The sequence below is a fragment of the Littorina saxatilis genome, linkage group LG2 (assembly GCF_037325665.1).
Source record: "Littorina saxatilis isolate snail1 linkage group LG2, US_GU_Lsax_2.0, whole genome shotgun sequence".
Taxonomy (NCBI): domain Eukaryota; kingdom Metazoa; phylum Mollusca; class Gastropoda; order Littorinimorpha; family Littorinidae; genus Littorina; species Littorina saxatilis.
Window position 1 is genome coordinate 3,309,002 of NC_090246.1, and position 71,673 is coordinate 3,380,674.

The 71,673-nt window shown below is 43.1% G+C and overlaps 5 protein-coding genes across 7 annotated transcripts in view; 2 read left to right on the forward strand and 3 right to left on the reverse strand.

Annotated features, from left to right (window-relative positions):
- LOC138958016 (EF-hand calcium-binding domain-containing protein 6-like) overlaps positions 1 to 1,704 on the reverse strand; it is a 61,162-nt gene extending 59,458 nt beyond the window's left edge. Inside the window, exon 1 of one of the 2 annotated variants that reach the window (XM_070329041.1) lies at positions 714 to 1,704. In XM_070329041.1, coding sequence (XP_070185142.1) covers positions 714 to 1,047 — 334 coding nt within the window. In that variant the 5' untranslated portion in view covers positions 1,048 to 1,704. The remainder of the gene's footprint in view (positions 1 to 713) is intronic. The other variant, XM_070329042.1, reaches the window with a different exon arrangement.
- A 5,388-nt stretch (positions 1,705 to 7,092) lies between these two features.
- On the reverse strand, positions 7,093 to 29,158 carry LOC138958021 (ubiquitin carboxyl-terminal hydrolase 39-like). Of its 2 annotated transcripts, XM_070329050.1 has the most exons (15): positions 29,068 to 29,158; positions 28,203 to 28,266; positions 27,722 to 27,816; positions 25,820 to 25,956; positions 25,247 to 25,343; positions 24,907 to 24,962; positions 23,531 to 23,756; positions 16,761 to 16,906; positions 16,103 to 16,148; positions 14,313 to 14,490; positions 14,114 to 14,159; positions 13,296 to 13,357; positions 10,691 to 10,835; positions 9,524 to 9,610; positions 7,093 to 9,069 (listed from the first exon to the last, which is right to left on the reverse strand). In XM_070329050.1, exons 1-15 carry the CDS (start codon positions 29,147 to 29,149, stop codon positions 8,851 to 8,853), a joined length of 1,686 nt encoding a protein of 561 aa, XP_070185151.1. In that variant the 5' UTR covers positions 29,150 to 29,158; the 3' UTR covers positions 7,093 to 8,850. The 2 variants fall into 2 exon arrangements, with proteins under 2 accessions (XP_070185151.1, XP_070185152.1); XM_070329051.1 differs by lacking the exon at positions 14,114 to 14,159 and having other exon boundaries at positions 14,267 to 14,490.
- A 197-nt stretch (positions 29,159 to 29,355) lies between these two features.
- Positions 29,356 to 41,110, forward strand: LOC138958023 (UPF0561 protein C2orf68 homolog). Its single transcript, XM_070329052.1, has 4 exons — positions 29,356 to 29,460; positions 36,271 to 36,398; positions 37,554 to 37,627; positions 38,753 to 41,110. The coding sequence occupies exons 1-4, from the start codon at positions 29,393 to 29,395 to the stop codon at positions 38,864 to 38,866; spliced, it is 384 nt and encodes a 127-aa protein (XP_070185153.1). The 5' UTR covers positions 29,356 to 29,392; the 3' UTR covers positions 38,867 to 41,110.
- Positions 41,111 to 50,207: 9,097 nt separating this feature from the next.
- The window catches only part of LOC138958017 (piwi-like protein 1), a 30,217-nt gene continuing 8,751 nt past the window's right edge, over positions 50,208 to 71,673 (reverse strand). Inside the window, exons 11-22 of the mRNA XM_070329044.1 lie at positions 71,263 to 71,338; positions 64,479 to 64,580; positions 63,860 to 64,000; positions 61,801 to 62,106; positions 61,317 to 61,412; positions 59,832 to 59,948; positions 59,162 to 59,356; positions 58,369 to 58,557; positions 56,754 to 56,824; positions 55,982 to 56,159; positions 50,659 to 52,974; positions 50,208 to 50,365 (exon numbers count right to left, since the gene is read on the reverse strand). Coding sequence (XP_070185145.1) covers positions 52,888 to 52,974; positions 55,982 to 56,159; positions 56,754 to 56,824; positions 58,369 to 58,557; positions 59,162 to 59,356; positions 59,832 to 59,948; positions 61,317 to 61,412; positions 61,801 to 62,106; positions 63,860 to 64,000; positions 64,479 to 64,580; positions 71,263 to 71,338 — 1,558 coding nt within the window. The 3' untranslated portion in view covers positions 50,208 to 50,365; positions 50,659 to 52,887. The remainder of the gene's footprint in view (positions 50,366 to 50,658; positions 52,975 to 55,981; positions 56,160 to 56,753; positions 56,825 to 58,368; positions 58,558 to 59,161; positions 59,357 to 59,831; positions 59,949 to 61,316; positions 61,413 to 61,800; positions 62,107 to 63,859; positions 64,001 to 64,478; positions 64,581 to 71,262; positions 71,339 to 71,673) is intronic.
- LOC138957040 (putative protein FAM47C) lies at positions 69,453 to 70,484 on the forward strand. Its single transcript, XM_070328215.1, has one exon. The coding sequence runs from the start codon at positions 69,453 to 69,455 to the stop codon at positions 70,482 to 70,484; it is 1,032 nt and encodes a 343-aa protein (XP_070184316.1).

The following is a 71,673-nucleotide window of genomic DNA, read 5'->3' on the forward strand; positions in this document are numbered from 1 at the left end:
AAGAAAGGTTTACCAAAAAGTTTTGTCCTGAATTAAAGGTTCCAATGATTTAAACTTTCTTGGATTCTTTGGTATTCTTGATTTGGAACGTTGGCAGTATATCTGTTGTGGAATTCTTTTACGTGTTTTTTTCAATTGCAAAATAAAGCATTAGTAAAGACATGTTGATTGTCCGTCATACATCTAACAAACCGAAAACTTGTTATTGGACCGCCGTGGATGAGACTGTCAGCAAGCTGTCTACGGTTATGGACTGTGCAACAAACAAACAAAACAAAAAAAACCTCCCATTTCACTCCAGACGTTCGATTTTTTTTCTCAGAACGGAAAGAGGGGAAAACATAATTTGGAGAATACAGTATGCAGCTTTTAATTCGTTCTGGAGTCTCTACGGCTAAGCTGACTCGACGACCAAATACATTAACAATGAATAATGAACCAGACCAAACAAAACAAATCAAATAAGCTGTAGCTGCTATTGTTGCTTTTAAATTAATATATGTATTTCAGTTGCTGTTTTTGTCCTCCTTCCTGTCCCCTTCTACAGACCCCCGTATCGTCCGCCAAATGATTGCTTTTTAAGAGCACGCGTATAAACTTTCCTTTCGGTGCTCCTTTTATTAAAGTGATTGTGTGCGGCATTGTTATCTGTCATTTTCTGAACAAATTGTTAAAACCAAAATGAGCAAATGTTGACAAAACGGCCAACTCACCAAAGACGGGTAGCCTAGTATGGCCAGGGTCGCCATACTTGACCTCCACGCCCTCCGGGATGCTGTCGATGTGGATGGTACCCCCCGCAGCCTCCTTCTTCCCCCTGCTGGCTGCACTCAGACTCTTCTTCCTCCCACCGGCCCCTTGACCCTCGTTGGCCAGAGGACGGCCGGAGCCTATCTGGTCCGCGGGCCGATCCCCCGCCCTGGACATCCCCCGTACGTCCAACTTGTCCGGGTTGGACATGCGAGACATGGGGTGCTGGATCTCGGGTAGACTCACCCCCATCTTGAACTGACTGGCTGGCCGCGACGACACCCCCACCTGGGACATGAGATACCGAGTATCTTCTGGTGCTGGTCTGGGATCACTTGACAGGATCCACACTGACTGACTGACTGCAAGCCTTCACGTCGTCAACGACGAGTCCACCGAACACACTCCTGGTTCATAGAGACGATCGTCTTCATATAATAAACCTTGATTGACTTTAAAGGGAAGGATGAAAGTCCTACTCTCAGCCCTCGTGGGTGACAAAGTTTCCCCCAGCTGTGTGCCAACACCCTGAAGAATCCTGAAAGATGACGACGAAGACAGTGATTATCCCCGAGGCGGAGAAGACGAGAAGAACAACAAGAGGAGAGTGTTGAACAATGGCGGCACAGCGGTCCTGGCAGAACGGCCAGTTGGTAAGTAGCTTCCCTTCCGGTGCTAGGCGTTGCTAGGGACTGGGCCCGCTTGCTTCGCGACCGTCCTATATAGTCAAGGCTGATCGGTAATAAAGATCTCGCCGGCCTTTGTTTTACGACTAACTAAATTCCAAGAGCACGGCTTTTTTTCTACTCCGGAACACTTTCCTGTCTTTTCCACCTCTAAATTTGAGGTTTTCTTTACCAATCTTTCATGGAGAAAAGAAACCAAGTTATAGAGACAACTTGGCGGGCTCTGGCTAATCCGGGGTATACAATAGCGGTGGGGTAGCCACCATTGAGGTTAATCAGCCACAGCCCCGTAACGCACGCGGTCTCGCTCTACACTCTCAAGCCCGTAGCGTGCGCTTTGCGGTGGCATTTCTCTCTCGGGTAGACTGGGGTGCCGGTGGTAGGGGTTTGGGGGTATGGATGGGGTGGGGTGGGGTTGAGGGGGTGGCACAATACTAACAGGGTGGCGTTGCTAGGGGCGACGCTTGGTTCGTTAGCTCGTGCCATTGCACCCTTTGAGCTTAATTGGCCAATGTAGCCAATGCTTTATAGCGGGGTGTGCGACTTTTGCGATTGTTCACCCGTAGCCTATCACCCATACCCCCACCCCAATCCCTTCCTCTCTCTCCCTCTGTCTCTCTCTGTCTACCCCCCCCCCCCCCCCCGTCTTTCTCTCTGCGTCTCTCTCTCTTACTGTGTCTCTCTCTGTCTGTCTGTCTCTCTCTTCCCCCCCACCCCCCCTCTCTCTCTCTCTCTCAGCTTTCAAGTTCTAGGACTGAGAATACCTACGACTGCTGTGGGTTTTGTTGTTCCATTGCCTTAGTTCACCGCATTTTACATTTGTTTGTAGCGTATGACTAGCCGTAGGAGTACAGTACAGTGCAGTGCAATGTGTTGTTCTTCCAGTAGAAACAAGAGCGTAGCATTTTCACCTCAGCCGGTGTTAACTGGTCTCTCGTTCTGCTAGTTGTTGGGGACCTTGTTAGTTTATAACTTGAATCGATGTGTCGTTCTGTTTTTATTGATATACTCTTTTAGAAGCCTTTTTGGGAACATTGTCCGACGACGTTGACCTGACGAATTCCAAGGGACATTCGCTGTGGTGTAATGTAGACACACATGCGATGATTTATTCGAAAATGCTGGCTGCGTATCTATGCCAGTTAATCTAATAGATGTGAACGGGGGAACGGTTTCCTTGTGTCCATTCTTCTGTGTCGGGGTCCCGATTCTGTTCATTATCGTATTTTATTCAGTGCTCAAGGTACGCATTCGTCTTGGCAGACGAAACCTGTTGAGTTCAGGAATTCAAATATATCTACAAAATGCGTGCACGTTTTACTGCTGCCAGGGGCGAAAAAGTAGGACGATGCGTTTATAAACACAGACAGAGTCCAAGGACAATGCACCATCTTCAAACCGAGACTACCCGACACCACCTTTAAGTTTTGAATACTTGTAGGCCTACGTTCAAACAATGATTTCAAGAAATTCTTGGTGTTCGGTGTCCGTCATTCCAACCCCCAAACCGAACTGTGTGCACAGCTCTTGGGGCGACTTGAGACATTTTTTTTTGGTCCTGGAGTACCCCCATGAACTCTGACCTGTCATATCAGTCTGTTGGTTTTAATCGCATCTCAGTCTTTTGTTAAAGTCTCATATTACTTTGCGAAGCTGACTGCACGAAACTTTGGCACTGAATGTTCAGTAAACTCAAGACATCGCGAAGTCTTCGCTGCGCGCGCGCGCGCGTGTGTGTACTGATGTGTGTGTATGTGTGTGTGTGCAGTGTGTGTGTGTGTGTAAATGGGTGTGTGTGTGTGTGTGTGTGTATTTATGTGCGTGTGCGTGTGGTAGGGAGGGGTTGCGTGTGTACGTATTGATGCATGATGAGTTACTACCGCGTTGCCATCTTGAAGCTGGGCTATCTCAAGTTCCTCGTGTTTTACCACACTGGGCCGAATATAATCTTGTGAAAAGACAACACAACCCCATCTTTTCAACACACGTCGCATATCAGTCACTGAAAAACGGATACTGGCAGCCACCTTCGTGCAAACGATTTCATTGTTGAAAGAAAGATTATTTCAGTCAAACCGGATTAAGCTAATATTTTCAATTTGAGCCACCGTCAAACAAGAGTGGATATGCTTTGTCAATACTGAAAGCGGTTTTTACAGATAGTAATCTCGACAAATGACATGCGCTGCGTCACTTTTAAGACCCAGACACTCGGTTTTTTCTGTCTGACCGATACCAAAATAAAAGATAAAGATTTCACTGAGTAAAAGTCATCTCAACAGATATCATTATTAACTCAGTGCTGGCATTTTAAAGGTTCTAACTTTTCTGTTCTTTACTTTCTGTGCTCTTTCTTTTCTTTCTCCTCCCCCCCCCCCCCCCCTCCCCCCTTTTTTAAATGTTTTATTTTACATAATTAGCTCTCCGAAATTACCCAGCGTATTATACGAGCGTGATTACTGTAGTGACAACTGGTGGAGACATGATACAGTTGAGTTGGAGAGACAGAGAAAGAAGACAAAATTGTGTGCTAAACGCAGTGAGAGAGAGAGAGAGAGAGAGAGAGAGAGAGAGAGAGAGAGAGAGAGAGAGAGAGAGAGAAAGAGAGAGAGAGATGTTCTTGAGAAAAAAACATGTTTCTGTCGGATCTACCATCTATCTTTGTGCATTACACATAGTTTTTGAGAGAGATAAAACAAAAAGTTGTTACTTCTTCAGTCTCAATAGTCGCTTTTGGTTATAATCACCTACTGGCCTTGATCATTGTAACCCTGGGGACGTTAAATCGTGTTGGGTACATATGATTGTGTGTGTCGGCAACATCGATTATGCGGTAGTTTTCTGGTAATACTCAACTGCGTGCTCGCGAGTCTGACTTGAGGATTAGTGTGTATCACTCAGCGATCAAATCTTCCTTCACTCCGACCACGGGTGCTTGAAAAAGTTTTTATTTATTTTTGTTTAAAATTATATCGCACATGCACATAACAGCTAAAAGTGCATCTTTCATCGTGTAAACGAACACACTCACCAACACTCAATGGTCTGGCTACTTGCAGTGCAGAATGGGATTTTCAGGGTTTTTTAAAAATAATTTCATAAGCGAAACCAACCTCACTCTGTGAAATGATTTCAGCAAAAATTCACACTACACAAGAAGCAGCTATACTGTTGATTTTGTGTTTGCAAGTACATTGGACAATCCCCCCTCCCCCCACCCCTTTAAACAACCTCAGAAAATCAGGTCTTAAAAAGGAGGGAGTCTTTGAAGGCAGGCTAATTTACAGAGCTAATGAGAGCAAGATTTGAACAAAGACAAGGTCTTAACAAGTCGCGTAAGGCGAAAATACAACATTTAGTCAAGTAGCTGTCGAACTCACAGAATGAAACTGAACGCAATGCAACGCAGCAAGACCGTATACTCGTAGCATCGTCAGTCCACCGCTCACGGCATAGGCAGTGAAATTGACAAGAAGAGCGGGGTAGTAGTTGCGCTGGGAAGGATAGCACGCTTTTCTGTACCTCTCTTCGTTTTAACTTTCTGAGCGTGTTTTTAATCCAAACATATCATATCTATATGTTTTTGGAATCAGGAACCGACAAGGAATAAGATGAAAGTGTTTTTAAATTGATTTGGAAAATTTAATTTTGATAATAATTTTTATATATTTAATTTTCAGAGCTTGTTTTTAATCCGAATATAACATATTTATATGTTTTTGGAATCAGCAAATGATGGAGAATAAGATAAACGTAAATTTGGATCGTTTTATAAATTTTTATTTTTTTTTAAATTTTCAGATTTTTAATGACCAAAGTCATTAATTAATTTTTAAGCCACCAAGCTGAAATGCAATACCGAAGTCCGGGCTTCGTCGAAGATTACTTGACCAAAATTTCAACCAATTTGGTTGAAAAATGAGGGCGTGACAGTGCCGCCTCAACTTTCACGAAAAGCCGGATATGACGTCATCAAAGACATTTATCAAAAAAATGGAAAAAACGTTCGGGGATTTCATACCCAGGAACTCTCATGTCAAATTTCATAAAGATCGGTCCAGTAGTTTAGTCTGAATCGCTCTACACACACACACACACAGACAGACACACGCACATACACCACGACCCTCGTCTCGATTCCCCCCTCTACGTTAAAACATTTAGTCAAAACTTGACTAAATATAAAAAGGAGGGAGTCTTAGAAGGCAGGCTAATTTACAGAGCTAATGAGAGCAAGATTTGAACAAAGACAAGGTCTTAAAAAGGAGGGAGTCTTAGAAGGCAGGCTAATTTACAGAGCTAATGAGAGCAAGATTTGAACAAAGACAAGGTCTTAAAAGGGGGATTCTTAAATGGTGATGGGGGGTGGGGGTTAGTTCCACCGTACCCACAATGGTAAATCATGCTCTTATCCCTTGTCAAGGCCCGGACAGACCAGTGGTGGTGCACATGATGGTTTACCAGAGATGAGAACATCTCTTCACTTGGACACATGCCAACAATCAGCATCCAGACTGCTACCGGTGCACAGAGCCAATTTTCTTGTGAATTAATTTCATAAGCCACTGGCATCTGTTAAGAAAACAATTCATTGAACAAAATGCCACCGTGCACAGACAGCACCCAGCCTGTAAAATGTGGGTATGTGACCAAGTGGAGGGATGATTTTATCCCATGTAAAATGTGGGTATGTGACCAAGTGGAGGGATGATTTTATCCCATGTAAAATGTGGGTATGTGACCAAGTGGAGGGATGATTTTATCCCATGTAAAATGTGGGTATGTGACCAAGTGGAGGGATGATTTTATCCCATGTAAAATGTGGGTATGTGACCAAGTGGAGGGATGATTTTATCCCATGTAAAATGTGGGTATGTGACCAAGTGGAGGGATGATTTTATCCCATGTAAAATGTGGGTATGTGACCAAGTGGAGGGATGATTTTATCCCATGTAAAATGTGGGTATGTGACCAAGTGGAGGGATGATTTTATCCCATGTAAAATGTGGGTATGTGACCAAGTGGAGGGATGATTTTATCCCATGTAAAATGTGGGTATGTGACCAAGTGGAGGGATCATTTTATCCCATGTAAACGCCTGGCCAGACCCGTGACAGAGAGTTGAATTGTTAACATAGGAAGGACGGTGCCTTGAAACAGGAAGGAAGGTACCTATGGAACCAATTGTATAACCCTAGCAAAATAATGGGCCATGTGCTCAAACATTCCTGTAACAGTATGCCACTTCCCTGTAATCATTTGACACAAGAACTTGCTTTTGGTCAAAAAGGCATGAGCCTTCGATTTGCATAAAATGAATTTCTGTACTCGTAAATTACTGGCTCAACTGTCCTGTGTTTGCGTGCTATGTCAAAAGAATCTTAGAAATACCTGCTGTTTAAAACTTCAATGCATAACAATAAGGCACTTTATATGAAGAATCCCTCCATGACAGAACAGCTCATTTGAATGATAGTTTATATCTTTTCATGAATTATTTTGTAGTTCAGAAGAGAGTATTGTGTAGACTTGCTCACCTACTTTTGTTCCTATAGCAACGCCAGTGCATTGCACCTGCCTCGCAGTCTGTCCCCCTTTTGCACACACACACACACGCTGACACACACACACACACACACACACACAAACACATTGACATGGTAAAATAGCCTTTAATAACCAGAATGGTTATAAAAACTCACAAACAGAAACAAAATTCACAAGTTTGCAATAAACATTTTGCCATAGCCATCATTCTTTCCTGGTATATGTACTGTCATACTTTCCTGGTATATGTACTGTCATACTTTCCTGGTATATGTACTGTCATACTTTCCTGGTATATGTACTGTCATACTTTCCTGGTATATGTACTGTCATACTTTTAGAGTGGGCAAAAAGAGGATTTAAAATTTTTTTGTTTATGTTAACACTAGCATGCTTTTGGGGTCATTAGTGACCAGAGTAACAGAAAAAAGAGAGAAAAAGAGGGTATTAAATAAGGAAAGTGGGGTTGGAGAGTTTGTTTGTTTGTTTATTTGTTGCTTAACGTCCAGCCGACTACGCAGAGCCATATCAGGACGAGGAAGGGGGGGGGGGGGGGATGAAGGGGGCCACTTGTCAAGCGATTCCTGTTTACAAATGCACTAACCCATTACTTGTGTCCCAGCAGGCTTTAGTAAAACTAAATTAATACCTACTGGAAGATTACCAGTTTCCAGTATGTTAAAATAGGCTTAACCTATCTACTGCTGGACTTACATCAGAACACTAACAGATTAAACTATACATGAATCGCGAGACAAGCGGCAAGAGAAGAGATTTTTGGAAAAAATACAGGTGAATGAGCAAGAAGGCAGAAAAAGGAAAAGAATTCATTAAGAAAAAGAGCATGACAGGAAAGAGGAACCAAAAATCTACCTAACAGCAAACTAGAAAGCTCCTGCGGTTCCAAAAACAGGAGGGGCTTTTAATTTCATAACCGCAGTGCCCCACTGCGGGAGGGGTTGGAGAGAAGGAGAAGAGAAAGAGGTAGAAAGATTAAGGAAGAGAAAGAGGTAGAAAGATTAAGGCAAAGAGAAAGAGATGGGTCTGAAATATTAGGAATAACCCTAACTCAGATTGGCAGCATTTCTTCACCGCAGATATTTTACCCGAAAAAAGTTCTTGCTTTTATTTGTGATTTATAAAACCCCAAAACATGTTCCACTACTGTAAAGAGTAATTTAAATTTTGAACAAATTTACCACAAGAGTATGAAATCAATACAGGTGTATGGGAAGCATGACCTTAAACGTGATACTCAAACTTCCCCTCAACAATCAGCTTTCATCGCAACAACAAATAGGGTAACAGTAGCAAAAGTAAGTTCATCCCTGACAACCGCATCTTGAACACTTTTTCAAACAGGCAGGAATGATTTGCTCAAGGGAACAAAAACATCTCCTGCATTCTAGCAGAACTATCCTAGCAGACATGGGAACAAGGGCACATGAAAAAAGTCTGAAAGTGACCCATGGTTCCAAAATAATACACTAATTCTGAGTATGGATCACAAAACAGCTCTGAAATTGTGTCTTGGAGCGCACAAAATCTGATTTCAGTCACAAATCTGAAGATTCTCATGTGCGAGTATGCATACTCTGTCACAATGCAACTACTCATCATGGCTTTCATCCACATTCACATTTCACACAGTGACGAAGTGCCTTAGGAACTCAGTCATTCTCACCTGTGGTCATCATTCATTGCAAACAATGGTGGCACAATGTTCAACTCCACACTTGACCCCCAACAGAAAGCAATTCATTCTCACAAAGCGTTGGCAGTGGTTGTAAGTCACCATGAACGAAGTCTGGCGGCAATACGACTTTCTCTTCCGATCCTCAACAACTTCACACATCCATATTTATCATCACGACGGTGTTTCCTTCTGCTGTCCGTTGCTATGAGCATCATCTGTGGTGGTGGTCGTGTCTGCCTTGTTGTCAGAAGTTTTCCATCCAGTGGCCTGTGGGGCAGACGCTGTCTCCATGGGTCTGTCTCCTGCTGCCCTCTCCCCTGGCTGCTGATCTTTCCTGGCATGGGGCGCCACGTAGAATGGGTTGGGGATGTCCTCTCGCAGTTCATAAATCTGCAAGTTAATGATGGTTGAAGGATAAAAAAAAAGTTCTAGGGCCAGGAAGAAAAAATAGGGTCAGGCGGGGAATCAGTAAAACACAGATTGTTTTTTTCTTGGCCTTATGCAGTAGTTGTTTAATGAAAGGGAGCCATCATACTTGTACTTTTAGATGGTCTGTTTCACAGCAACATCAAAGATTCATCTCATGAGATCTATGATTATGCATTTGATAATTATAAAAAACAAAAAACTTTCAGAATAAAACAAACAATATAGGCAAACAAATAATAAAATAAAATAAAATAAAAACTACCAACCCGTTTCTGTCTCAAAAAAAAAGACCCTACATAACCAGCCAGACACCAGCTTACCAGTAAGCAATCTGCCTTTTCTCACACTGCAAAAGTTAACGGAATGGCATACAACTACAAGAAATATCGAGAGACAAGAGTGTAGGGCGACTGACCTGGATGTAACTTTCAGAGAGCGTGATCATCTGCGGCAAGATGTCGGCAACGTGCAGGTCCTGCATCTCGTACCACTTGCCTGTTGCCTGCACAAAAAGACACTTACCTTCAGTCACATGCAAAACAACTGATTCTGATTCCTGTCATCACATATCGCTTTTTCAATCAACCTTCTCAAAACGAAATCTACGCTTCTTCGCAACCTCCTTGCTTTCAGCCAGAGATAATGGACTTTGTTCAAGCCAACGGACTGCTTTCATGCTAATGGACTATTTTTATGCTATGCACCAACAATCCTTCCTTTTCATCTTACTTGGAAAGAGCCGCAGCTTTTCTTAGATTATCAAATGTCTTGTCAAGCCAAGTCAATGATTTCTTTAAATGACATTTATCATTTATCTTCCTTGCAATAATGCAAAGCATATCACACAACACAATACATGTACACACAAAACACATCCAGAACAACTGTGCAAAGGACTTTGTGTGCTTTAAGCAGCTATCCTATAAAGGCTTCAAGCAGCTATCCTATAAAGGCTTCAAGCAGCTATCCTATAAAGGCTTCAAGCAGCTATCCTATAAAGGCTTCAAGCAGCTATCCTATAAAGGCTTCAAGCAGCTATCCTATAAAGGCTTCAAGCAGCTATCCTATAAAGGCTTCAAGCAGCTATCCTATAAAGGTTTCAAGCAGCTATCCTATAAAGGCTTCAAGCAGCTATCCTATAAAGGCTTCAAGCAGCTATCCTATAAAGGCTTCAAGCAGCTATCCTATAAAGGCTTCAAGCAGCTATCCTATAAAGGCTTCAAGCAGCTATCCTATAAAGGTTTCAAGCAGCTATCCTATAAAGGTTTCAAGCAGCTATCCTATAAAGGCTTCAAGCAGCTATCCTATAAAGGCTTCAAGCAGCTATCCTATAAAGGCTTCAAGCAGCTATCCTATAAAGGCTTCAAGCAGCTATCCTATAAAGGCTTCAAGCAGCTATCCTATAAAGGCTTCAAGCAGCTATCCTATAAAGGTTTCAAGCAGCTATCCTATAAAGGTTTCATCCAGGGGTCTGCCATTGTAAAAGCCTTTGACTAACAAGGAACAAATTGCAATACCGCTTTTAAAAGACTTGTGGAGGTCTTCAAAAAGAAGGGTTCCACTGTAAAATCCTGCTCATTACCTTATGCAGAACGTGACACCTGTAGGTGCCTCCATGTTTAACGCGCGTTTCACTGTCGTGTACGATGTTTGCTGCCAGGTCGTAGGTCGTGTGCCTGTGGAGCGCTCGCATCTCTGGCGACAACAGCTCCCCGAAGTCGATGTTCCTGACACAGGCAAAGCATGCAGTGCATTGATATTGATTTTTTCAAATGTTCATCATGTACATTACTCTGTATAATTTGTTTATTTGTGATTTGTTTATCATTATTGTCATAAGGTGCTTAGAACTATGTCAGGATTTGATATATAACAAGAAATTCCTCTGATAGGAAAAACACCCCCGTCAAAGGGAAATAACCTTCTCAGTTGGTGGCAGTGAGAATGGTTATTTCCCTTTGACCAACGGGGGTGTCCGTCTATAAGTCGTTGTATAATTTTAATCCACCAATAACTCCCTAACCGTGTGTTTGACTGGTCCCAATTTTTGTAAGGACCGTCTCAGGAATGTATAGAACCTGTTCACCAAGTTTGGTGACGATCGGTCCGTTCATTCTTGAGATCTACTTGCGAACACAAACACACAAATACCGCCACAAACACACAAACACATCGAGTGAAACCTATACACACCCCTATACCGGGGGTGTAAATACACTTCTTATTATTACATAGTCTTTATGAGAACATAACTTGATACTGTCGAACCTCTCCATAATGACAAATCAAGAGACGGACAGAAAGTGGACGTCATTAGTAGTCGCTAAAGACAGGTGGTCACTATGGAGAGGTAAACTCTATCGAAATAACCCCCTCGGGTAGTTTAGGACAGGTGGTCACTATGGAGAGGTAAACTCTATCGTAATAACCCCCTCGGGTAGTTTTGGGCAGGTGGTCGTTTACGAACGGTTGTCACCAGGGCAGGGGATATAGCTCAGTTGGTAGCGCGCTGGATTTGTATTCAGTTGGCCGCTGTCAGCGCGAGTTCGATCCCAGGTTCGGCGGAAATTTATTTCACAGAGTCAACTTTGTGTGCAGACTCTCTTCGGTGTCCGAACCACCCCCCGTGTATACTACATTGGGTGTGCACGTTAAAGATCCCACGATTGACAAAAGGGTCTTTCCTGGCAAAATTGCTTAGGCACAGTTAATAATTGTCTACCATACCCGTGTGACTTGGAATAAGGCCGTGAAAGGTAAATATGCGCCGACATGGCTGCAATCTACTGGCCGTATAAAATTTCATCTCACACGGCATCACTGCAGAGCGCCTAGAACTGTACCCACGGAATATGCGCGATATAAGCCTCATTGATTGATTGATTGATTGATTGATATACAAATTTATACAGGTGTCTTTTCTTCTTCTTTCCTTGTGTGTTGACAGGTATTTTGCAGGTGAGCTATGCAACAAAAACTTTCTTCCATCTTTATGTATACATTTCAACGGATCATAAAGTTAAGGTTATGCTATAACCATGTGTTGTATGTGCCTCTTTTGAATGATCTTGTAATTCTCATTTTGATGTGTATTTCATAATCGTTGACAGGCAGGTTTGACAGGTTGAAGACAATTTTCTGTTTTAATGTATTCATTTTCATGAACAATAAAGTGTTGTTATTGTTATTATAGTGATTGCTAATGCTTAGTTTAGTCCCCCAAGGTGAAACATTTCTATTCTTGATGATTTCAACAGTCAATGGTAACAATGAACAGGGGGCTAACAAGTAGTAAGATAAGACAAGTCGTGTAAGGCGAAAATAAAACATTTAGTCAAGCTCAGTCGAACTCACAGAATGAAACTGAACGCATTGCATTTTTTCCGCAAGACCGTACACTCGTAGCATTGTCTGTCCACCGCTCGTGACAAAGGCAGTGAAATTAACAATACAGAAAAGCGCGGTAGCGGTTGCGCTGAGGAGGATAGCACGCTTTTCTATATCTCTATTCTTTTTAACTCTCTTAACGTGTTTTTAATCCAAACATATCAATCTATATGTTTTTGGAATCAGGAACGGACAAGGAATAAGATGAAAATGTTTTAAATCGATTTTGGAAATTTAATTTTAATCATAATTTTTATATGTTTAATTTTTAGAGCTTGTGTTTAATCCAAATATAACATATTTATATGTTTTTGGAATCAGAAAATGATGAAGAATACAATAAACGTAATTTTGGATCGTTTTATAAAAAAAATAATTTCAATTACAATTTTCAGATTTTTAATGACCAAAGTCATTAATTAATTTTTAAGCCTCCAAGCTGAAATGCAATACCAAAGTCCGGCCTTCGTCGAAGATTGCTTGGCCAAAATTTCAATCAATTTGATTGAAAAATGAGGGTGTGACAGTGCCGCCTCAACTTTTACAAAATGCCGGATATGACGTCATCAAAGACATTTATCGAAAAAATGAAAAAACGTCTGGGGATATCATACCCAGGAACTCTCATGAAAAATTTCATACAGATCGGTCCAGTAGTTTACTCTGAATCGCTCTACACACACACACACACACACACATACACCACGACCCTCGTCTCGATTCCCCCCTCTACGTTAAAACATTTAGTCAAAACTTGACTAAATGTAAAAAAGGCACAAGCAACTATCAAACAAACTGACTTGATTGGGAAGTTGACGATCGTCGGATTCTTCTCTGACACAAAGTAGTTCTTGGTGAATCTCTGTGAAAAAAGCAAAATACTATATAATTCCAAAAAGAAATGACAAGAATCTATGCAATTTAAAGCAAAACTGCAATGAAAAATTAACTACATGGTTGACTTTTATTTCATGCATGTACAGGAAGAGTGGGTTGCTGTGAGGCGATCAATGGTAGGCCCTCCTCACATCAAGACAGATGTATGCATCCATGAAAACACACACACACACACACACACACACACACACACACACACACACACACACACACACTCTCTCTCTCTTTCCCTCCACCAAAGGCTGGCCACAAGAACCAGCATTGCTTATGCTCCATCTCTTCAATGCTCCATCTCTTCAATGCTCCATCTCTTCAATGCTCCATCTCTTCATCTCTTCAATGCTCCATCTCTTCAATGCTCCATCTCTTCAATGCTCCATCTCTTCAATGCTCCATCTCTTCAATGCTATTGTCTTCTTCTACTTCATTAATGGGCTGAAACTCACACCTTCACTCATGTTTTTGCACCAGTGGGTTTTTACATGTATGACCGTTTTTACCCCGCCATTTAGGCAGCCAGCTCTCGGGGGTTACATCCTTGGTATTTTTGCGTTTCTATATCCCACCGAACTCTGACATGGATTACAGGATCACTTGGTCTTGTGCTTGCGTGTACACACGAAGGGGAATAAGACACTAGCAGATCTGCACTTAGGTTGACCCAGCAGGCAGATTGTTGACAAACACCCACAAGCACTACATCTATTTGTTGCCAGCTCACCTTGAAGTAACAGATGATGAATGGCGGGAGCTTGGTCAGCTGAAACCTCTTGAAGGTGTTGTCCTTGTACGTCTTGTACTCTTTCTCTTGTCTTCTGATTACTTAAATAAATGAAACACCCACAAGCACTATATCTATTTGTTGCCAGCTCACCTTGAAGTAACAGATGATGAACGGCGGGAGCTTTGTCAGCTGAAACCTCTTGAAGGTGTTGTCCTTGTACGTCTTGTACTCTTTCTCCGTGGTGCCGTTGAACTTGGCCAGGAGGGAGGCGAAGGGTACCTGGGGTATGATGTTCTCTCTCGCCTCGTCAGGGTACAGGGGTGGGGGTGGGAGGTCGCACGTCAGGTACAACCACTGGATTTCCTCCATGCGTGCTGTGGTGGGTGGTAAAGGAAAGACAGGCAATGTGACATGTTGGGAACAAAAACCATGCCTGTAATAAACAAACTCCAGAAATAATTGTCAGGTTTGTATGGTTTGTGAAAGAGTGAATTCTCTTGCTTTCATTGAGGCAAGCTTTCTACACATGCTCCTTGTCCACGTGTTTCAGACACCCCCCCTTGCTAGTGACTGTCTATAATGTCACAGTGGAAAGTTTTGACTCCATAAAAGCTAGAGTATTCACACTTTGACAACCCATACAAACTCAACACAGTTATTTCCCCAGTTTTTTTATTGGCCAGTGAGGATATTAAATTTCAACATGACATGATTGTGTTCTGATTTAAAATGCTGAAAAAAATGAAGAATTGATACTGACTTTGTGCTAAATGTGAAGAGAGTGAAACTCCAGCACACGCTCAACACAAAACAAGGGGCAACAAGATATGCTGTTCTGTTTTTCCTTCTTTACCCAAAGGAGCTAACAAAACTCTCCTTTCGTCAGAAAGTATATGCTACTGTTTGAAATGACAACAGCTTTTCAGTTGCCTTCTAGGGAGATAATGACACTAAGATCAAGAGCCAAACCGCAGTACGAACTTATATATCAAAATGTCAGCTTGAGATGTGGTTGACAGCACCATAATAAAAAACGCTGGTGCTGGACCCGAGTACTCTTCAGACTGGCTCGCTCCCCCAGTATGAAAGTTTTTGTCTTGTGCACGTGAATTTAAAAATAAAAAATAATTATTTATTTTACACAATTAAAAAAATTATTAGAGTAAAATAAAACATTAAAACGTTCATAATAAACAAAAGTAAACAAGAATTAAAAAAAAAATTAAAAAAATAAAAAAAATAGACCGCCCATGCCGGGAATCGAACTCGGATCACTTTGGCACAGTATGAAAGTTTTTGTCTTGTGCACGTGAATTAAAAAAAGAAAAATATTTATTTATTTTACACAATTAAAAAAAATATTAGAGTAAAATAAAACATTAAAACGTTCATAATAAACAAAAGTAAACAAGAATTAAAAAAAAAATTAAAAAATAAGAAAATAGACCGCCCATGCCGGGAATCGAACCCGGATCCCTTTGGCCACCAAGCCACCACCTTGAATCACTGACACAGTGTCCCTGTCGCTCTCTCTCGTGCTCTCTGTCTCTCTTTCAGTCTCACCGAGACCAAACCTGCACTGTAGTTTCTTTGCCGAGACCAAATTAATCCCCACCCGCTGGCTGGCTTGCAAATTGTCTCGCATGCGATACGCATTTCTTTTCATGACGCACGCGTTCGGCTGTTCTATCAGCTTAATGGCTGGCTGTCGCTCTGATTGAATTCGTCCAACCGTCAAGAACTTTTGTGTTTTTTGGGGCATTTAGGTCCCAGGTAACATTATGAAGTTTTAATACGATCAATCGGACCTATTATCAAGTTAGTGTATCAACTTTTGAAAGAACTGCGCCCAGCAGTTTCCCAGCAATAAGCTGTTAAGTCGAGACAGACAGACACACACACACAATTAAAGTCTGCTGGACCCTCCTACTGCGTACTCGGGGATAAACCAAGGACACCATACTACCAAACGATGGAGACACTTACACACGTATTCTGGAGTAAGGAGAAGTTTTTCTTTCTCTGATTCTGTCTGTGAACATAACAGAAAGAGAATCAACCAATCAGTCTCAACCATACAGGAGAACGAATCACATCTAAAAAGAAGACATGGAAAATGCACCAGCTCTAAATTATGGATATGTTATTAAATACCTTAGGCATCTGAGAATGACAGTTAATAAACATTTAAAAGAATCATGAGCACATATTTTCTCAAACACACAGGAGGACTAATCACAGCTAGGAGGAAAACAATGCACCAGCTCAAATGTTGCATACGTTATTGAATACTTTAGGCAACTAGTAATAACTGAACAAGTAACTTTTCAGGAAAGATACTAATTAATTAGCTTTTTCTTGTTGAACCCTCACAGCAAAATGTAAAAAATAATCTAACTTACATCAGACCTGTTTACCCTCAAACTTAACAAGAGTAATGTTCAAGTAAAAAAATAGTAATCTGATGACCAAATAGTAACCCAGTGCTTACAAACGCCATTATTAGCAAGACAAACCTAATTTGAAACACATTTGAAAATTGTAACCTGGACTCAGATGGAGTATTTTTCCCCAACTTCCCCCCCAAAAGTAATAAATTACTCTAAAATAGTAAGGGTAAACAGGTGATTTACTTCGAACATACCAGGTCAACAGGTGGAATTTTGCGAGTCCAGACCGTCATCCTGCCTCTGAACGTCTTGCTGATGATGCTGCTGCTGAGTTTCTTCGTTCCGTTCAACGCCGAGTGCATGGCGTTCAGAAACCACGACAGAAAGTCTATGCCATCACCTGTTTGCAGGAAAAATCATACAAACTGAAGGGAGGAAGGTATAAACAATGGAATAACTGTCAATACAAAGTGCTGAGCTTTCTTTTTTCTACAAGTATAGACATGACGAGTCTGTCCATTGAAATGTACACTATGTAACAAAAAGGCAAGTTTTACTTCCCAGATTCATCTTTGTGCACACTTTCTTCAGTGTCCAAACACCCCCGTGTGCACGCATGTACATGTTCACAGCAAAAGCCTCGGTGCTTGTAAACATAAATACACAGGGGCAACATAAATACACAGGGGCAACGAATTTTTGTTCTCTAAAATTGGGTAGTGCCGTACTGTATGGCAGCTCGCTTTCCCCATGAGAAAGCAGCCCGAATTTTCATGAGGGTTACCTGACCGGACAATAAATTATAATACACTGGAACCCCCGTTTTAGACTTCCTCCCTTTTATTACCTGGTTTTCTCTCACATGTTCTGTTGATAACCTGTGTAAATTGACCCCCATTTTCAGACACTCCTTTTCAACACCTCATTTTCTCACATCTTTGAAGGTCTTAAAAGGGGGGTTCCACTGTACCAAATACCAATAGCAACTGACCTTGCTGAGTGATCTGAAATATCGAAAATTTTTAATTAAATTTTGATTTAATATAATATACTTACCCAATTCTTATGAATGCATTGACTTTAGTCCCACATGCTAGATGTCGAAAAAACCACTCAAATTACCTGCCCTTAGTAGGGTGGTAACCAAGCTAAAAGCGACGCCATAGCCGTTGCTATGGCCTGACCTTGCTCGGTTACCCATAACCCCCTGCGCACCACGTGAGCGCCAGCATCCGTAATAATCATTCGAGACTATTAAACAAACAAACACCCCAAGGACATAATCCAGCGGGGATGGATGGGAGGGTATTAACTATAAGAATTGGGTAAGTATATTATATTAAATCAAAATTTAATTAAAAATTTTCGATTTAATCACATATTCTTACTCCAATTCTTATGAATGCAGATTCCTCCTAAAGGTGGAGGGAACCTACTTATGTCCTTGTAAGAACCTGCCCTGCAGCAACTAAAACCAGCAATGAACTGGAGCCATCTAGCCGCGTGCAGGAGATATCCCGAAGATAGAAACCGATGAACACATCATCTGATCTCCAGTAAGCCGTTTGCAAAGCTTCGCCTAGGCGACCAGAACGCAACACGGCAATAAAAGAAGCACAAAATCTGTACCCGAGCTGTTGGCAAGCCTCGCATAGGCGAGAGGAACACCACCAGCCAGAGCAGAACACCAGACTCTGGACTCCCGAACGCCTGAAAAGGAATAGAGGGAGGACTGAACGCCCCCCCCCCCCCCCCCTGTTCCAAAACGCACCACTCATAGGACTGTCCTATGAATGTAGCAGAGCCCCTAGAGAGAGACAAATAAAAGATGTCTCTTTCGCTCCATTGTAAAGAAATAAGAACCTGAGCTAAAGCTCGTGGTTCCAAAAGACAGTAACGTCAAAAAAGGGATTAAAAAAAGTCTAACCAGACAGTTAGAAAATCCGAATCTCCCGGAGCGAGAATCCTCCCCAGAGGAGGGAAACAAACACCAGAGGATATTGACCAGGTTTCTGAAACCCCAAAACCTGGCCAAAAACCGTGAACAAACGGCACCAAAAGCCCTAAGGCTACATCCTCTAGCAAACCCCAAAAACGCATGCGCCTCACTGCCCTATAGGGCTGAGGCCCAGAGTAAGTAGAACAAAGTCCCACGCGCTAAACAAGGGGGAGCCTCTAAACCTCGTAAAACAAGGTCCTTTGATCATGCCCACAAGAGCGCCATGAGCAACAGAAGAGAGGCCTATTTGTTTCAAAACAGCTGAGATAGCCGAGACGCCGGAACCTCAAAGAAGAGGCCCAGCTGCCCAAAGCCAAAAACTGAAACAGAGGTGAAAAACCACCTGGCTTGAGAGAGGGGCGCTAAGGAGTTGCACCCCCGCTCTAAATCCCCAATTGGCCAAGGAGGCCAAAAAAGGAGCATACACAGATAAAGTGGAGGAAATATATGCTTCGTGCCCAAAGACCAGAGTCAGAACCCATGATCTAAAACACAAACAGCACGCCTCCAGACCCGTAAGCAGATGGGCCAACCCCTGTGCAAGCCCTGAGAGGACCTGTTGAGCGAGTCGGCCAGATCGCAGAGCTGGCCGGGGAGATATTCCCCTGAGAAAATGATTTAGTGTGAAAACCCAATCAGAATCCCTTATACTCTGTCTGACAGGGAGTGAGAACTTGCTCACCCCAGCTAGTTCACATAAGAAGCAACAGAAGAATTGCCCGAATGCAACAGGACATGCCTGTAAATAGCCAAAAAGAAAGGCTAGTAGACTAAGAGCTACTGCTCCTAACCCCAGGCAAAAGAGAAGCCCAAGGAGTTGCGTCTACATCACAGCCTCAAGACTGCAATTGCCAGTGCAGGCCCCATCCAGACGAAAACGCATCCATAAAGCGGTCTAAGTCCAGGGGGAAACAAAGCTAGGGAAAAAAGACCCCTGAGCGATCCAAAAGGATTCCAGCCACCTTCCCGCGTGGAGGAACCCACTCTGGAGGAGGACCCTCATGTCCCAGACCTGTGAGGCCGAACCCCCCAAAAAACTTGAGGAAAGACTAGAGGGCCAGCATAGCTATCGATACCGTCCGACCGAAGATCGGGTCTAAAGACCCCGCAGAGGCCTGCTCTCGTGCCAGTCTGGCAGTGAAAAGAGCTTAAAGCCTCCCTATTCTCTCTTGTGTGAAGAACAAACCTTCCAAGAGACAAAGTCGAACAGCATGCCCAGGTAAAAAACCTGGGATAAGGACAGCTCGGAATTTTGCCTGGTTACTGAGAGCACCAGGCAAAAAGCCTGGTTCAACACCAAAAGAAAGTGCAGCTGACAAGCTGATTGACCTTGAAAAAGCTCAACCAGCCCCCGAGATAGTCCAGAGACCAACACCCCCAGAAACCGAGCCCTTTCCTGTGTGCAGAAACGCAGAAGGAAAGCTCATGTGAGAGCACCGAGGAAAATCTCAGCCAAAGCTGAAAGCTCTAGCCCATGCCGACCCACCTCTCGCAGAGAGGGAGGAGACACTGAACCAAAACACCCCTTTGTAACCGGGAGCGCATAAACGCGCTGCCAGAGGTCCAAGAAGGAAGGGAAAGATTCCAGCTATTGAGTAGGTTTTAACAACCCCCGAAATAGCCTGACCCTTGCTTCCTGCAACCAGCGTGAAATCAAACCCCTTGTAAAAGAAGGAGATCACACCAAGCAAAAACAGTGTGGGCCTAAAACGTCACCGAGAAACTCCTCCGCTCAGTGACGACCCTAGCCCAAGCTGCCAGCAGCCTGGCTAAAGCCTTATCCAAGGCATCCTCCCTAACCCAAAAGAGCGTTCAGGGAGGATAAGATTGCCTATAAGAAAGCACAGAAGAGAGTCTCAACCAAAGCAGAAAACTCCAAACCATGCCATCCTAGCTCCTCCAGAGAGGAGAGGGAGGAGTAACATCATGAAAACTCCATGTTCCGTGGTCTGTAAGAGAAGCCAGAAACTAGCCCCTGGCAATAAAAAAAAAGTCCGGATCAGACCCTGAGCCTGAAAATTCCCTGCTATCTTCTTCCGCACTAAAAGTGAGGACGAAGCAGCCTGAAACCCCGAAGCCAGCAGACCCCTGCGTATGAAGCAGCGGGAAAGGTGTAGGCTGAAGACCACTATCCTAAGGTGCGGATCAAGCCAAAAAGTGTGGCATGTGGTAGGCAATCACCGCAGACTCAGCAAATGAAACAAATTGCGAGAAAGCCTGTGAAAACCCAAAGCCATCCCGGAAGAGGAAGGAAGAGAGACACCCCCAACCTATCCGGGACAAAGTAAACTGCAACAGCAGCCGCTCTATGTATGGGAAGCCTACAACCAGTAGGCAACCCTATACACTCCCCCTCCTCAAACAAGGAGTCCGAACCTAACCACCAGTTGTGTAAAACACAAAAGGAGGGGAGACAGGGGAGGTCGCGCACTAAATACTCCTGCCGATAACACCGCCAAGAGTGTGGATGAAAAGCGTGATCAGTCTCTGACTGCCAACCCAAAACCGCCCACCTGAACAAGAGGTGGGGGGAAGAGGGGTTGGTAACTGGCACAGATCTCTGCCGAGAAGGAGAGAGAGTGGAGAAACAAGACAAAGCCGGGCCCGGCGCGTCTTACCCCACCCGCTGTGCGAGAGAAGCATCCCAGTGCTAAGAACCAGACTACCTGGTTTGAACCACAACTCACCCCAAGTGGGGAGGGGGGTGGTCCAGCAAAGCCGTAACCCCTAGAGGGGGTAAAGACTGAATAGAGAAACGGCTGTAAACGGCCGATCCTCACTCGTCCACCTGCCAAAGTCAAGTAGCCCTATCACTCACCCACCCCTAGGAGGGGGGGGGGGGGGGTGACCTATGCTGGCTAAGGACAATGACCACTGGCCAGGCGATACTATAGCCGAGTCCCCGCAGACCATTGTGAATACAAAGAATGGGAGACTGGAGAGAAAGAGTATGTTCTGTCTCCGCCTGTCACAGGTAGACAGCCGGCACAGCCCGTGCAGAGAACAAAACGGAGCAAAGCTCATTGTTCCCTGACCACTGTGCGAGACACCCTGCCGAGAACAAAAGAGAGTCAAGCTCATTGTTTCGCGACCGCTACCCGCGACAAGCGCGGGCAGCTAACACAGCCACCTGTCCCAAATGGAGCAGAGAAGGAGTATGTAACGTAGCCTGGAAAGCCGTACATAGTAGCACCCCCGCTGTGAAGAAAAGCCTGAGCCACGCCATGCCCCAGATGGGGAGGGGGATGGCTCGTCACAGCAGTAAGAGCGACGGAGAGAGACGAACCGAGCAACGGCCGACCCCCCTCCGTCCACCTGCCGTAGTCCTATAGCCCACCGCCCACCCTCCTCGATAGGGGAGGAGAACGATTGTCGGGCCAGGACAATAGAGGCACAGACTGTGAAGACAGTCCAACAGCGCCCACCCCGTCCAACCCAGAGGGAGGGAAAGGGTGGAACGCTACTCCAGCCCCCACCCGATCCTGCCCGGTGGGCGGGAAAGAGTGAGCCACTGATACCCCCCCCACCCTGCCCCAAATGGAGCAGAGAAGGGGTATGTAACGTAGCCTGGAAAGCCGCCACCCGAACGCGCCCGGGGGGCGGGAAAGGGTGGGAAGCTAACACGGCCCCCTGCCCGCAAAGGGCAGAGTGGGACAAGCCCTGGCCGTGACTTACCGTGCCCCCCCACTCCCCCTTCCTCACGGTAAGGGGGCTGCATGACCGACCCAGCAGTGCTGTTTTTAAAGCAAGCCGAGCGGCCAAAGCAGGCGGGGAGCTGGCCCCCTCTCCTAAAGGAGAGAGTGCTCGCGAACAACCCAGTCTACCAGTGGCAGAAAGGACTGAACCGAACTGGCCGTTTGCACCAGGCGACGGTGCGACGCAGGAGCGCCCCCCCTATCCCCCCCCATTGGCGGGGGGCTGCGTAACACACTGTGAAGTACCGGCGGTAATCAGAGTGGTTAGACGCAGGCAGGGAGCAGGCCCCCCCTCCTAAAAGGAAGGGGTGCTCGAGAACAGCCCAGAGCCACCAGAGGCAAAAAACGGGCTGAACCGAACAGGCCATTTGCACTTGACCACAGTGCGAAGCTGACGAACGGGAGGGCGGGAACCGCCGATCGCGCCTGAAACAGCTGAGAATACAGACCAAAACATCGTTAAGTCCCCCCAAAAGGAGGACATTGACTGATTCCTCTTACTCAGAGAAAGGGGAAAGAATAGCCACACGGCCACCCCCCCCCCCCCCATCAGTCGCACCGACGACGATCCAACAAAAAGTCTATAAGGAGCCTAAAGGCTGATTAACCCCAACAGGGGAAGCGAGCTGTGAAAGAACTGAACCCGCCCTCGGAGGGATAGGAACATAAAAAGAAGTGCTGTTTGACGGATCTACGACCCGCATAATAGGCAAATCAAAGTTCTTAGGCTACTCTTAGGTATAGTTTTCTAAACCAGGCTAAGAGCCTTGTCACCTTCCAGTCTCGCGCCAAGTTTAGCTTTGTTGTCGGCCATTTTAAGACCGGCGAAAAACAGTCACCCAGAACAAAAAACTTCTGCGTGCGTGTTCAACACAAAGCTATCAACATTTATACCAAACATAAACAGGAAAGATCTCACCAAAAGGTAGACGGACAGGTAGACCCACAGGAAACCGGCTAGTCTCACGGACAAGCAGGCAAGCGAAGGCCAAAAGTGAGTGACAAAATTCCGACACGTCCACCGTGTGTTGTCGAAAGTCGAGAATGATTATTACGGATGCTGGCGCTCACGTGGTGCGCAGGGGGTTATGGGTAACCGAGCAAGGTCAGGCCATAGCAACGGCTATGGCGTCGCTTTTAGCTTGGTTACCACCCTACTAAGGGCAGGTAATTTGAGTGGTTTTTTCGACATCTAGCATGTGGGACTAAAGTCAATGCATTCATAAGAATTGGAGTAAGAATATGTGATTAAATCGCTTCTTGCTGCACAGAACCACGGCCTGCAGCATCTCGTGGGGTTCCAGTGTACCAAATACCAATAGCAACTGACCTTGCTGAGTGATCTGGAATCGCTTCTTGCTGCACAGCACCACGGCCTGCAGCATCTCGTGGGGCGAAACGTGCGCCTTGAAGTTCCGTGGGTTCCACAGTTTACGGATGAGCTCTCCGAACCTTTGCACCAGTAGAAACTGCTGGTCGCCCGGGGGCCGCTTGATCTTGCCGTAGTTCTCCTCCTTCAGGAAGTAGTTCCGGAGAGGAGTGACATGGGAGAGGGACTGAAAACAGGTCAAAGTTAAGTGAAGCATAATAAATGAAAACATTTAGGTCAGTGGATATGAACACACTTAAAATTGAAAACTATAGTGCACCTTGGTTGTTAATTATAAATTAGCAGGGATCGCGCTAGGATGTTTCAAATTGCGTACGGCTTACGCAATGTCGGCCAAAAAACGCGTAAAGCAGAACCGATTTTGCGTCACACTATAACACAGTTAAATCATGACGATGTGCGAAAAAACGAGGACAACTTTCGCTGCATGCCGTTTTGAATGAATCAAAGACAGGCTTGAACTGAAAGCGTCTCTCGGCCTAGATTTGGCGCCACACGCCCAGTGCATTTTGGGTGTATGTTCTGTTTCAGAAAACCGACCGGCGTTGCTTTGCGTCGCTTGCGACACTCTTATGCCGAGAGCACGTCACCTCATTTTGTTTTATCCAAAACAGACTTTAGATTTGAACTCACGCGCTTGTGCTATGTTTGATCCAGAACAGACTAGAGATTCTAAACTCGCGCGCGTGTGCTATAGTCTGATTCAGTATTGGGATGTGCTGCTGAGCATGCCGTTTTGAATAGAAGTTGTTTTGCGTACGCGTTACGCATAAGCGCCGGGAAAATGCGTGGGCGGATTTTAAAACGCGTCAAATACGCAAAAAACATGCGTTAACGCGATCCCTGTCTTAGTTTAGTGAGGCAAGCTTTCCACAGATGCTCCTTGTTCATGTGTTTCAGACACACCCCTCACTAGTGACAAGCCTATAATGTCACATGGGAAAGTTTGACTCAATAAAAGCTAGAGTATTCACTTTTTCCCAACCTAACCAACTCAACAGAGTTATTTCCAAACATCGACTATTTAAGAACAATTACAAACAGATCTAAACTCTGTCATATACAGAATAGCCATACCTATAACAGGCAGGTTGATAAAGTCAAACAGTACTGAGCAGGCTGATTGTCTCAATGCCCAGTTGCTTCGACTATAAAGCCTGTCCTTAACTGGGCCAAGTCGACTACACGAAGTATACTTCGCCAAGCTGGACGCACAGAGCTTTAGCACTGAGTTTTCGGTAAAAAGACTTCAATTAAGGACAGGCTTAAATCCTGGACAAAGCTGGATGAAGACACATGAGAAGGCAGTACTGTACCTGCAGCACCACATTGCAGTAGTCATTGGCCTTGATGTTGTTCAGACCTACAATACCTGAAAACAATAAAGAGAAAAAAGCTTCAGTAGTACATCAAAAACGTATTATAACAGTTCTAGCCAAAAAATAGCAATTGAACTCTACTAGCACATCATGTATTGAAATGCAAATTTTCAGAATATTACATTCATCCGAACAGCCCCACTTTTCTGTTTTTTAAATTTATTTCCTTGTTTATTTTTTTCATTTTTATTTTTACACACAATAGGGGTGCATCTACTACCAAGTGAAGTACTCCATAAAGGTGTTATAACAAGAAGAGCAAAAGTGATCAACTTACCTGGCAGGTAGGTAGTGCCGTCATACGCTCTGGACATTTTGGGATTGGAGTCCAGTCTGGCAATCAGGCTCCTCTCAAATGTAGGATTCAGGACATACTGTGCAAAAAAAGAAAATTGAACAAATCGTCTTTAAAAAAGAAAAGAGAAATGTACAGCTGCGAGTCAACAACTGAAAACTTGTGTCAAACTAAAGCAAATGCAAATACACCTCTCTCATACAGATCATGGATTCTTTATAAAGGATTTTTATTTTCCATTCATTATTTTTACCCCGGTCAAACCAATTAACAATCGACACGTCTGACCGAGAACCCATTTTTTTTTTTAATCCATATTGGCAAATCTCAATCGGTAAAATAGCGGAAATTACCGGTAAACGCGATCCCTGTACACAACTGTTGTGCAACTTTGCATCAAGCTCTCAAGAGCTGGACCAGATTTTGTATGCCACTATTACCCTTTCGCTGCCAATCACATGAAAACAAAGTTTCAGTACTACACTAACGTTTGCTTGCACACTTGTTTGTTTGCCAGTTTGGCTGTCCGGTTAGTGTTTGACAGAAGTCACTCACAATGATGTCTTCCAAGGAAGAGTCGATGATCTGGTAGTTGTCGGGGATACAGTAGAACTTCTGTGTCTGTAGGTTGAGGAACACATGGTGGCCCTCCAACACACTGTGGGTGTAGGCGTGGGTGTTGTTGCCCCTTCCTGCAAACATCACGTCAATCACTTTACACAACTCACAGTCAACAACATCTCTTTATCCTACATAAAGTCTGTAAACATCACGTCAATCACTTTACACAACTCATAGTCAACAACATCTCTTTATCCTACATAAAGTCTGTAAACAAAAGCTGCCAGAGATTAGAAGAAACAAGTCGCGTAAGGCGAAATTACTACATTTAGTCAAGCTGTCGAACTCACGGAATGAAACTGAACGCACTGTATTTTTTCACCAAGACAGTACAGCTTCATCAATCCCCGCGAGAAGTAAATCGCTCACCTCCCACGTGCAAAACGCAGTGAAACTAACACGCCAGAATAGCGTGGTAGCGTATTGTGCTAAGCAGGAAAGCACGCTTTTCTGTATACTTGTTAACTTTCTGAGCTTGTTTTGAATACAACCTATCATATCTATATGTTTTTGGAATCAGGAAACGATAAAGAATAAGATGAAATCATTTTTGGATCGAATTTTTAAATTTTAATCGTAAGACTAATTAATCTATTTTCGTTAATTGTGATCACATTTTAAGAGTAAACATGACATATGTATATATTTTTAGATTCAGAATGTGATGAAGAATACGATGCAATCAATTTTAAATCTGTTTGCGAAAAATCGATTTTAATGACAACTTAATGAGCAAACTCATTAATTAATTTTTAAGCCTCCAAGCTGAAATGCAATACCAAAGTCCGGGCTTCGTCGAAGATTACTTGACCAAAATTTCAACCAATTTGGTTGAAAAATGAGAGCGTGACAGTGCCGCCTCAACTTTCACGAAAAGCCGGATATGACGTCATCAAAGACATTTATCAAAAAAATGAGAAAAAAAGTCTGGAGATTCCATACTCAGGATCTCTCATGTCAAGTTTCATGAAGATCGGTCCAGTAGTTTTCTCTGAATCGCTCTACACACACACACAAAGACACACACAGACACCACGACCCTCGTCTCGATTCCCCCCTCTACGTTAAAACATTTAGTCAAAACTTGACTAAATGTAAAAAGAAGTCAAATTTGGAACAACTCCAATCCATGCATACCCGAGAGAGACCACCCATGTCATAACTAAACCATATACGCACATGTGGTATTATCATGTAAATGAGGTCGTGTCAAACTACAGTCTAGCAGGGACCTAATTTTCCTCTGCTCATGATGACCAGTCACCAAGACAAACATCATTCTCAAAACATTTTTGCGTTTGCTGTTTCCTCTGGAAGAATTTGAGAGCTGTATCAGGATTGATTGGCAGTAACATTGTCAACATACAAACTGAAACAAACTGCAGAGGTTCTTTGTACATACAAACTAAAATGCTTACAGTAGAACAGACTTCTTGTGCAGTCAGTTAGTCAAAGGCAATAAACAACAGTGAGGTTAGACACAGACAAACTTTGTCATGTCTCTTCCAATTAGTCTTCCTTTTCTTCTTCAGTAAAAACTAACCATCAAATATAATTAACTAATCTATACACGAAGAACTCTTAAAGCAAGGAAGAAATCTAACTATTTCATAACCAGCACGTTACAAAATTTTGCTTTTTTTCTCACAAAAGGAGTGGTGAAGTACGGTGGAACCCCCTTTTAAGACCTCTACAAATCTAAAATGGGGGTAATTTGACAGAGTCAGAGGTCATCAACAGAAAGTCTGAGAATGAGATAACAAGGTCTTAAAAAGGAGGGAGTCTTAAAAGGGGGGTTCCATGGTAGTAACAAATACACGCCAGCAAATATCTCACCTTGAAAATATTTGCCACAGACGAGGCAGGCATAGCAGTTGATGTGAGACAATGACACTGAACACAGCTTCTCAAAATCAAAGTCCAGCACCGACCTGCAAACAAAGAAAATGATGCACCTCATACGGAAATGTTCAGCCGGCCAGACATTTGCGCTGCCTAACACGACTCTCTACTAAGAGTAAGACTCCTTATTGCTCAGGTAAGTAAACAACTAGGTGAAAGTTAAAATTCATTATTCTAAGTCTTAAATTTAAAACAGAATTGCACTATATGTCATGAGACAGTTGAAGTTCTCCACACTGCACAAATGACCCTTTCTTTATTATTTTTAACCAGGACGCATAGAAATGAAAAGATGAGGCAGAGAAGAAAACATAACTTAATTAAGACAAATAGGTCCCATACAATTTACAAAACTGGTATCTGACATGGACAGGTTCTGAAAAAATCTAAAATGTAATGTTACAGAATTCAGTACCTGTTAATGGTATCCAGATATGGACAAGATCTGCTTCTGTCCACTTTGGCTTGCTTGACTGGGACTGAAAAATGATAAAATTCAAATCAGCAAAATCACAAACTTGGCCGCAGTAGCAAGCAATGCAGGCAATTTAAGCCAGCTGACACTGTGACAGGTGACATAGGTCGAACGCATCAGGCACCGTGAGATGTGTTTTATCATTTTTAGTCCAACCGTATCTAATTGTTCTATGAACACATACATCATCCTCAACAGGCAATTTTGGCGCAAGTCAATTTCTACAACTTTTCAGGGGAGAGAGAAAACTGTTTGAAGTGTTACACCATTCTCTGGTTTTCTTTCTGGGACTTACGCCATTTTCTGCACATGAAAAAATAAAACGCCATTTCTTCACTGGTGGATTTCACCACTTCCGGGTATCGCATCTTGATTCTGAAAGCATCAAGTAACGGAGAATGAGTTACTTAGTCCAAAGCGCAAAATTGCGTGACGACATTTTATTTGTTACTGCTGCCTGTCTGTATGGAGAGGCTCCTTGTCCTACGGTAAAACTACTAAAAAGCCAGTTCGTTAGTTTTTATTTTCAGAGCAATTGATTAAGCTGAGCCATGCATTTCATATGCCTCATGTACACTTTACTTTAAAAGGAAAGCTTACCCTGTCATGATTTATACCCGGGTAAAAAAAAGAACGCAATTTCTTATGAAAAAGACTGTGACTGTGTGAGTGTGTGTGAAAAGAGAGAGAGACTCAGAGAGAGAAGAGCGAGAGATTAAATATTAAAACAGATTAAGTACATGGGTGAGTGTGGTTTTGTGTTCACTTGTGTTTTGGAAAGATATCGTACATGCAAGCATAATACCTGCTTCAGAACCGTCATCTTTTCGTGAATTTTCACGTTTTACAGACGGCATCGGCCTTCCCCGCACACTGGGCGACGCCATTTTGCCTGTACAATGTGACAAACGTCATCAAATCATGAGTAAAAAGCGAAACCTCAATATTTACTTTCTGAACAAATGAAAAATAAAACTTTAAACTATAAATATCAAAGTTATTTTTAAAGGAAATGTAGTAGTATATCTGTGACTTTTACTTTTATTGACAACTATGAAAAACATTTAGAAGTGCACAAACCGATGACGTATCACACAAGCAGCTGCGAAAACGCTAGATGTTTCAGCACCATGGCCACTGCTCGAATCAATATGCAGCATGGATTTATGAAATCCATCATCAAAAACCAGGTAGACAGGTATGAGAACTCTGTTTGATTCATGTTGAATAGCAAAAATTAAAATGGTATCAGATGTCAGTGGAACTGAAGTGTACATTGTCTCCTGTTTTTCGGCATCCCCACAGATCTAGCCTACAACTACAAACATGTTCAAGTAGTTGAGTTTACCGTTTAGCTTAGTTTGTTTTGACATATATGTACTGTAGGCCGCGAGACCCAGAAAGCGTCCCATTATTGTTCATAAAGGTTGTTTTGGTGTGCAGTTTAACTAATTCAGGATATTTGATTCACTTAATTCATTCTTTCAGTTTCATCAAATTAGCAATGACACATGAAATTTTGAAATTAATGGTTGAATGACAAGAAACACACCATTTTAAAGAGATCAAAATTCTGAGCACATAGCAATTTGTTTTATTTAAATCGGTGCAGTAGTTCTCGAGATATGGTCATTTTAGTTGACAAATTTTGGGCGTCATTTGAGGACAAAGCTAGTACAGTGAAGTCCGGCTGTAGTGATACCCATATAGTGATAGTCCGGCTGTAGTAATAGAATTTCTGGGTCCCGGTCCCAGTTGTTCATGTTCTTTGTTAACTTAGTCCGGTTGTAGTGATATTTTTCAGTCCGGATATAGATAGTCCGCTTGTTGATACTATTTTCAAGTCCCGGGGAAGCTAAAGTCCGACTGTAGTGATAATGTTCGAGAGTAATCTCCCTTTACCAAAATGGCGAGCAAAAGCCAGCCACGCACTGTGCTTACCCTGAAGCGGAAAATTGATCTCTTGAAAGACATTGAAAGAAAACAAGGTACACAGACGGAAATTGCAAAGAAGTACAAGGTTGCACAGTCAACAGTATGCGCTATTGTGAAAAATGGTGAACAATTAAAGCAGAAGTTTTATAGTGGTGAGACGAGTGCGAAGAGGAAGCGCGAGAGATGCCCTGGGGAACCGAAAGTAGACAGTGCACTGTTGGATTGGTTTCATTTGTTACTGATTAAAATTTAAAGACTACATTTCATTCCTATAAAATCTGACAATTTTTCATTTAACCCTTATTTCTAAGTGGCCCTTCTCTCTCTCTCTCTCTATCTCTCTCTCTCTCTCTCTAAAACACACACACACGCATGCACGCACACACACACACACATTCACACACACCGGCTGTTGAACTGCCAGGACGGGGGTAGGTTAACACAGGACATTTGCAAGCCTGACAAAGACGACAGAAGAAACGTCACAACACGAAATCAATAGTGGTTCCAAAATCACCTTGTTACTGCCTTGAGGCTAGTTTACCAAATGTGCCGCCGCATGTAGCAATAAAAGCTTTCAAGATATCACTACAACTACAAGCGATTGGCCGGATGTAGTAATAAAACCTACAAAAATATCACTATAACCGGACGTCCGGATGTAGTGATAAAACCTACAAAAATATCACTATAACCGGACGTCCGGATGTAGTGATAAAACCTACAAAAATATCACTATAACCGGACGTCCTGGTGTAATGATAGTCCGGATGTAGTGATAAAAAAATTTGGTCCCGAGGGCTATCACTACATCCGGACTTCACTGTAGCTAAATACTGATTGCTGTGGCAATGACATGAAATTTTGAAATTAATGGTTGAATGACAAGAAACACACCATTTTAAAGAGATCAAAATTCTGAGCACATAGCAATTTGTTTTATTTAAATCGGTGCAGTAGTTCGCAAGACATGGTCATTTTAGTTCGAAATCACTTTGCTTTGAGCGAGCCGAGATCGCAACCTCTTCAGGCTTTTGATCGGCCGAGTTTCGCATTTTTCGGGTCCAGTTTTGCGCAGCATAATAGTTGGGAATAAGTCATTTCTCGCTCGATTCTTTTGATTTTTGGCAACTGCATTTGAACCGTGTATGCCGATGGAAGTTTTCAGACCAAATTTTAGTGAAACTCACACGAGTAACATTCACCGTCATGCTGACGGTGGGTCGCGTTTTTTGTATGGGAAAGACGTAAAGCTTTCTCTGATTGGTTGCAAAATATCACAGCCCTCCAATGAAAATTACGGTATTCCGAGCAGTTTGAAATGAACTGGTCGTCTGCTAAGAGTGACGCGAAAATGTCCGCGAGAGGCAGTGAAGACGAACACGCACTTTCACACTCAAAATATTCCAAAACACATCTTTTATTAATTTCATACAGTAAACTTTGTTTTTGAATCATTTCTTTATTCATTCCTTTTTCATTTGATACATAATTTGTGACTCACAAACATCAATTATGCCAATTATTTTTCACTCAAAGTGAAAAAAAAGTGCCTTTTCACTGTGTCCTCAGTTGATGCTGGGCGATGTGGCAATGCTAATCAAATTCAAATTTATTGTTGAAAGACTGATCTGTTTGTAAATGTACTATATGAGGAGTGTTTCTTAAAGCAGGTGTGTTGCTAGACATTTTCATGTTGGGACATTTGTCTGAAACTGTCAGAAAGCTTTAGGACATCTTGGAACATTTTCGGCTACTGTGTATTATTTTGGCTCATACAAAGTCACCGCAACATTAAAGCACAAGACTCAAAAGGGGAACACCAGGGGTCGACACTAACTTATTTGGCCTGGGGCCACACTGGCCCCAGAGATGGAAATTGCTGGGGCGGAAAACAAAAATCTGGGGCCCACTCTCAGTATTCACGTGCGGCAATGCATTGTCTGTTTTTCTTCATCGTACTGAAGCCAGGGAAATTCTTTCAACCATTTGACATTGAAATTACGACAGCGCTTCGCGTTTTAGGCTGCATCGGTCTCCTTTTTTCGTTTCTCTCCACCCTGTTCTTCATCTTCATTTCCATGTCTTTTTACACCAGGGATGTGTCGCCACATTTTGCGTTTGCCATTTGAAGGCGATACTTATCTCTCACGCTAAAGAGTGCAATCTGGGAGTTATTTCCCTTGCGGCATTGTCCTTCGATGATTTCAATGTGTTTTTTTCTTGACTGCAGCATTGATCGTAACGCAAATTTCAGTGACGACTTTGACTGGCGATTTTTAGTGATTGGCTCTGGCATTAGAATTTTCGGTTTGTCATTGTTGGAATTTATCCTGGGGCGGAGTGGGCCCCAAGCTTCGGCAATGTTTGGGGCGGAACACAAAACTCTGGGGCGTTCCGCCCCCCGCCCCCGCTAGTGTCGAACCCTGAACACCAATACATACAATCATTGTCTTAGGAACACAGATTACAGGGGCGGAGCAGTTAAGCCAGAGGGGGGTAGAACCTGGGGTCCAGGGTCCCGTTGCGGGGTCTGGGGGGCAAAGCCCCCCCTCAAGCTGAAGAATGTTAGCTATTTTATAAACAATTTGTGGCTTATCCTGAAACTGAAACGATCAGCTTTGCTGATTTAACAACATCAGACACCAGTTAGAACTCTGAAACTTTTTCAAACCTTTAACTTTAATTTCTTGAAAGTAAAACTCTTCCAATCTTGTGCTAATCTTGACAAGCCTTGGGAAACATGACTGGTAAAACACCAATACAAAACCGTGTAGGGTGAGCCATTTTACTTGGAAACCACGATTTGGAGGACGCTTTTTATTCTCTGGCTCAGCAGATTTCGATTCGCGGTGACTATCGTCTGCTATGTTGTCTGCTTCGATCGACTCGACAACACTACTACCACTCACACTGACACTGTCCACATTCGCTGTGTTCCTGTCATTTTGTCCGGAATCACTTATCTTGGCGAAGGGTAGCAAACCTTGGCCAATTTAGTTTTGTTCTTTTTTGGTTGCGACATGATGTTCAAATCCAAATCGAAAGCACTGACTGACTGATGAACTATTGGAACCGGCGAACGCAAAAGCTGAGAGTGGGAAACCACTCTGGCATCTATATTTTTTGGCAATGGCTTCCGTTCAAAACATTGATGTTTCGTTTTTGGTATTCGCGAAGGAAATAAACGTCAGTCAGTTGACTAAGTACATCGGCAGCAGTTTTAGCAATCAAAGCCTGACCAATACAAAAAACTGGACAAACTTTGGCCGATTTAGGCGAATACTCTTCGGACATTTGGCCGATAGGGACATGAAAGTTTCGGCCAAAGTAAAATAAAATCGGCGATTGGCCGAAGGGCCGACCCAAACGACACCCCTGTTAAAGACGAGATATACTTGCATGCGGCTATCCGCTGGCGGAGCTAGGAGTGCCAGAGTGTATAGGAAACGGCTTGATGGCTAGCTACGCAAGGTTGTCTACACTGGTCGGTAAACAGTCATGGACAGCTTATCTGATTGGCAGCTGTGCGGCAGACATTTTTTCTTGCATAGCAAGCACACCTCCAAGGCATGCTAGCTAGCCCTCACTTGCCAAGTCCTAGCAGCGAGAATTGCCAAAGAAACGGTACTTCCTCGCCCCACTCGCTTCACCTCCCAATTCTCACATTAAAAGAAACAGGGGACTGGTGAATCTATTTGATCCAACATACGTGTGAGATACCACTTATGACAGAACATTATCGTTCACCACAGTTCATGTGAATCACTGAATGAGGTCATGTAAAACTAGTTTGGCAGGGACCTGTTTTTTCACTGCAAATGATGCCAGAGTCACCAAGACAAATGATGCCAGAATCACCAAGACAAATGATGCCAGAGTCACCAAGACAAATGATGCCAGACTCACCAAGACAAATGATGCCAGAGTCACCAAGACAAATGATGCCAGAGTCACCAAGACAAATGATGCCAGAGTCACCAAGACAAATGATGCCAGAGTCACCAAGACAAATGATGCCAGAGTCACCAAGACAAATGATGCCAGAGTCACCAAGACAAATGATGCCAGAGTCACCAAGACAAATGATGCCAGAGTCACCAAGACAAATGATGCCAGAATCACCAAGACAAATGATGCCAGAGTCACCAAGACAAATGATGCCAGAGTCACCAAGACAAATGATGCCAGAGTCACCAAGACAAATGATGCCAGAGTCGCCAAGACAAATGATGCCAGAGTCACCAAGACAAATGTCATTATGAAAACGCTTTTGATCTTGATGTTTCCCCTGAAAGAAATTTTCGAATAGAAGCGTCTTCAATGTGTACCTGTTGACTCAGGGATGTTTGGAGCTTAAGGCCTGTAAGTACAGTATGTAGGATGAACAGAATTTTACATGGCTTGCTGTGTCGTACCAGATTTACACAAGTTGCTTTTTTAAATATTGAAAAGCTCGCTTTCGCTCGCAGTTCAATATTTTACAAAGCAACTTGTGTAAATCAGGTACGACACAGCAAGCCATATATGTAGTACAGTAGTCCCTTCCATTTCCGGCCCTTTCGTGGGCGTGAACCTGCCCGGAGCGGCCAGCTTTCCCATGACTAATGAGTTTTCCTTCTATAATTGACTCTTAATGGCCGTTAACCTGTCTGACGCGGTCAACGGTCACTGATTTTTGCCCTAAGGTGCCCCTCTTACTCGACAGGAGCGGCCACTTAACGGCCACTTGTCACTTTCGCGGGCGAGCGCCTGTGGTGTGTGTGTGTGTGTGTGTGTGTTGTGTGCACAGACGGCACAGCACGAGCAGACGACATGAATACTTACGCATGCGCAAACTGTAAATACAGACATGCGCATACATGTACATTTACGGCAGTCACTTCCGGATCGATCACAGCTGATGTGAGTTTGAAACACTTGTTTATCTGACACTCAAATACATATATATAATAATCCAAACAACACACATAGAAACATACGAAACAATAGCTTAGCCAGGACGATCGAGTTAAACACGCAAATAATTAAGATGTATAAACGAAAGCAAAACTAACAGAGACAATGAATCGGCGGCTCATGGATGATCGCTTTCTTTTCTTCATGAAAACTTGATCGTGTTTTTGGGTTTTTTTTGGAGGAGGAGGGCCACCTGATATTTGCGGTCACCTTTGCAATGACTAATGGGTGACCGGATATGGCAGGTACTACTGTACTAGATGATTACCCGCTTCGCCGGGTACCCGGCTTTGCCAGGAAGAAGTAGAGGAATACCCGGCTTCGCCGGGATGAAAGCGTTGTGGACGGTGACCTTCTAAAAATAGTAATGGGAATATCCGGCTTCGCCGGAATAAAAGCGTTGTGGACAGTGACCTTCTAAAAATAGTAACGGGAATATGGATTGACGCCACACGAAGGAAGGGAGATAAACGCAAAACACTGGAGAAGATAAGGAAGAGTTACTGGGAATGGATCTGGGAAGATGAACAGAAAAACCAAAATCAGTTCAGCGCTGCGCGCTGAGAGCACGTGTTGAAAATTCTCATCGACCAGGTTGTGTCCGGGGTCTACCTGAATATGCCCACTAAATTTGAAGCAGATCCATCGAGAACTTTGGCCTTGCATCGCGAACACACACACACACACACACACACAGACAGACAGACAGACACAAGTCGTATAGATTCTCTATGTATCTTGCTGAAATCCAAAGTGAAAGCTGCATGAGGGATGAAGTCTGTTGGTGTTTGGCGTTGATTGACTGAAAATCCATTAACTGATTTCATTTTGTCCCCAGAGATGATTGACTAAAAATCCATTTACTGATTTCATTTTGTCCCCAGAGATGATTGACTGAAAATCCATTAACTGATTTCATTTTGTCCCCAGAGATGATTGACTGAAAATCCATTAACTGATTTCATTTTGTCCCCAGAGATGATTGACTGAAAATCCATTAACTGATTTCATTTTGTCCCCAGAGATGATTGACTGAAAATCCATTAACTGATTTCACTTTGTCCCCAGAGATGATTGACTGAAAATTCATTAACTGATTTCACTTTGTCCCCAGAGATAACTATGACAAAGAGGTGAGAGCCAAGCAGGAGCCCACAGCACCGCTGCCAAGACTCAAACAGTCCAAGGACAGACACAAAAAGCCTGAACAACAAGTTTATGTTCCACCGTGCTTGAAGAAAGGTGAAGTATAGCTCAAATGAATTCCACTCCTTGTGACTTGTTTACTCAGTTACTGTCTTCAGTTTCAGTTGGCATTGTATCTGGATTTAGTCAAAATCACAGTCACAGAAGTGGGTCTGTAAGTTGTAACGCTGCGTTCGTACCTAGTTCATCACTATTGGTGTGGGTCTAACTCTAAGGCGGATAGGTACGGTGGGGATTTTGTTTTTTTACCGAGTTCTTATTCAGTGCAGCAACTCCAAGTGGGTGGAATTTTACCACCCTGCAAGCACATTTTCCAAATGCATTGTGCAAATTCATACAAAAAGACTGATGCGCATGTTAGAACTTAGCTTAAACTGTTTTCAGCGAACGTCTAGGGACTTGCAAACTTACAGATCTATCCTACCTTGCACGCACACTGTCGAAGACGGGGGTCATGCTGCCCGCGTGACAGTGTGACATGCACCGCTCTCACCACAGAGGAGGGAGGGGAGAGAAGAGGGGGAGGGGAGATAGGGGTAGGCAACCCTGAGGAATGCAGAAGAATAAACAATAGTCACTGATAAAATCCTAGCAAGCTGTTTGGCTGGCTTTGCAGTGTCTTTCTTATACTGTGGCTATTTAATCGTCATAGAAGAGTGAACTTCTGTAAAAGTCACTAATCCTTGTAATTTATAAATGATTTCGTTTGAATTATGACCATGTCAGTCAGTGAAGGGTAAGCTGCGAATATTACTGGATCATTGGATGTTTGGGAAAAGAGCCAGGTAACAGTGTAATTAGGCATTAACTGAATTACTTTTAGTTTGTTGTTATATTAATTTGTTATTTCAAATCAATATGTAATGACAACCACAGGGACTGACCAAAAGTGTCCGTTATAGACTTTGGCCGTTATAGACTTTGGCCGTTATAGACTTTGGCCGTTATAGACTTTGGCCGTTATAGACTTTGGCCTTTGCAGGTTGTTGCAATGGAAAGGTGAATTATATAAAAGTAATACATGTACTCACCTGAGATGTACTCACCTGAGATGTACTCACCTGAGATGTACTCACCTGAGATGGTCTCAAGGGGAGGTTCCACTGTGTTACCTCCTTATTTTTAAGATTTAGTATCATCTTATTTTGGGGATCTCATAAAACTTACATGTATGCCCAACTTCCGTTGCAGAAAACAGACAGCAACTTTTTCTACTTGAGTTTGAAGATCGTAATGGACAGATTTACACAGTGGATGTTTTTACGGTAAGCTGTAAACTAATTTTCTTTCATGGTTTTTCTTTTGTATTTAAATTGTGTGGGGATATTTTACACGTTGAAGTGATTAACTCTGTCTTCTGGCAGGGATGTTGCTTCAAATTCATACCTATAGGACAAATGTCCTAGCTCTTCAGCATCAATAGGACATTTGACCGCTTTCAGAAATGTCAATAGGAGTTAGGACGTCAGAATTTTTTCATTTTCAAGAATGACGCTCGCCGTGTTCCCCACTGTTTTTAACCCTAATGTAGCACAGGATGCCGTTGAATAGCCAAACGTGTTCAGCTTTTGTTGAACTTTGGCAGGCTTTAGATTTATTTTTCGGTGGCATAACTCAGTGCACTTTATCAAAATGTCTCGAACTGAAAGCAAAAGCAGACGCAAGACTTAGTCAGTTGGAGTTGTCTCCCATACTCCTAACTTTAATGTGCTGCAGACGGGTTTCACCCAAACGCAAGATCCGCACTGCATAACTTCAGTGCACCTGTACGCGAGAGTGCTTGGTCGCTTTTTAAAAATGTGTATCTTGAAAGGAACACTATCAAATATCGCGCTGTCCGAAGGAATTGAGTTATTATCGGACAATGCCAGCACTCAGTTGAAAACGATAGGACGTCTGACCGCCATGTGGCTATGTGAATCGGACATTTGAGCCTCTTAATCGGTCTATGTCCGATGTCCGACGCCTAACGACATCCCTGTTCTGGCATTAAATACATGGGAAGTAAGTCGCCTACTACAGATTTCTTTGCATGTCAGTTTTTACATGACAATCTTGAAAGCTTCCAGATGCTTGAGACTTGTTGGGAAAATCTCGTTTGTCACTTCGCAATGTGTTGAAGGAAGCTGCGACATTGCCTCTTCAGTGATTTTTAATAAATGATGCATCCTTGGACATGGACTTTTACATGCTTGAGATCTTGTTTAAAACAAAATTTAAATCAGGAAACAGAGTACATGTCCTTGGTACTATTTTTGATTAAGATGCTAGATTTGAAAACAAAAGGAAGACAGGTGCTACAGTCTGGGTCAAAATAGCATGTAGGTGTCACTGTAAGCAAGTGTGCAATACAATATTTCATAATTGGAATACAGTTTTATTGTTTACAGGATGACAAAGCTGAAGGCTTGGCACGACTAGTTGGAAACGACTGCAGTTTGAAGCCAGCCTACGTTTCTGCTCTTGCCCAACGAATACAGCAAGAAATGGATAAGCGATTATGACGGCTTCCTTCTGTGTGTGAACAGTGAACAGTGGACCTCTTTATGGTGCTATGGTGACCACGTAAATGTTGAGTGACAAATTGTCCTTGTGACTTTGGTGTGATCAAAGAGGGAACAGCGACTCAGGTGTTCATATCATCTGTAAGGATGTGGAAATCTTGTGGTTGTGAATGTGGCTGTTTAAGTGTCTTGTGCTAGTTGCTGGTTTGAATTTTGTTTGGTATGTTAATGACTGTTAAGAGCTTTTTATATTTTTTAAAAAGAAAAGTGAAATTGGTTCACCCATGATAAAAAAGAAAGAAAGATTATTGTGTGGAACGTTTAGTTAGTGACAAAACGTAACATAAAACTTTGAGAAGAACAAGATTACCAAGAGACAGATGTAACAGTGAGAAGATGAACAGGTGTGTATTTTGTGAACGTTGAAAAGATGGATACGTGTGTATCTTTTGAATGGTGAAAAGAGGAACGTGTGTGTATCTTGTGAACAGTGAAAGATGAACACGTGTGTATCTTGTGAACGTTGAAAATATGGATACATGTGTATCTTTTGAATGGTGAAAAGAGGAACGTGTGTGTATCTTGTGAACAGTGAAAGATGAACACGTGTGTATCTTGTGAACGTTGAAAATATGGATACATGTGTATCTTTTGAATGGTGAAAAGAGGAACGTGTGTGTATCTTGTGAACAGTGAAAGATGAACACGTGTGTATCTTGTGAACGTTGAAAATATGGATACATGTGTATCTTTTGAATGGTGAAAAGAGGAACGTGTGTGTATCTTGTGAACAGTGAAAGATGAACACGTGTGTATCTTGTGAACATTGAAAATATGGATACATGTGTATCTTTTGAATGGTGAAAAGAGGAACGTGTGTGTATCTTGTGAACAATGAAAGATGAACACGTGTGTATCTTGTGAAAGGTGAAAAGATGAACACGTGTGAATCTTATGCCGAGTGTTCATCTTTTCATCACTAATTGTCTGCTGTGTATCGTGTTCCTTATGTTCAATGATGAAAGTGAATGTATCATTGTGTCTATAGATAAACGTTCCATTCATTACCCTGTGTTGCTTTTCTGATTCTTGACTTTGGAACGTTGGCAGTTTATTTGTTTTTGATTGGTTCACCTTTGGATCTCAGCTCAGAGCATAGCCTTTTGGCTCTGTTAGACTGTTTGCAAGTATTGCACTTATTTGGATCATCAGAGCTCCGGCACCTAGTGAATGTTTTAACCTGTAAGTGACAAACCAATGTGTTGCAGTATTCTGATTTTACCATTTTTGTGGTGAAAAGTATTTGATGCAAGGGAGGCAATTGACCATTGCATGCTCACATGTTTTGTGGTTGCTTTTAATATAGTTTTTCATCTCTATTGTGGCTATCATATTTTAGACAACTTTTTTTTAAAGCATCCGTGTTACTCTTGCTAATAAAAAAAAAAAAATCAAAAATACTGTGAAAATGTTGCTCAAATCATTTAAAATATGTTGAATGTACAGTTCTTGTAACTCTGGCGTCTTGGAAGTTGATACATACTGAAGGGACTCTTACTCTTAGTATGGGCTAGTTTTGTTGCTTTGTTGTTACTGTTATTTTTAAACGCATTTGCTTGATTTGCAAGGCATATCACGTGCTTTAGAATAAGGTAGCGTGCTTGCAGAAGGTGTCCTATTGTGTATGTGTATTGGTTTACCCTATTCAATTTGCCTTGAAGTAGTCAACTTCATCCCAACACAAGGCTATGATAAAGCCTTTCAGAGAGTGTGTACTTTTAAAGATTTTACTTGGCTCTTTCGGCTCTGTATATTTATTTGTTCTGAACCAGTCATCCAGTGTAACCTAGTCATGTCCGCAGTGGCAAGAAATAGTGCAATGAATCATTTTCATTTTCATGTAGATAAGGGCATACATGACATTGCTTCTTATCTTCTTTTTGGTTTCAAAAAATAAGTTGAAATTTTTCTCGTTTTAAAGATATTTATTGATGTGAAGTTTTCTTTGACAGAGATGGTTTCTGATGAATGAATTTGCATGTTTATTTTTGTATTGTTATGACTGCCTGTTGTTGACTGAAATAGCCTCCCTAGAACAAAACGTTTGTTGGTTGAAAAAATGAGTATTGTGTTGAAAAACGTGTTTTAGTCTCCTTCATTTCCTGGATTATTGTTCTCTCAGTGTTAAAGGTGAGTTTTAAATCTGTTTGGTTGACTCAGAATCCAGCTGGGAGATTTTCTTGTGAATGTTGAATTACTAAAGAGTGTGTGTGTGTGTGTGTGTGTGTGTGTGTGTGTGTGTGTGTGTGTGTGTGTGTGTAACACTGAAGATACAAAGCATGTCCATCACTTCACATGTGAGACAGGTATGAAAACTGTGTGATAAAATTTTTGAAAAGTCTTACAACAACAAGAAACTCAGAGGTGGACAGGAAAAACTTCCTTGGAACAATACAAATGTTCAGCTGTCAATCACAAAGGCATTGTTACAAACTGACGCTTTGATGAGGGCTTCACCGCTTTCAAACATGGTGAATATTGTTGCTGCCTTTTTTGTCATAAACTCTGTATGTTCTGTCGTAAGATAATGTGACATTGTGACAAATGCCTAATCGTGAATCTCTGTTATTAACAGGTGACACATACACATACACAAGGTTGCTCACACAAAGTGACACATACACACTCACAAGGTTGCTCACACAAAGTGACACATACACACTCACAAGGTTGCTCACACAAAGGGACACATACACACTCACAAGGTTGCTCACACAAAGTCACACATACACACTCACAAGGTTGCTCACACAAAGTCACACATACACACTCACAAGGTTGCTCACACAAAGGGACACATACACTCACAAGGTTGCTCACACAAAGGGACACATACACACTCACAAGGTTGCTCACACAAAGGGACACATACACACTCACAAGGTTGCTCACACAAAGGGACACATACACACTCACAAGGTTGCTCACACGAAGGGACACATACACATACACAAGGTTGCTCACACAAAGTGACACATACACACTCACAAGGTTGCTCACACAAAGTGACACATACACACTCACAAGGTTGCTCACACAAAGTGACACATACACACTCACAAGGTTGCTCACACAAAGTCACACATACACACTCACAAGGTTGCTCACACAAAGTCACACATACACACTCACAAGGTTGCTCACACAAAGTCACACATACACACTCACAAGGTTGCTCACACCTTCCTTCTTAGTCTCTGAGTCTAATACATTAATTTCTGAAATGATACATTAGTTCAATAAAACGGTGAGAAAGTGCAGTCGGATAGGTGGGGAAAACATGAATAGCTCAGTTGTGTCTTGCATGTGTGAATTCAGCACTATTTTCTCCGCTGTAAAGAAACGCCCACATCCTCTTGAATTCAAATGAGTGTAAATTGTAAGGTACAAAAGAAGATGAAAACACGAGACACGTACGTGAGCAGCTGATGTATTCAAGACTAAGACAATTGTTCAAAATTAGTGTCAGCAGCGCAAGGGAGATAATTTGTGCCCTTGCCCCTGTTTCAAAATGGCAGCAAAGAATATTGTTGTGGCTGCTGGGTTTATTATTTTTCGTAGGCAGCAGCAGAAGATCGAGTTCCTTGTGATGAAGCACAAGTACGGAGGCCATTGGGGGACGCCAAAAGGTGAGCAGTGTTATTTACAGTATTTTAGCAGTGTTATTTTTAGGTTACCGCCCGTATCATTCTCTTCACATACGATATATGTGGCCGTGACTGTGGTTCACAGGCACTTGACACTGGTGTAAAACTACCGATCTTACTTTCTCCTTCTAACCTAGTATTAAAAAAATGAACACACAATTACAGGTAATCTTGAACTTTAGCGTGTTAAATTCATAGCTCATAATTCAGAGGCATTTAAGTCTCCAAATTTGTAGAACCTGCACTTGTAATCATAACAAGTCATTTTAGATCCCTTTGAAGTTACAGAATGAACTCCGATGAACTGTACGAATGCATTTCGTTTACATGGGTCAAAGAAGGAATTATCCGTGTGAGAGGACAAGGGAGACAACTCTTTCTAGTAAATGATGTCCCATGGTTGACAACGTACGCCATTTTCGGTGCATTTTCGTCGATTGAACAACCAAATTAATTAATTATGCTTAAGTTTGGAGCTCAATCCGTCAATTAATTTCACGACAAATGTTATTTGGCTTGCTTACATGGACTTGTATCAAAAATAAGTAAAGAATGTCACTAGATTCTGAGCTATGAATTTAACACACTAAAGTTCAAGATTACCCAATTACATGTATACACAATAACCTCAGGAATTTGTAGAAACAGTGGCAACACAAAGTTAAGCCTCAACTGGTGAAATAGTCTTGAGTGACCGTCAGATTTTGTTGCCAGTCATAAAGGCAACTTCGTGTCCAGATTATTATTATTTGTATGATGATGCAAGCATTGGTAAGCCCCAAAATAATCTCTGTAAGAAAAACTAGGTTGAGCTCAACAAAATGTTTTCAGCCGTGTCTGAAGAAAAACCCGTAAGCATTACGCAGTCTAAGTTTAAAGGTAATCAATTATAAACTACATACCGTCATACGTTTGACTTTCTTCACAGGAACTGGCCAGCTTCTTGACATGCATTCAAAGTGGAAGTTTGCTCACGCAATGTGTGTAACTGTAAGCCTGGGTGGATTTGTGATAATTTACAAAGGAAAAACGGAAGCAAGCAAGTTAATTTACAAAGGAACAAGAAGAGCAAACGCTCGATCGAGTCACTTTCGCAGTTCTGAATATTATATGAGGCATCAGATGGACAGGAAGAAATTGCTATTCACAACACAATGAGTCACGTTCACATAAAATTTGAGCCCGGTCACTTTTATAGTTTCCGAGAAAAGCCCAACGTTAAGTTGTGTGTTGCCGAACAGAAAAGGCTAGTTATCTCCCTTGTTTTTCTGATAACGTTCGTAAAAGGCTACAGATGTAAATACTTTGATGTAAAGAATAATCCTACAAAGTTTCAATCACATCCGATGAACTTTGTCAAAGATATAAAATGTCTAATTTTTCCTTTGACGCTGACCTGTGACCTTGAAAAAGGTCAAAGGTCAACGAAACCATCGTTAAAGTGTAGAGGTCATTGGAGGTCACGACTAAACAAAATATGAGCCCGATCGCTTTGATAGTTTCCGAGATACTTTGTCAAAGATATAAAATGTCTAATTTTTCCTTTGACGCTGACCTTGAAAAAGGTCAAAGGTCAACGAAACCATCGTTAAAGTGTAGAGGTCATTGGAGGTCACGACTAAACAAAATATGAGCCCGATCGCTTTGATAGTTTCCGAGAAAAGTCCAACGTTAAGGTGGTGTCTACGGACGGCCGGCCGGATGGCCGGCCGGACAGACTAACACTGACCGATTACATAGTCACTTTTTCTCAAGTGACTCAAAAATGGAAGAAAGGAAGTTAGAACTGTAATACAACCGTTCCCTGCATCAGTGTCATCTGCAAGATGATTGTCTTGTGATAGATGTTTGCACAACAGCATAAACTTTTACAGAGTGAATGATTTGCTTACAATAAAGCTTACATTCAACCTTTGCATAATTTCAGGACATGTGGACCCAGGGGAGAGTGAATTCCAAACAGCGCTGAGAGAAACGGAGGAAGAAGCTGGGCTTACCAAGGACTCGCTCAACATTCTGAAGAATTTTGAGTCCGTGCTTCATTACGAAGCGCGTGGCAACCCGAAGAAAGTTGTCTACTGGTTATCAGAACTGAAAGATCCAAACTCTCCTGTCACACTGTCACATGAGCACACTGACTATAAATGGCTGCCTTTGGAAGAAGCATGTCGTCTGTTGCAGTTTGCCGACATGCAGAAAGCTGTTAAAGAAGCACATGATTTTATAACCAAGTCAGCTTCATAGTATATCACTTTGGGACTCTGTCTGACTACTTCTTTTTTTTTATTTTACATGAGAACTTTTTATTGACAATTTGTATCCAGTATGCAAAGAAATGTGTTGCATTCCTGTGAAAGTATAAGAGCGAATGAATGATGAAGAAAGAATTCCTCGGGCAAAGATGTGAGTTTGAAATGGTCAGATTTTGATTATGTATTCCACTGCTGGTCCAGAATCACAGAATTTGTTTTACATCAGTTCACATGGTCATTTCGTGTGTGTGTGTGCGAGAGAGAGTCATGTATCTAGGCAAACTTTCACTTACACTGGAGCACTTGGCAATGATAAAGAATTTTGATGATGCAAGTTGCCAAGTATCACAGTTGAGTTAATTTTGCTGCTTGATTTCTAAATTGAAGAAAAGTGCATAACTAAATAAACAATGTGAAATAAGCAAGAGTGTGACAGTTCTGATTGGTCCTGTTTTCTCTGAACACATGCAGTCGTGCACACTCCAGGAAGTTGTTAACAAAAAACAAGCTTTTTTTGTTCAGGTAAACATTTGTTTTATTACAAAAAAGAAAAACAAAAAGGCGAATGAGATTTACGAAGTTGGCAGCAGATCCCTGAGCTGATAAACTAAAGAATCCATGTTGGGCCACATGCCATGGATAGACTGGTTTTCAAATGCAGGGTGATACAAATGAAAGCAATAGCCATGCAAAAATAAAAATGTTCTCTTAAGGGCACATTACAAAAAAATAAAATAATAATCATGACAAGAATTCTTTCTTTCTTTATTTGGTGTTTAACGTAGTTTTCAACCACGAAGGTTATATCGCGACGGGGAAAGGGGGGAGATGGGATAGAGCCACTCGTCAATTGTTTCTTGTTCACAAAAGCACTAAGGCCCCCCCCCAAAAAAAATAGGTCTGTTTCGGTAACATAGGCCAAAAAAATAGGGTCGGTAGGTCGGGATTTTTTTTTCCTTTATTTTTCTCCCAAAAAACATATTTTTACGGTTTTTTTTGGGTCCCCCCCCCCCCCCAAATGCCAAAAAAAAGTCTAGGGTCGGTCGGGTTACCGTAAACAGACTTTTGTTTTGTTTGGCCTAATCAAAAATTTGCTCCAGGGGCTTGCAACGTAGTACAATATATTACCTTACTGGGAGAATGCAAGTTTCCAGTACAAAGGACATAACATTTCTTACATACTGCTTGACTAAAATCTTTACAAAAATTGACTATATTCTATACAAGAAACACTTAACAAGGGTAAAAGGAGAAACAGAATCCGTTAGTCGCCTCTTACGACATGTTGGGGAGCATCGGGTAAATTCTTCCCCCTAACCCGCGGGGGGTATGACAAGAATTAAGATGCACACAAATAGAAACAATATAAAAGTACTGAAGGCAAATTTGAGAAACAAAGGGATGTGAGTGCTCTAAATGAAAACCAATGGCATGAAACACTCCAATCGCCCTTCAGAGGCAAAGCCAGTCAAACAGGATTGAGAATTTTAGAGCTACTTTTTAGCCCTATTGAAACTGTTATGGGTATTCACAAGTTCCCAAGAACATACAAGGAGACAGCTGCAGCCGGACCCTATGACAAACAGAACTCTACATTTCACAGGTGTCAGCGGCGTAGAAGAAACGTCAAGCTATTATAAATAGGTTGTGTTCTTCAAAGGCACACAACTGCAGTCTGTTGTGAAGGATGACGCAGCAGTCTCCCTGTCGCACATTACAAACTTTCTTTCTTTATTTGGTGTTGAACGTCGTTTTCAACCACGAAGGTTATATCGCGAAGGGAAAAGGGGGAAGATGGGATAGAGCCACTTGTCAATTGTTTCTTGTTCACAAAAGCACTAATCAAAAATTTGCTCCAGGGGCTTGCAACGTAGTACAATGTATTACCTTACTGGGAGAACGCAAGTTTCCAGTACAAAGGACTTAACATTTCTTACATACTGCTTGACTAAAATCTTTACAAACATTGACTATATTCTATACAAGAAACACTTAACATTTTTTTTTTTTTTTCATTTTCATTACGTCATTGTCCCATTGCTGGGAAATTCGGGTCGCTTTCTCTAAGTGGAAAGCTAGCAAGCACCAGAGTCGCGCTACCCAGGGGTCTGCGTGTTTAGGTGTATTCAGCCACCTGCACTTATGGCAGAATGACCAAGGTCTTTTACGTGCCATTGTGATGACACGGGGGTGGGACATGGCTTCCGTCTCTGGGTCTGCACATAAAGTTGACCCGTGTCCGTCCCGGCCCGAATTCGAACCTGCGACCTTTCGATCACAAGTCCAGTGCTCTACCAACTGAGCTACCGGGCCCCCAGGGTAAAAGGAGGGTAAAAGGGTAAAAGGAGAAACAGAATCCGTTAGTCGCCTCTCCAGGACTGGGAAGGTACGAGCAGGCTGCATCATGTTAAAGAACATCTGGGCCTACAGAGAGATCAGCATAACCACCAAGCTGTGCATCTTCAACTCCAATGTCAAATCGGTTCTACTCTACGGCTCTGAGACATGGAGAATGACCAAGGTGACACAGCAGAAAATTCAGACTTTCATTAACACCTGCCTGAGGCGCATCTTCAAGATCAGATGGACAGACAAGATCTGCAACGAAGAGCTGTGGCAAAGGGCGGGCCAAGAGCCCGTTAACAGCCAGACTCTGAGGAGAAAATGGGGCTGGATTGGACACACCCTTAGGAAACCAACATCCAGCAGGATTGGACACACCCTTAGGAAACCAACATCCAGCATCACCCACCAGGCTCTCACTTGGAATCCACAGGGAAAAAGAAAGAGAGGGAGGCCAAGAAACAGCTGGAGGCGGGACACAGAGGCAGAACTGAAGAGGCAAGGCAACAGCTGGGCAGAAGTGGAGAGAAAAGCCCAGAACAGGGTGCGATGGAGAAATGTGGTCAATGGCCTATGCTCCGTTGGGAGCAAAGGGCCTAAGTAAGTAAAGGGTCACGCAAGGTCGTGGTTCTCGTAGCGGACGACGCTGCCTGGCGCCAGTTCCTCTGAACCGTTAACCGCCACTGCTCTAGTTCGCAGCCGTTTCAATGTTGCATTTCAGATTCAAAGGTACACAATAACGTGCTATTGCAGATTTTTTTTTGTTTGTTTGCTTAACGCCCAGCCGACCACGAAGGGCCATATCAGGGCGGTGCTGCTTTGACATATAACGAGCGCCACACACAGACAGAAGTCCCAGCACAGACTTCATGTCTCACCCAGTCACATTATTCTGACACCGGACCAACCAGTCCTAGCACTAACCCCATAATGCCAGACGCCAGGCAGAGCAGCCACTCGATTGCCAATTTTAAAGTCTTAGGTATGACTCGGCCGGGGTTCGAACCCACGACCTCCCGATCACGGGGCGGACGCCTTACCCAGACCTGTTTACCCTAAACCTGAGGCAAGAGTACTTTTTCAAAAAGTTGAGTGTATTTTTCAAAAAGTTGGTGTACTTTGCAAGCAAAGCCATATGGGCTAGGGAAAACGTACGCGTGGGTGCAAACGTGTTTGTGTAAGAATAGCATGTCTTGTGAACATCTTCAGAATTTAACTCCTTCCGATACAACAGGGATAAAACAATTTTATTTACCTGTCAGTTTATAACATTATAACCAGTGTCTTCCAAGCAGATTGATAATGAAAAGATGAAGTTCGTGAAATAACATCTGCGGTTGACAGTGGCAAGTTCATTTTTACAATCATCTCAGAAAACATTGCTTCAGCACGGACTACAGCCTTTTCTTCTGGCAGGATTTGCTTTGCGGGAATGAACTTCATAATTCCTTGGCAGCTTTTAGCGGATTTCTTTGCAGCAACCTTGTCCATGTGAGTTTTGGAACTGCAGTGTCGTTCGATGTCATATTTCCCAGCATGGACAACGGAGAAATCTGATTTACAATACTTGCAGTGTGCATGACTTTTTCCCATAGTAGACTCCACAATTCCTGGCTCTTTCTTATATTTCTCCAAGAAAATCTGCTGCTTCTGCTGTTTAGACTTGGTACAGTCATCCAAAACTGGCACATTTTACCGCTTCATTTTCCCACGATTGTCCAGACGATCGCACGTGCCAACAACTGAACAAGGTTTCCACAGCTGAAGACTCGCTGCCATTGTTATCTCCCTTCGACCGAAACCGGTATCAGTTGTACCATCCCGTAATCAGCACACCAACACCGGAAAACGTATTCTAGACTTTTTCTTATGCGTATTTTGTGCGTGTGTCGCGTATTTGCGTACTGATAATAATTTGGCGTACAAAATACGCCCAAATCGTACTGGTAAACAGGTCTGCTTACCACTAGGCCAACCGTGCCGGTCGCTATTGCAGATAAGCTTACAGAGATTTGCATTGAAATGACAAACTGGCGGGTAATTTGTGAGAGAAAAAAAAAAGGGAAACTGGATTACACGGGTTCATGATGGCTCAGAGGTAAGATAAACCACGCAAAAATAAATTCTTTGAAAATTGCTCGCTCTTTACGGAGGGCACCTAGAATGTTCTCAAGCGGTGAGTGTTTAACTGAAATGGTGTTTGTACTGTGTGTAAAAGCCTGACAGAATCTGTGATGGTTTTCGAGAGGCTTACTGTGCCTTTAAGCTTGAATGTTGAAGAAAGGAACATTTCTTTTTTTCCCTTTTCTATGTCACACCCAAACAAAACCGTTATTTTTCACGAAGCAGCATTATGTGTGAGCGATTTTTATGTGTGAAATGTTGAACTGTTATTTTTAATGTTCGTCAAGTGCTCTCAGACAGCAGTGAGTAGTGCTATATAAGAAAACTGTGTTTTTGAGGGTGATTCAAAATGGCTTACATACGTATCGTGAAATCAATACAAGTTGGTAGTTATTGTGACCTGTGTCAGAGACAATAAGCAACGACTCCCTCAGAGTTATATGGCTCTCCATGTGACTGACTTCAATTGCAATCTTTTCCCGTTTGACTGAACTGCAGAGGAAAGATGGCATCAGGTTTTCTCAACATTTGCTATAACTGTTAGCTAAGGCCTAAAAAAAAATAGGTGTGGTTACGGTAACCCGACCTACCCTATTTTTTGGGGCCGATCCTATAACTTTTTATTACATTTGTCAAAAAAAAAAAAAAAAAAAAAAAAAAAAAGAGTGCAAAAAACGCAATGAAAGCGAAAGCGCCCGTGTCGCACACTTATTTCCCTGTCAAGTAGGTTTAATTTTTACACATTAGAAAAAAAAGTTTTAAAAAAAAAGTGATTGCCTACCTACCTACCCTATTTTTTTTGGTTATGTTACCGTAACCACACCTATTTTTTTTTTTTGCCTAAGCCTTCATACAGCGGTGACAGAAAAACAGCTGGAAGTCGTCTTGCATTCCTTTTAAAACAACAGCGGCAACTGGACAACGAATCATCTCTTTACTGTATGAAGATGAAATCAATAACAAAATGCAAGACAAAAACGAATGGGTATAAATGCACACTTTAAATGATGTTTTGATGTTAATCTGTTAAAACCAAGACATGTTTTGTTTGACCATCTATGAAAATCATGGTACTTAGGCCTAAAAAAGAATAGGTGTGGATACGGTAACCCGACCTACCCTATTTTTAGGGGCCGACCCTATAAATTTTTATTACATTTGTCCAAAAAAAAAAAAAAAACAAAAAAAGTGCAGAAAACGCAATGAAAGCAAAATCGCCCGAGTCGCACATTTATTTCCCTGTCAAGTAGGTTTAATTTGTACACATTAGAAAAAAAAGTAAAAAAAAAAAAAGAAGTGATTTCCTACCTTCCTACCCTATATTTTTTGGCAATGTTACCGTAACCACACCTATTTTTTTTTTGGCCTTACAGAAACTTGAACACAGACATAGTAATACTCAAGCGTGTGTACGATATGTACAAAACACAATTTCTTTCTAAACAACAATGATTCATGAACATACAGCACATCTTCAAATATAAACCACAAAAGATCTACGGCAAAATCATAGTCAAGCTTTTTTCTTTTTTGCTTGGTTCAACTCTTATACCTGTTTTCCCAAGGTAGAGCAAATGCGTGTCAGTCCTGGTTGTGTTCTAATTGATACACAAGCCGGTGACTGTCAGTATACCAACAACTGCTGTCAACATTGTTCCTCTGTTCAGCTTAACATGAGCCACCGAAAGCAAAACTGGCCCAACATTAAGAAAGCTGACACAACAAAGAGGAAACCAGTTTTTCAATCACAATGCCTTCTAAAGACAGAGGCTAACCAAGGTCATCTCAAGTGTACATGTGCATAATCCCATATCTCGTAAGTGTCTGCATCTTTCAGGGCTCATTTTCATCAAATAAATATCTCCTTATTGTCTGGTTTCTCACTGAACTCTAGATTCTGGCTTTATATTTTTCCAAATCAATTTCTGAACTCAATGTACTTTTGTGAATCAATCTCAGTGAACTCAGCAGTGAACTCATCAAAGTCAGCGCGTTTGCAAAATGTTCAGATCTATTTTTGTAAATACCGCTGCTGCTCTCAACTTGGTGAACAAAACTTCACTTTTGTAAATGCACCTTTAATGAAAAGAAGAAAAAACAAAAACAAAACAAAAACAAATAGCTCTGCTGTCTTCATTCTCTTAGCCATTATTTGTTGACACTTGAAGTCAGCAGTTTTATCTCCACCTTCACTTATTGCTTGTACAGTGGAACCCCTCTCTAAGACCCCCCTCTCTAAGGACTACCCCGCCACAACGACCCCTTTTTTTTTTAACCGATGCGTTTCCTTATATAGTTTTCACCAGTGTAGCGACCACCCCGCTCTAACGTCTAAGGACCGACCTAACAGCTTGTGCAACGACTTTGTCAGACAAAGCCAAGACTCTCAGTCAGCGTAACGCATCACTGACAAACCGGTTATAACCAGTTATAACCGTCTCGCTTTAGAGGTGTGATGGTTGGGTGGGCTGAGTAAACATCACAAACCAATCATCGAGATCAAAGGCAGGTCCATTGTGATAGCTGGGTGGCCTTGTTAAAAGACAATGACCTTCTTCCCAGGGGTCATTGACCCAGTTTTAGCTACAGAGGTGGTTCCCCTTTCATATCTGAGAGAGGAAACACATCCTGCACCCGGTCAGTGATCAGTTTAACCTATGGGGGAGTTTAACCTATGGCCCAGTCTCTTTGATGTCTTGAGAGGAAACTTGGCCAGGGTACTGAGATCTGAGGGTAGTACATGCACCAAAACTGGTGGTCACCATCGACAATGTCAAACATGAAATCGAAGCAGTTTGCTTGAGGAAAGGGTCGTCAGCAACTCAAACTTCTCCGTTTTCTTTTTTTAAGAAAATCTGAGGTGACTTTCTTTGTGGCCCCCTGACCCCGCCCCCTCCCTCTGTAAGGAACCCCCTCCATAAGGACCGATTTTTGTCAACATTTTCAAGGTCGCTAGAGAGGGGTTCCACTGTAACAAAAAAATTAAAACAAATAAAAAGCGATACAAACAAATTGATAAAACTAAAAATTATGTAGTTTACACTGTATAATCTCTTCTAGAACGACAGCAGCTTTCAACAAAATTAAAATTAAAGATCAGCAACTGTTTGAAAAAGAAACTCTTTTTCAGCTATTCTGCTCACAGCTGTCAAGTTAAAACCATAAAAAATATCATCACCTACTTGAGGCGTTATACAGCTGCCATTAAAAATGGTTGTTGGGATAAAACATATGAGCAGGGCTTATTGTCAATGTACTCTCTTAACGACGTTCAGCTCTCGTGACAAATTTCAGCACATCTAATGGTGCCTCGGGAAAAAAATGGCAACATGTATCACCGGCACTTAAAGCCTTGAGCTCTACAACAATTGCACTTGTGGTAAGTGTAAGTCCGTTCACTCCTTTGAACCACACCCACTTCTCAGACAGTGACAGTAACTGACACAACATTGGGGACACAAGTGTGGGCACAGGCAACTGGACACTTCTCTGTCCAGGGTGGGAAATGCCTCCAAGCACTCCCTGTCTGCACCACCTTGTTCCTGGTTGGTTGCAGTGCCTGTGTCTGCCAGGCTACCTTGGGAAATCGTCCTGATCACAGGAAGAAGAGTCGGTCTGACAGCAGCTCAGACACGTTGGAGTGGATGCTCTCGCCCACCAGGTAGGCCAGCTTGTGGGCGTACTGAAACACAAAACGTTCACACTTCAGTGGTGGTAATTTGCTTACTTATGGACCTTATCAAATAATTGCTTTCTACTGTAAGGCTGGCTTTACTCATGTGAAAAACATTATTGCGGTTTAGAAACAAAGAAAAGATAAAGCACTAGTTTTTACAAACTAGAGAGCCTCGATTGTATGCAAATGTACCAGTGAAAAATTCAAACACCCTAAGCTTGACTTCAATCACCGCCAGCGGCAGGAGAGAGGTGATGCTCGGCGATCATGGGCCCCATTGGCGTACTAAAGGTTAATGTGATGAACTGAACAACATTGTCCTATGGCTAGCATCACTGGTGCCAAGATTTTACCACCAGCACTAAAGCATCATAACTAAATGTTAACGTCATCGATATCGATTAAAAAAGCAGGCGTCTCTTTTGTACCCTCTCTTTCGAAGTAAAATCTCTGACATCAAAAGCCAAGCCTCCCGAGTAAATAAAGAATTTGGAGAACGAAGTTTGTCTGGATAACTTACTTATCAGCAGTTGAAAATAAATGGCAAGGTGATTGGCATGCTGTGCATGCATGTGTGTTGTATATCATTAATGTATGTGTGTTGTATATCATTAATGTTTGGGTATTGTATATCATTAATGTATGGGTATTGTATATCATTAATGTATGGGTATTGTATATCATTAATGTATGGGTATTGTATATCATTAATGTATGGGTATTGTATATCATTAATGTATGGGTATTGTATATCATTAATGTATGGGTATTGTATACTGTTCAAAAAAAGAAACGCATAGTTGCTACTTGCCAAATTTGTTTTATTTTTCGAAAAAATTAACAGAAAATCCAATATTTAGATTATTTGTTTGAAATTTGGTATGGACACAGTTGAATGCACACACAGTTCATTTGCATCTTCAAATCAATCAGTCAATCAATACGATTGGGTGCCGAGGCTGTCAAGTCAGTAGGGGGTGTGACTGCCTTGAGCAGCAACAACTGCCCGGCACCTTCTGGGCATGGACTGGATCAGATGCCGGATATCTTGCTGTGGGATGGTGTCCCACTCCTCCTGAAGTGCCTGCAATAGATCGCGGTGATTTGCCGGCGCTTCTTCTCGCCTGCGCACACGTCTGTCCAATTCATCCCAGAGGTGTTCTATCGGGTTCAGGGAAGCACCTGGACATGGTGGTAGGTGAGGAACTGGGTGGTGAGTCGTGCTGTGTGCGGGCGAGCGTTGTCCTGCTGGAATATGGCATCCTGGTCAGCCAGAAGAGGAAGGGCGTGTGGGCGCAGAATTTCCTCCACGTATCGCTGGGCAGTTATGCACCCTTGGACGTGCACCAGGGTGCTCCTTCCAGCGGTATTGATCGCCCCCCACACCATGACGCTTCCACCACCATGAACGGGTGCCTCATCCACACAGTTGGGCGCGTAACGTTCGTTTACTCTCCGGTAGACCCTCCTCCGACCATCATGTCGCTGGAGCAGGAAGTAGGACTCGTCGCTGAACCACACGTGTCTCCAGTGATTCCGGACGGTCCAGCGAAGGTGCTGGTTGCCCCACTGCACTCGGTTCTGGCGATGGCGGCGGGTGAGGACAGCTCCTCTGTGAGGTCTGCGAGCTCTCAAACCAGCTTCATGCAGGCGGTTCCGCACGGTCTGGTCCGATAATCGGTGTGGCCCGGGGAGAGCCTGGACAGAAGATGAGGCCGACAGGAAACGATTCCGGAGGTGGCGGAGCCGTATGAAGCGGTCGTGAGCAGCAGTTGTCGCCCTTGGTCTTCCCGCTCGTGGCAAGTCAGCAACGGAGCCAGTGGCTTGAAACCTGACCCACAGTCTACTGATGGTGCTCTGGGACACGTGGAAGTGCCTGGCGATTGCACTTTGACTTTGGCCTGCTTGTAAACGACCCAATGCAATTTGGCGGTCTTCTCTGCTCAATCGGGCCATCTTTCGTCGCTGAATTGTCGTCTGATTTCTTTGTGGCGAACAATCCGCTTTTATGGGTTTTGGAAGACATGGTGAGAGCTCAATATTCCCCGAGTTTCACGAGATTACACTGAAGCATGACGAGTGGTCATGCCAAATGAGCAATTTTGACATTGTAGCCACTGATAACGCATGCGTCACGTGCAGAGCTCACTTGTGGCAATGGACGAAAGGTCGACGACCAGATAAACATTTTCTGCAGTTTGGTGGATATCCTTGTAGCCATATAACTAAATTAACCAAATATTACAAGCTATGCGTTTCTTTTTTTGAACAGTATATATATTATTAATATATGGGTATTGTATATCATTAATGTATGGGTATTGTATATCATTAATGTATGGGTATTGTATACATTATTAATGTATGGGTATTGTATATCATTAATGTATGGGTATTGTATATCATTAATGTATGGGTGTTGTATATTATTAATGTATGGGTATTGTATATATTATTAATGTATGGGTATTGTATATCATTAATGTATGGATATTGTATATATTATTAATGTATGGATATTGTATATATCATTAATGTATGTGTGTTGTATATCATTAATGTTTGGGTATTGTATATCATTAATGTATGTGTGTTGTATATCATTAATGTATGGGTATTGTATATCATTAATGTATGGGTATTGTATATCATTAATGTATGGGTATTGTATATCATTAATGTATGGGTATTGTATGTGCATGCATGTGTGTTGTATATCATTAATGTATGGGTATTGTATATCATTAATGTATGGGTATTGTATATCATTAATGTATGGGTATTGTATATATTATTAATGTATGGGTATTCTATATCATTAATGTATGGGTATTGTATATCATTAATGTATGGGTATTGTATATATTATTAATGTATGGGTATTGTACATCATTAATGTATGGGTATTGTATATCATTAATGTATGGGTATTGTATATCATTAATGTATGGGTATTGTATATCATTAATGTATGGGTATTGTATATCATGTATTGTATATCATGAAGTCTCACCAAGCAGGGAGCGGGGACGCGCACTGTGCCGGGCCAGTTGTAGTAGAGGTGGGTCATCTTGTAGGTCATGACCTGCATCCTCTCTGGCGGCAAGTTGATCTCGTCGTGCACCACCACGTAGTGTGTGGGTGACACCGTTCCCTGCCGCACGTGCTGCGATACCAGGAAGTAGTCGTACCTGTGCGACACAAAACATAACGTCACATCACACACAAAAAAGCACAACCCAAAGAAAACATAAGATCACATTAAAAAGAAAATATAGGATCACATCAAACTTAAGTGTGCATGGCATTGCCCATTACAACTTACAAATACAAACATTAAAAAAATTACAAATTCTAACATTAAAAACCCCAAGGAAGGTTAGATTATGTTGGCAGTCTATCTGGGATGACAAACCAAAAGCCAAAGTATGTGAAGTACAGTAGGATAGAAGGCTAGGGTGTCCATAACAACCGCTGCCACAGGCTTCCCCAAGCCTTCCTCCTCACAATTCGCATACTTCAGCCTGTCGCACAAAGCACAATTAGATTGACCAGCAAACTTAGAGTCAAGTAGGACTTTACCGTAATGTATCAGATAAAGGTAAGTTCAAGTTCCTCAAACAACTGACCCAGTACTAAATAGTAAATTATTACAAGCAACTAAATAATAACATGCAAAAAGACATACAAAACCAGATTTTCTCAAACCAGCCTAAACTTTTCAACCTTCCTAATTCCTAAAATATCTACATTGTGTCAGCTTGCAGGAAGAAGGCAAGACTCACATGTCTCTGCGCGTCACGGTGTGGTCCAGCACGGTGCCAGGCGGCGGGTTGTCCAGGCTGCCTCCCTGACCCTGTCACACACCACACGTTGACAATCATGACACGCCACCACATCAGACAGCACAATGATGACACAATCATGACACGCCACCACATCAGACAGCACAATGATGACACAATCATGACACGCCACCACATCAGACAGCACAATGATGACACAATCATGACACGCCACCACATCAGACAGCACAATGATGACACAATCATGACACGCCACCACATCAGACAGCACAATGATGACACAATCATGACACGCCACCACATCAGACAGCACAATGATGACACAATCATGACACGCCACCACATCAGACAGCACAATGATGACACAATCATGACACGCCACCACATCAGACAGCACAATGATGACACAATCATGACACGCCACCACATCAGACAGCACAATGATGACCGTCACACGCTACAACACCCATATAACTTTCTTTTTGCATACTTTACTACAACGGCAATGCTTGCCATTAATTAACTCCTCTAAACAGTAAACTATACTGCAAGACATTTCATCATCAACAGATCTGCGTTTATAACAGTGCATTCAACCAGAAAAGATAAACAATAAACAAGCACTCAGCAGACAAAAGTATAAATGCATTCCTCCCCTTGAACAGTAAGCAACGCAGTGTTCCCCAGCAATGGCTCAAGCACGGCATGTTTCCAGTGAGCAAGGACTCCAGTGTCAACTCAGTCGCGCAGTTCACACTTTCACCAGTGTTATTCTCAGGCCTAGGTTATTCTCAGGCCTAGGTCTTAGTGACTGACCCATACTATTCTCATCATTGTATTGACTCCTGACAGGTCCACCGACATACGGTTTTGACATGCAAGAGGTCATCTTACTTAACGATTTTCTTTGGCAGCCAAGAAATTTGGACCTATGCTTATTTTCAAACAAGGTCCTACTCACCTATAGGGGTTGTTGAACACAAAGGAATCTCATATAACACTGTTTCACACATCATTTACACGATAGCTTGTTGTTTCCTAGGTCCTTTGTGGCTGCCTTTTTGTTTCCTAGGTCCTTTGTGGCTGCCCTACATGCCAAGCGGCATAACGGGCAGTAAGTAAGTTTTGGTTTCCTGATGTCATTCAAGCCTGTCCTTAACTGGGCAAAGTGGACTAAGCCAAGTATACTTAGTGAAGCTGGCCGTGCCAAGCTTTAGTACCGGGCAAAGTGGACTAAGCCAAGTATACTTAGTGAAGCTGGCCGTGCCAAGCTTTAGTACCGGGCAAAGTGGACTAAGCCAAGTATACTTAGTGAAGCTGGCCGCGCCAAGCTTTAGTACCGAGCAAGGTGGCCTAAGCCAAGTATACTTTGTGAAGCTGGCCGCGCCAAGCTTTAGTACCGGGCAAAGTGGACTAAGCCAAGTATACTTAGTGAAGCTGGCCGTGCCAAGCTTTAGTACCGGGCAAAGTGGACTAAGCCAAGTATACTTCGTGAAGCTGGCCGCGCCAAGCTTTAGCACTAAGTTTTCGGTAAAAAAAGCTTTACAATTTGGGAAGTTGACTTCGACGAAGACTTGGGGCTCTTGCCGCTTACCTGCTGGAAGATCCTGGTGTTGATGCGTTTCTGCACGATGACCACGGTCAGCTTGGGGTGGTAGTCGGCGCCAAAGTCCCTGAAGCTCTCCTCCATCTGCCGCACCTCGAAGTCCTGCACAATGGCCATCTGTCCGTCGCCCACCCCGTCACGGAACACGATGATCTTCTCCGGCCGGCGGTGATTCAGCTGCACACCATGTTCAAGTGTCAACGTCTTGGGCTTGCTCAGCTTTTTACACACCACAGATTACACCCAGATGCAAGTTGATCTGCTCAATGTAGCAAATTTCACTGATGTGAAAAGGCTTTCTTTTCTTTATTTGGTGTTTAACGTCGTTTTCAACCACGAAGGTTATATCGCGACGGGGAAAGGGGGGGAGATGGGATAGAGCCACTTGTTAATTGTTTCTTGTTCACAAAAGCACTAATCAAAAAATTGCTCCAGGGGCTTGCAACGTAGTACAATATATTACCTTACTGGGAGAATGCAAGTTTCCAGTACAAAGGACTTATTTCTTACATACTGCTTGACTAAAGGCAAAGATGATCAGAATAGACAGACAGATGGACAGATAGAATGCATGCAGTATGCCGATACTCCGCAAATAATTGAAAAGAAGAAAAGAAGAAAATCTACACAGAACTCTTATTCTTCTACATTTGCTTGCTGAAGAAAACTTTTAGGTTGCACCGTTCAGTGTATGATGTATATATTATATGTCGAGCCAACTGTCAAGGTATGCTGCTGGAGTTTCGTAGTCTTTAAACTTTAACCCCAAACGGCATCTCACCTCATAGTATTTCCTCACTGCAGACAGCATGAACATGCGCAGACCAGGCACCAGTTCTTCTCCTCGCATCTGCATGCAACACCGGCTGAACCAGCGCGTCAGCTCGGGGTTGGTGCTGGCCACGAACCCACCGATCGAGTTTCGGCCGCGAGCCACATCATGGAACGAGTCAATCCCAACCACCATCGCTGTTTCCTGTAACAGAGACAAACTTAGGTTACTTGATATTCTGACATACATGTAAAAAGGGTCTTCATTTTTCATGAAAGTGCTTGAAAAAAGTTTTCTTTTCAGGTCTAGTATCTAAACACTGATGAAGAGTTGCCAGCTCTCATGTTAAGAAAATGCTTTTGAAAGAGATGTATTTTAGGAACAGAAGTATATCAGTTCAGCTGTTAGTAGTCACAATAGCCTCATAAAAGCAGACAAAGTACAGCACGCACACAACAGCAGGGATGTCATCTGGCATCAGCAAAATTTTCAAAACGCAAAAATAATTGCTGTCATTTCCGCAAAGCTGTCAGACTCTTTCTACAGTGGGGAAAAGTGACCCCAACAGAAACTTTGACAAAGTGCCCAAACTTTTATGGCTTTTTCAGTAAATTTGCTGAAGCAATAAATCCTAGCAACATCCCTGCAGCAGTGGTGAAAACAAGAGAAAGCAACCAACCAGAGGGTTTTTGATGGCCCACAGCTCTCCGCCCAGCTTGCAGTTGATCTGCAGGATGATCTTCTGGGTGACGCTCCTCAGCTTGGCCTTGTCTCGGATGGTCTTGTGCACAATCACCTGCAGGCAGGCACATCACAGTTTACTGTTTCATCATCAACAACCTCATGCTGTCAAAATGTGTATGTGATACTACTTCAATGTGTTTGTTTTGGTTTTGCCCAACAATGCTGGTGCTAAGATTTTTGCTTACAGTAGCCGTCTTATATGCTTGCTTGCTTCCCCCCCCCCCCCCCCCCCCCAAAAAAAAAAAAATAAGAAGAAATGGACAGTTTGCTCTCTCGGTAAGTAATGTCTTTAATGTCCATCAACAATTTATTACATCAATACCCTCAGTGACAATGACTTGTCATCTCACAATGTAATACAAGAGTGACAGATTACTAACTTCCATTCTGAACTCTTCTCGTAATCAAACTCAGCCAGCACACACGAGGTAGCCAATCCATCTTCACACAAAATACTAATTCATATTCACACAAGTCTACACCGACTACCTAGAGTATCCTGTAAAACCTTTTGCAAACAGACAAAACAAGAAGAGCAAACGCTCGATCGAGTCACTTTCGCAGTTCTGAATATTATATGAGGCATCAGATGGACAGGAAGAAATTGCTATTCACAACACAATGAGTCACGTTCACATAAAATTTGAGCCCGGTCACTTTTATAGTTTCCGAGAAAAGCCCAACGTTAAGTTGTGTGTTGCCGAACAGAAAAGGCTAGTTATCTCCCTTGTTTTTCTGATAACGTTCGTAAAAGGCTACAGATGTAAATACTTTGATGTAAAGAATAATCCTACAAAGTTTCAATCACATCCGATGAACTTTGTCAAAGATATAAAATGTATAAGAATAAAAAATAACACCCAAACACCAAAATGAAATAAATATTTCGGAGTGAAAACTCCTTCTTCAGTAATCATGTAATGGAATCAAAACAAACGATGACGTAAAAACAGAAAGGAAATTACGTAAGAATACAAATGACGTCATTCTAAAAATAGATAAAACACGTGCAAATTTGCTATTGTTCTCTCTCTCTCTCTCTCTCTCTCTCTCTCTCTCTAAAGTAAAGATATAAAATGTCTAATTTTTCCTTTGACGCTGACCTGTGACCTTGAAAAAGGTCAAAGGTCAACGAAACCATCGTTAAAGTGTAGAGGTCATTGGAGGTCACGACTAAACAAAATATGAGCCCGATCGCTTTGATAGTTTCCGAGAAAAGTCCAACGTTAAGGTGGTGTCTACGGACGGCCGGCCGGACGGCCGGCCGGACAGACTAACACTGACCGATTACATAGAGTCACTTTTTCTCAAGTGACTCAAAAATCAGTTACAAGCACCAGCAGCAAAGCTAATAAAACATATGCACGGAAAAATGTCAAACATAGATTTTTTGCTCAAGTGTTGGTGCTGGGAAGCTTACCTGAGAAGGCACTGGACACTCGACGCAGGCAAACTTTTTGATGGCCGAGTACTTGTCCTCACGGCTTGTGGGCATCACCACACAAACAAGCTGAGTCTGGGAACAAGTCAAAACAAAACAGTCAAGACATCATGTGAAATCTCGTTACTGTCAACTTCAGGGACACTTCACAATAGGAGATCATTGCTTTACTCTACTGAATTTTTTTATTTTTAAAAGTTGTTTTTTTACGGTCAAGAGCACAGTAATGTATGCATATCAGGGTGTCAAGATTCATCCCATTCTCCACATCTTCTTCACAATATACTATGCATTTGTGAGATAAAAAGACTGAATATTCATGGCAAAAATTATTCTCCATTTGAGGACCCCTCATTTGTGCAAACAAACACACATACAGATGAGCTCATAACCTCCCACATCCCCCAATTTACCCTTTCCATTATCATTTCGCCGGCCCTCTTAGAAAAGTGTTGAACCTTACATTGGGATTGACCAACTGCCGCAACATTTTGATGAGCGTCTCGGTCCTGTCGTCATCCAGCGACACGAGAGCCGGCATGGCGATCTGGATGCCCAGCTGCGGGCCGGTGCGCACTGCCTCCTGTAGGAAGTTGTTGATGTCCGGCCCGTTGCGCTTGACATAGAAGATGGCCCACTGGACCAGGGGCACCGGCGTGATCACCTTGTTGCGGCACAGGTCGCGCCCCCAGTCCGCCTGATGGCCCGCTGAGGCGCTCTTGCCGTTGCCAAAGAAGATGGTCTCCATCTTCATCCGCCCACCCTCCACCTGTAAGATCAATTTGGCCCTGTAAATATGAATTTAACCCCCTCTGGTGAAAGAAAAATTGTGCCCCCGGTAGATTTGGATTGCATGAGTACAATGCAGACCTGTTTACCCTAAACCCGAGGCAAGAGTACTTTCCCAAAAAGTTGAGTGTATTTTTCAAAAAGTTGGTGTACTTTGCAAGCAAAGGCATATGGGCTAGGGAAAAATGTACGCGTAGGTGCAAACGTGTTTGTGAAAGAATAGCATGTCTTGTGAACACCTTCAGAATTTAACTCCTTCCAATGCAACAGGAATAAAACAATTTTATTTACCTGTCAGTTTATAGCATTATAACCAGTGTCTTCCAAACAGATTGATAATGAAAAGATGAAGTTCGTGAAATAATATCTGCGGTTGACAGTGGTAAGTTCATTTTTACAATCATCTCAGAAAACATTGCTTCAGCGCGGACTACAGCCTTTTCTTCTGGCAGGATTTGCTTTGCGGGAATGAACTTCATAATTCCTTGGCAGCTTTCAGCGGATTTCTTTGCAGCAACCTTGTCCAGGTGAGTTTTGGAACTGCAGACAGTGTCGTTCGATGTCATATTTCCCAGCATGGGCAACGGAGAAATCTGATTTACAATACTTGCAGTGTGATTGACTTTTTCCCATAGTAGACTCCACAATTCCTGGCTCTTTCTTATATTTCTCCAAGAAAATCTGCTGCTTCTGCTGTTTAGACTTGGTACAGTCATCCGAAACTGGCACATTTTTCCGCTTCATTTTGCCACGATTGTCCAGACGATCGCACGTGCCAACAACTGAACAAGGTTTCCACAGCTGAAGACTCGCTGTCATGCTTATCTCCCTTCGACCGAAACCGGTATCAGTTGTACCATTCCGTAATCAGCACACCAACACCGGAAAACGTATTCTAGATTTTTTCTTAGGCGTATTTTGTGCGTGTGTCGCGTATTTGCGTACCGATAATAATTTGGCGTACAAAATACGCCCAAATCGTACTGGTAAACAGGTCTGACAATGGTACCTGCAATGTGAGGCCCTTTTGATGAGAGGACACCTCTCAACACAGTGTCCACCTCTCAACAACACAGTGTCCTCCTCTCAACAACACAGTGTCCTCCTCACATCTTTTACATCTTTTTCAGTAATTCTCAACATATAAGATCTTTCTTTATTTGGCGTTTAACGTCGTTTTCAACCACAAAGGTTATATCGCGACGGGGAAAGGGGCGAGAGGGGATAGAGCCACTTGTTAATTGTTTCTTGTTCACAAAAGCACTAATAAAAAAATTGCTCCAGGGGCTTGCAACGTAGTACAATATATGACCTTACTGGGAGAATGCAAGTTTCCAGTACAAAGGACTTAACATTTCTTACATACTGCTTGACTAAAATCTTTACAAACATTGACTATATTCTATACAAGAAACACTTAACAAGGGTAAAAGGAGAAACAGAATCCGTTAGTCGCCTCTTACGACATGCTGGGGAGCATCAGGTAAATTCTTCCCCCTAACCCGCGGGGGGTATATAAGATCATGGATTGGGCCAGAATTAGCACAAAACAATCTGACACAATCAAGATAAAAACGAGTCACTTTCACATTCAATCACTTGATTTTTGAGAACTTTCAATCAGTTTTAAACACTACGCCATGTCGAAACACTTCAAAATAAGAGCAAGACAAAGAGATACCGAGTGAAGACAGTGATGACACCATACAGCTAACAACAAAAAGATGACGTACAGCCAGGGCGGAGTCGTCCAGACTGAGTCCCCAGTTCTCCAGCTGCTGCAAAGCCTCGGGGTTGTTGGTGACGCTGTCCACAAACTTCTTCATGGTCGCCAGCCGCTGGTTGGGCGTGCAGCGCGTGTGAGCACTCAGATCCTGAAAATAGTGGATTGTATGCCGGTCAATTGTGTGCACAGATAAACAGAAGTTTGTTTGCCATCTCTATTCTTACGAGTCCCCCACCCCCCCCCCCCCACCCCCCCCCACCCCCACCCCCCCCACACACACACAGGTGCTAAGACTACACTATATCCAAACCTGCAACTGAAAATCGTAATATCCCAAAACCAGAACATGCATTGCTGACAGTTCTGAGACAGACAAAGTATTGAACTTTTTCTAAAACTGCAAATCAGAAATATCCTTGAATATGCACCCCTACCTACCTACACACACACACACACACACACACACACACACACACACACACACACACACACACACACACATACACACACACACAACCACCACCATCCTTCCAGACATTCACAGTCAGTGCTGGCACAGACAACGACGTCACACGAGACACTAAAAGCACTGCCAAATGTCAAACAAGATCTGCTATCACGCTCACCTTCATGACCCTGAAGTTGGATCTGAGGTCATCTGTGAGTCCTGTCAGGTGACAGAGCTCGGGGATCAAGCAGAGCAGCTCTGTGCGGGGCGGTACTGTTTGCTGCAATGAGACACACACATGGTGAGCCCATGGTCACTGGTACAATGTGCTGACACAAACATGGTGAGCCCATGGTCACTGGTACAATGTGCTGACACAAACATGGTGAGCCCATGGTCACTGGTACAATGTGCTGACACAAACATGGTGAGCCCATGGTCACTGGTACAATGTGCTAACACAAACATGGTGAGCCCATGGTCACTGGTACAATGTGCTAACACAAACATGGTGAGCCCATGGTCACTGTTACAATGTGCTGACACAAACATGGTGAGCACATGGTCACTGTTACAATGTGCTGACACACACATGGTGAGCCCATGGTCACTGGTACAATGTGCTGACACAAACATGGTGAGCCCATGGTCACTGGTACAATGTGCTGACACAAACATGGTGAGCCCATGGTCACTGTTACAATGTGCTGACACAAACATGGTGAGCCCATGGTCACTGGTACAATGTGCTGACACAAACATGGTGAGCCCATGGTCACTGGTACAATGTACTGACACACATGGTGAGCCCATGGTCACTGGTACAATGTGCTGACACACACATGGTGAGCCCATGGTCACTGGTACAATGTGCTGACACACACATGGTGAGCCCATGGTCACTGGTACAATGTGCTGACACCAACATGGTGAGCCTATGGTCACTGGTACAATGTGCTGACACAAACATGGTGAGCCCAAGGTCACTGGTACAATGTGCTAACACACACATGGTGAGCCCATAGTCACTGTTACAATGTGCTGACACAACCATGGTGAGCCCATGGTCAGTGTTACAATGTGCTGACACAAACATGGTGAGCCCATGGTCACTGGTACAATGTGCTGACACAAACATGGTGAGCCCATGGTCACTGGTACAATGTACTGACACACATGGTGAGCCCATGGTCACTGGTACAATGTGCTGACACAAACATGGTGAGCCCATGGTCACTGGTACAATGTGCTGACACACACATGGTGAGCCCATGGTCACTGGTACAATGTGCTGACACACACATGGTGAGCCCATGGTCACTGGTACAATGTGCTGACACACACATGGTGAGCCCATGGTCACTGGTACAATGTGCTGACACAAACATGGTGAGCCCATGGTCACTGGTACAATGTGCTGACACAAAGATGGTGAGCCCATGGTCACGTGTACAATGTGCTGACACAAACATGGTGAGCCCATGGTCACTGGTACAATGTGCTGACACAAACATGGTGAGCCCATGGTCACTGGTACAATGTGCTGACACAAACATGGTGAGCCCATGGTCACTGGTACAATGTGCTGACACAAACATGGTGAGCCCATGGTCACTGGTACAATGTGCTGACACACACATGGTGAGCCCATGGTCACTGGTACTATGTGCTAACACAAACATGGTGAGCCCATGGTCACTGGTACAATGTGCTAACACAAACATGGTGAGCCCATGGTCACTAGTACAATGTGCTGACACACACATCGTGAGCCCATGGTCACTGGTACAATGTGCTAACACAAACATGGTGAGCCCATGGTCACTGTTACAATGTGCTGAAAACAAACATGGTGAGCCCATGGTCACTGTTACAATGTGCTGACACAAAGATGGTGAGCCCATGGTCACTTGTACAATGTGCTGACACAAAGATGGTGAGACCATGGTCACTGGTACAATGTGCTGACACAAACATGGTGAGCCCATGGTCACTGGTACAATGTGCTGACACAAAGATGGTGAGCCCATGGTCACTGGTACAATGTGCTAACACAAACATGGTGAGCCCATGGTCACTGTTACAATGTGCTGACACAAACATGGTGAGCCCATGGTCACTGGTACAATGTGCTGACACACACATGGTGAGCCCATGGTCACTGGTACTATGTGCTAACACAAACATGGTGAGCCCATGGTCACTGGTACAATGTGCTGACACAAACATGGTGAGCCCATGGTCACTGTTACAATGTGCTGACACAAACATGGTGAGCCCATGGTCACTGTTACAATGTGCTGACACACACATGGTGAGCCCATGGTCACTGGTACAATGTGCTGACACAAACATGGTGAGCCCATGGTCACTGGTACAATGTGCTGACACAAACATGGTGAGCCCATGGTCACTGGTACAATGTGCTGACACAAACATGGTGAGCCCATGGTCACTGGTACAATGTGCTGACACACACATGGTGAGCCCATGGTCACTGGTACAATGTGCTGACACACATATGGTGATCCCATGGTCACTGTTACAATGTGCTGACACACACATGGTGAGCCCATGGTCACTGGTACAATGTGCTGACACAAAGATGGTGAGCCCATGGTCACGTGTACAATGTGCTGACACAAACATGGTGAGACCATGGTCACTGGTACAATGTGCTGACACAAACATGGTGAGCCCATGGTCACTGGTACAATGTGCTGACACAAAGATGGTGAGCCCATGGTCACTGGTACAATGTGCTGACACAAACATGGTGAGCCCAAGGTCATGTGTACAATGTGCTGACACACACATGGTGAGCCCATGGTCACTGGTACAATGTGCTGACACACACATGGCGAGCCCAAGGTCACTGGTACAATGTGCTGACACAAAGATGGTGAGCCCATGGTCACGTGTACAACGTGCTGACACAAAGATGGTGAGCCCATGGTCACGTGTACAATGTGCTGACACAAAGATGGTGAGCCCATGGTCACTGTTACAATGTGCTGACACAAAGATGGTGAGCCCAAGGTCACTGGTACAATGTGCTGACACACACATGGTGAGCCCAAGGTCACGTGTACAATGTGCTGACACACACATGGTGAGCCCATGGTCACTGGTACAATGTGCTGACACACACATGGTGAGCCCAAGGTCACTGGTACAATGTGCTGACACACACATGGTGAGCCCATGGTCACGTGTACAATGTGCTGACACACACATGGTGAGCCCATGGTCACGTGTACAATGTGCTGACACAAAGATGGTGAGCCCATGGTCACTGGTACAATGTGCTGACACAAAGATGGTGAGCCCATGGTCACGTGTACAATGTGCTGACACAAACATGGTGAGCCCATGGTCACTGGTACAATGTGCTGACACAAACATGGTGAGCCCATGGTCACTGGTACAATGTGCTGACACAAACATGGTGAGCCCATGGTCACTGGTACAATGTGCTGACACACACATGGTGAGCCCAAGGTCACGTGTACAATGTGCTGACACAAAGATGGTGAGCCCATGGTCACTGGTACAATGTGCTGACACAAACATGGTGAGCCCATGGTCACTGGTACAATGTGCTGACACAAAGATGGTGAGCCCATGGTCACGTGTACAATGTGCTGACACAAAGATGGTGAGCCCATGGTCACGTGTACAATGTGCTGACACAAAGATGGTGAGCCCAAGGTCACGTGTACAATGTGCTGACACACACATGGTGAGCCCATGGTCACTGGTACAATGTGCTGACACACACATGGTGAGCCCAAGGTCACGTGTACAATGTGCTGACACACACATGGTGAGCCCATGGTCACTGGTACAATGTGCTGACACACACATGGTGAGCCCATGGTCACTGGTACAATGTGCTGACACACACATGGTGAGCCCAAGGTCACGTGTACAATGTGCTGACACACACATGGTGAGCCCATGGTCACGTGTACAATGTGCTGACACAAAGATGGTGAGCCCATGGTCACTGGTACAATGTGCTGACACAAACATGGTGAGCCCATGGTCACGTGTACAATGTGCTGACACAAACATGGTGAGCCCATGGTCACTGGTACAATGTGCTGACACAAACATGGTGAGCCCATGGTCACTGGTACAATGTGCTGACACAAAGATGGTGAGCCCATGGTCACTCGTACAATGTGCTGACACAAAGATGGTGAGCCCATGGTCACGTGTACAATGTGCTGACACAAAGATGGTGAGCCCATGGTCACTGGTACAATGTGCTGACACAAACATGGTGAGCCCATGGTCACTGGTACAATGTGCTGACACAAAGATGGTGAGCCCGTGGTCACGTGTACAATGTGCTGACACAAAGATGGTGAGCCCATGGTCACGTGTACAATGTGCTGACACAAAGATGGTGAGCCCATGGTCACGTGTACAATGTGCTGACACAAAGATGGTGAGCCCATGGTCACTGGTACAATGTGCTGACACACACATGGTGAGCCCAAGGTCACGTGTACAATGTGCTGACACACACATGGTGAGCCCATGGTCACGTGTACAATGTGCTGACACACACATGGTGAGCCCAAGGTCACGTGTACAATGTGCTGACACACACATGGTGAGCCCATGGTCACGTGTACAATGTGCTGACACACACATGGTGAGCCCATGGTCACGTGTACAATGTGCTGACACACACATGGTGAGCCCATGGTCACTGGTACAATGTGCTGACACAAACATGGTGAGCCCAAGGTCACTGGTACAATGTGCTGACACAAACATGGTGAGCCCATGGTCACTGGTACAATGTGCTGACACACACATGGTGAGCCCAAGGTCACTGGTACAATGTGCTGACACACATGGTGAGCCCAAGGTCACTGGTACAATGTGCTGACACAAACATGGTGAGCCCATGGTCACTGGTACAATGTGCTGACACACATGGTGAGCCCAAGGTCACTGGTACAATGTGCTGACACACATGGTGAGCCCAAGGTCACTGGTACAATGTGCTGACACACATGGTGAGCCCAAGGTCACTGGTACAATGTGCTGACACACACATGGTGAGCCCATGGTCACTGGTACAATGTGCTGACACAAACATGGTGAGCCCATGGTCACTGGTACAATGTGCTCAATGACATCAAGTTTGCTGGGATCCACTGTGCAGCCTTGCCTCATATTTCATTGTTTTCACGACCAGAAGGGCCTCTCTCAAAGCTTGCCTCATATTTCATTCATGTTTTCACGACCAGAAGGGCCTCATATTGCATTGATGTTTTCACGACCAGAAGGGCCTCATATTTCATTGATGTTTTCACGACCAGAAGGGCCTCATATTTCATTGATGTTTTTACGACCAGAAGGGCCTCATATTTCATTGATGTTTTCACGACCAGAAGGGCCTCATATTTCATTGATGTTTTCACGACCAGAAGGGCCTCATATTTCATTGATGTTTTCACGACCAGAAGGGCCTCATATTTCATTGATGTTTTCACGACCAGAAGGGCCTCATATTTCATTGATGTTTTCACGACCAGAAGGGCCTCATATTTCATTGATGTTTTCACGACCAGAAGGGCCTCATATTTCATTGATGTTTTCACGACCAGAAGGGCCTCATATTTCATTGATGTTTTCACGACCAGAAGGGCCTCATATTTCATTGATGTTTTCACGACCAGAAGGGCCTCATATTTCATTGATGTTTTCACGACCAGAAGGGCCTCATATTTCATTGATGTTTTCACGACCAGAAGGGCCTCATATTTCATTGATGTTTTCACGACCAGAAGGGCCTCATATTTCATTGATGTTTTCACGACCAGAAGGGCCTCATATTTCATTGATGTTTTCACGACCAGAAGGGCCTCATATTTCATTGATGTTTTCACGACCAGAAGGGCCTCATATTTCATTGATGTTTTCACGACCAGAAGGGCCTCATATTTCATTGATGTTTTCACGACCAGAAGGGCCTCATATTTCATTGATGTTTTCACGACCAGAAGGGCCTCATATTTCATTGATGTTTTCACGACCAGAAGGGCCTCATATTTCATTGATGTTTTCACGACCAGAAGGGCCTCATATTTCATTGATGTTTTCACGACCAGAAGGGCCTCATATTTCATTGATGTTTTCACGACCAGAAGGGCCTCTCTGAAAGCTGAATTGCCTCTTTCTGTAGTTGGGACAAAATGAAACACAATCATCTGTCAATCTATTGATTTATCTTCATTCAATCCACCAGTTGTCCATTCTTCTCAGTGCACCTAATCATGTGTCCACACGACAGAAAAAAACCTGGTAGTAGTAAGTCTTTGTGTTAACTTGTAATTTCTTGTATTTTACAGGCTTTTTATGTGATAATACGGCGCAAAAATTGAAAAGCTCTCAGCCGTACCAATTTAGATTGCATCTGACAGTTTCTACCGATTTAGATTGCATCTGACAGTTTCTCCTATCAGATTAAAGCTACTGGCACAATTATACACTACAGACTGTCTGATTTTCACAAATGACTGACTTAGTGGAATGTATACTCTTGCCTTTAACTTTCAGGTTATACAGGTTCCCGACATACCTTGTAGTCAGTGTGAAACCATCTACATATTCAGGTTCCCGACATACCTTGTATAGTGGTACCTTTCTTTCTTTCTTTATTTGGTGTTTAACGTCGTTTTCAACCACGAAGGTTATAATAGTGGTACCTGTCCCCCATGAAGTACAGCAGTACCTGCAACGTGTGGCCCCTCCAATGAGAGGATACCTCCCTTAAAAGGACGCTTTCTGTTGTCCATTTGTCAACTATCCCGACCAAACTATACCTTTCATGACAGGCCACCTGCAATGTAAGGACACTTGTGGCTGGTCCCAAGGGTGTCCTTTCATGGCCGGTACCACTGTACAATCGGTGTGAAACCATCTACATATCTACTTACTCCGTTGATTTTCCTGGCTTTTGGTCTGTGAACCAGCAGTGGCTGCTGCAGGTCCACTTTCTTGCCGTACTGCTTCCTGAAAACCACATTCACATCTTTCAAACATGTCTTTCTCTTTTATCACAAATTGGACTCTTTTTTAAGCAAGCATATCTTTTCAAAAGTGTTCTTCTTGTCAGTATTATCCTGGATTTCTTACGATCACTGGCTTGTGCTCACTGCTACCACAGAGTAAAGCTTAGTTCCTCACTGAGCACAATCAGTGACAGGTTTCAGAACAATGAGCAGCACACTGGTATGAATTTAATGCTCAGAATTTACTTTCATCGGCCAGTGCCAATAATCGTTTTGGAGTTAAAGGTAGCCCTTGACGCCTCTTTTCTCTCCAATTTGGTAGATCTGAGAAAATAA

Bases quoted from the DNA above. Each gene is read 5' to 3' on its own strand.
- LOC138958023 (XM_070329052.1), top strand. From the start codon at position 29,393: ATGGCCACTGCTCGAATCAATATGCAGCATGGATTTATGAAATCCATC. The intron at 36,399-37,553 runs GTGAAGTATAGC...CTTCCGTTGCAG, and splicing joins TCCACCGTGCTTGAAGAAAG to AAAACAGACAGCAACTTTTT. The intron at 37,628-38,752 runs GTAAGCTGTAAA...TATTGTTTACAG, and splicing joins ACACAGTGGATGTTTTTACG to GATGACAAAGCTGAAGGCTT.
- LOC138957040 (XM_070328215.1), top strand. From the start codon at position 69,453: ATGACATCAAGTTTGCTGGGATCCACTGTGCAGCCTTGCCTCATATTT.
- LOC138958021 (XM_070329050.1), bottom strand. From the start codon at position 29,149: ATGGCGTCGCCCAGTGTGCGGGGAAGGCCGATGCCGTCTGTAAAACGT. The intron at 24,963-25,246 runs GTAAGTTGATCA...TATTGTTTTCAG, and splicing joins CGGCACTACCTACCTGCCAG to GTATTGTAGGTCTGAACAAC. The intron at 16,149-16,760 runs GTATGTTCGAAG...TTATGTTCACAG, and splicing joins AAATTCCACCTGTTGACCTG to ACAGAATCAGAGAAAGAAAA.